This window comes from Drosophila sulfurigaster, chromosome 3, assembly GCF_023558435.1.
Source record: "Drosophila sulfurigaster albostrigata strain 15112-1811.04 chromosome 3, ASM2355843v2, whole genome shotgun sequence".
Classification (NCBI taxonomy): Eukaryota; Metazoa; Arthropoda; class Insecta; order Diptera; family Drosophilidae; genus Drosophila; species Drosophila sulfurigaster.
The window spans coordinates 14774945-14832149 of NC_084883.1; the positions used below are offsets into that span (position 1 = coordinate 14774945).

The 57205-nt window shown below is 36.3% G+C and overlaps 2 protein-coding genes across 2 annotated transcripts; one reads left to right on the forward strand and one right to left on the reverse strand.

Annotated features, from left to right (window-relative positions):
• Positions 1-16958: 16958 nt before the first annotated feature.
• Positions 16959-17964, reverse strand: LOC133845724 (putative gustatory receptor 59d). The gene has a single exon (XM_062280272.1). It carries the CDS (start codon positions 17962-17964, stop codon positions 17068-17070), a length of 897 nt encoding a protein of 298 aa, XP_062136256.1. The 3' UTR covers positions 16959-17067.
• A 12349-nt stretch (positions 17965-30313) lies between these two features.
• Positions 30314-30828, forward strand: LOC133844703 (uncharacterized). The gene has a single exon (XM_062278803.1). The coding sequence runs from the start codon at positions 30413-30415 to the stop codon at positions 30761-30763; it is 351 nt and encodes a 116-aa protein (XP_062134787.1). The 5' UTR covers positions 30314-30412; the 3' UTR covers positions 30764-30828.
• Positions 30829-57205: the final 26377 nt, after the last annotated feature.

Here is a 57205-nt window from a genome sequence, read left to right on the forward strand (position 1 = left end):
CTTGGTAATGGAATTTTCAATGAGATGCGTTTGCTTTCAATTTCGATGCGAGGCTGTACACCGCGAGAAATTGTTATAAAGTTATTATAACAAAATGAAAGTAGAAGATCAGTTTAAAGAAAATTGTTTAGTTTAATAATTTAAATTGTTGCCCTACAAAATTTTGCATTAATTTATTCGTTAAAAGTAATGCTTTCTTAGTTGGTCTAATACTGTGCATTGTTTCAATATTGTATTATGAAATTATCGTGTAAATGTATCGTATTATAATAAAAAAAAATGTAATAATCGTAGCTCTCTTAAGTACATACACATCTAAAAAAATAGAATAGGAAAAACTGAATTTTTTAATATAAACGGATGACAAAATGAAAATATATTCATGAATATTTTTTGATAGCAGTAAATTACGTTGAGCTTAAGTGCTTGTCAAAGATATATTTTCTTCTCCGATTTAATGGATGCGCGATTTTTAGGTTCATCTTTAATTAATATCTAATATCTTGTTTTTTATAAGAGCATAAAATATAATATAATAAAATAAAATTATATAATCAAAATAAAATAAATTGAAATACAATTATATAAAATAAAATATGAAATAGAATTCATAATATTTGATTTCTTACAAACTGTGTTTGTCTTCAAGTATTTTCTCTGAGTGCGTTCGTTTCAAGGTCCCGACAATACATCACAAGTCAATTTCCCATGTCCATAAATCAATGGGCCAGTTGGTAGTTCAATTTGCGTTGTGTGAGCAGCACGTGGGGCAGAAAGCAGAACAAGCAGGAAGCGGCAAACGGGAAACAGGATAAAACACGAAGGCGTTCAAGCTATGCTCGTATACTACAAACAAAATACATATACGATGAGTCTGTGTGCAGTCTTCGAACAATATCTATCCATTTGTCTGGCAAGTTTCCGTTTGACAATTATAAATTGTAAGTTGGCTGCTGCTGTGACATAATCGCGATGATTCGATGCAGAGTTGGAGTCCGAGTTGAAGTTTACAGAGGGCAATTCATATTTTGGTGCGTTGTCCGGACTTTGGACATGATGAATGATGTTTCTCTCCGTTGCAGCTGCAATGCGCCACTGATTGAGTTATTGGCAGGACGAGGCAGAGTCAGAGGCAGAGGGAGAGGCAAAGGTTAAGAGTGAGGCGACATGCAAATATGATAACAACACCTACAACATGCCACAGACTTGTTCGCGTTGCCTGGCCAGGCATAACGATGAAGTTACTGCAGCTACTACTGTCGATGTTGCTGCTGCTCCTCTTATTGTGTTGGCACTAAACAAGAGCTGCTTCTAGTTATCCCTGGACCCATGCATGTTATGCAGTCCGAGCCTATTGTTTGCCCAGACTTGGCCATGTTCGTTAAGTGTGGATCTGGAGTGCAGAACATGGCTCGTTGCTCAGTAATTACCAGCAGACGCAAACGCAGACGTAGACGCAAACGTAAATGCAGCCGTGTTGTTCCCTGGTTCAACTCTGGCAAGGACACATCCCAAGGATGGTGTAAGTCCATGTCGACGAAGTAAATAAAACTCTGGCAGACAATTAAGTTTGTTTTTGCCAGGCATATTTTCTTTACCATTCAGGCCCGAGTAATTTGACGTTACGTTTATGTTCCGAGTGGGCGTCCAGTTCTTTCTCCCCCCCCTGTCTGTCCATGTTTTTGGCGTGGAGTCTTTTATAGACAGGTTGAGGTCTCGTTTTGGCTTGGCCAAGAAATTGCACTAATTGTTGTTAAAAGGTTTTTGCTGGTCGAGTTTAAGTTTTATTTGCATGTCTTTGTCGATGAGTAAACTCAATTTGCAGCTTTCTAAACGTCTCGCAAATTTTGCAATACACACAGAGTGTATGCTCTAAAAGCAAAACAAGTGACAAGGTAATAAAATAATCAACAATTCCTTTGCAAGCTATATGTTCATTATTTTTATTGCAAAAGTGAAGGCAAATTTTATTTTATTTAATTTTACCAATAACACAAAAAGGCTTTAATATTAAATGAACATTGATATTCGTAGCTTTAAGATTATTTAAAGTTTTTATTATGTTATTTTTTGATTTAAAATACATTTTATTTTGTTTAAATAAATATAAAAGTAAAATTAAAAATTGCATAATGTGGGGAAAAAATGTAAAAATTAAATGTTCATTAGTGTTCATCATTTTAAGATTATTTAAAAAATTATAAATTTAATATTTATTTGGCAATTATTCCATTTAAGAGTAATATTTCGTACTCCAACAAACAGTAGAAAAAATTTAGGGTAGAAAATAAGTTAATGGGACAGCGTGACTATTATAAAATTTCAAATAAATAAAAAAATAAAATTTAAAAAATATAGTAGATAATGTTAATAAACCCGTTCTTTATTTCCATCGAATAACAAACTTTTTCAGCCACTTTTCTTTTACTTTTTCACAATTTTCCCTTTTTCAATCATCGTCATAATTAATACAGTAAATAAATAAAAACCTTTTCCATGGCATTGTTGCCAGTTTCATCAATTCTTATGTAAATCGCTCTTAAGTACTTTGCTTCACTATAAGCATATTTTTGCCATGACGAAAAAACTTTTCCTATATGCAACTCGCATTCTCATTAAATGCGCCTAATTAAAAATCAGTTGGAGAGCTTTTTTCATGGTTGCCACACTTAATATGAATTTAAGCCCGACTCGCTCGCATCATAACTGTTAACCATTATGCACACTTCCTTAACTATAAAAACTTTTGGCCAAAAGCAAACCACTTAAATTCATTTTAATTCTGGCGAGATGTAAACGCAACTTCCGTTTTCTCTCCTTATCTCTCCACTAAGTATGTGTGGGTTACATATTTGGGTAGACTTGCACTCTCCTCTCTCCTTTCTCTCCCCTTGGACTAACTGTGAATATTTGCACATGCACACGCTTGCCGTAAAATAATTTCATACATTTTGTTCATCTTCTCTCTCACTCTCTCTCTTTCTACTTCCTCAACTGTCTTTTCTGCTTCGTTTCTTTTTTATTTTTCGCTTCTAGAGCGTCTCAAAGGGATTCGCACTTTCTCTATGCATGTGTGTGTTTGGAGTGTGTCTGTTTGGTGTGTGTCTGTGTGTGTTCCTTGTGTGCCCCGAGCAAAGGCTGCATATGAAAATATTTGTTAAACCTTTCGCAATATAGCAACAATTTATGCGAATGCTCTTCGCTCGCTACCTGTGTCGAGTGTGTGAGGCGGACTTTGAGGTCGCGTTGTAAATATTTAAAACTCATTTTGCTATATTTTAATTTGATTGCCTTGGGAGAGACCTTACTTACAGTTTTCGGTTGTTGCAAACTGATAGACGAGGGGCATTAAATCTGACCAGAGAGAAAGTTCTTTAATACGTGTAATGAATATTATGCTTCAGAATATTTTATTTGGTTGTTTTTCTTTTACCTTGTTATTCACTTTTCTTCGAATATTACTCAAGTTAATGTTTTGGTGTCACCTTGACTTTTCATCAATTTTAATTAAATTATAGAAATATTTTATTTAAAATGTATAATAAATTGAAGATAAGACTTGAACAATACTATTTATTAGTTCTTAAGATGGCAGTCAAATTTGACGACTCTTGGTTGATAAAAACATTTAAGATGTTCAATATTAAAATATACATCACACTATTTCAAATTAATCATTAATCTAAATTTACAATTGAGTAATACATAATGTTTAGTGATAAGATTGTGTTAGAAACAATGAACAAAACATTTTTAGGAGATACTATTTTAAAAAATTGAACATAATATCTTTCGTCTTTTTTTTATTAGATATTTAAAAAATCTAAATATCAAATATGTGAAATAAATGTTTTAATTTATACATTAAATGTAAATAAATAGCTTCTACTACTTAAATTTAAATAGTTTCTTCTGAAGTACCTAAAAATGTATTATTTAGAATCATTTTTCAATAATCTATAACTAAAGATGCAATTATTCAATACTTCAATGTGATTAAAATGCAACATGAGCATGAGAAAAATAAGTCAAAGATCACCTGATTGAAAGCCAAGCCGTTTAATTAAAAGGGCAAACATTAAGTCTTCTTCTGAGATTAAAGGGATAAGACCTTGTTCCGTTAAGATTTCGCTGATGGATGCTTGTGGTCTAGCAACTTTTCCCCGAAAATTAAATATGAAACATAGTTGAAATTTCTCAGGGACTGAAGAAGCTGCAATCTTGCTGTTGCAGCCATTGGTTCATATTAACATGCGCTCGGCACTTGGCGGCCTCTTGGGAGTCTGTTCATTAAGAATGCGCTGCCAGAAAGTAATCATAATCAGTCGAGAGAGGGACGCAGCCCACGCGAAGTGTCGAGGGAGGCCAGATCGGACCGCAGAGGCGACCTCAAGACCCGCGCTCAAAGGAGGCATCTCAAAAGGTACAAACATTGAAAACTTTTAATAAGTATTCACTCTTGTTGCTGCATAAATTAAGGTACTCGAAGGGTTCTCAGCGGGGGAGAAGTGGCGATACGGAGACGAGAGGTGGCAAGCTGGCCAGATAAAAGAGGCTGCGTAACAGGGAAACCAATGAAAGGCACTCAAGTGAAGTGGCCGTCAGGCCAAAAAGTGACTCACAGCTCAGAGCCGAAAATGCAAAAAAGGATGCACGGAAATGGAGAAATTCGACTACAACTTGTGGCGCCTTTGTAGCAGACCAGGTTGCTGTTGTTGTACTTCTTGTTGTTGTTGTCGATGTTGTTGTTGTTGCTGTTTGTTATTGCACTTTTGCGTGGCAGCATCCAAAGTGTGCCCAGTCTTTGCCAGCACTCCACTCAGCTCACTTCAATGAATACTTTATGGGTTAATAATCGTAAAACCATTCAACAGCAACGGCAACAGCAGCCAGACAAGAGAGAGAGGGAGGGAGAGGGGGAGAGGCAACTTTTGTGCGCGAAAATTCATAAACAATGTGCATAGAGCGCAAAATGTAGCGGTTCTGCGGGATGACCCCAAGGGGGGAGACTTTGCTGCCCTCGCAATCTGATGTGGAGAGTGGTGTGGAGTGGAGTGGAGAGTTGAAGGGAGAGTTCTTGGCTCTTGGATGAGTGGGTTCGTCGATTGCTTGTCGCACACTGCACACTGGCAAATTGTTCGCCAGCTGTTGTTATCGTTGTTGTTCTTGTTGCTGTTGTCAAGAGATTGGCGATTGGGGAGTGAAGAGTTTTGCAACAATAGCAAAAGGCAGCTGTTGTTTTGGCTGCAGCTGGACACAACGGTTCTGAACTCAGCTTGGATGCGGGGGAAACCTGCTCAATGGGGACTTTCAGTTGAGTAACGCTTAGTGTGTGTAGTTTGGCGTTGATTTTCTGTTCGAGGTGTTGTCATTGTTGATGTTATTGTGCTGTTTGTTGTGCCTGCCGCACAGATTAAGCGCAAAATGTGGGCTTCAATGGCCCTGAAGATTATGGCCTGAAAGGCGGTGAGCAAAATCGATGCGATGTGTTTGCTTTTAAATGACACTGTTTATTTATTCATATGTCATATACATAAATTGTAGCCAGACAAAATACATAATATTTTATTGATTTATTTTAGTTTAGTTTGTATCTTATTGTGATGAAAAATAACTGTCAACTATTGGCAAAATAATAATATTTTATTGACTATATTTCAGTTTATTATGTTGTTGCTAAGAAAAATTGCATGTTAAAAGACATATAGACGCTACTTGTATATTTTGTATTTTATGATAGGGAAAAAGTTCAAGTTTATATGATGTGCATACGTATATCCATTTTTGTTTGAAAAATGTTTATAGTCTCATCTATTTAAATTTAAAACAATTTAATCGTACTTTCATTTCTATGAAGTCACAATCAAACTAATCGATGCATCAATCATTGGTTTTTATGACCAATTGTAAGTTTAATCAATAAAATGTAACCCAAAGGTATGAAAATTAAGCAGCTGGAAATCATTTAAAAAGCTAGAACCGTCATAGTCATAACTATATGCTCGTATACATAAATAAATCTGACCCAAACATTAGAGTAAAGCTCGTTTTTACGCTGACCTGGTGGGCTTAGGGCAAACCCTCGTGTCCTCAGTGGATATTGTACAACGAAGCGTAAAAAAGTCATTCGATACACTTAAAATGTGACCCAGGCACAGGAAGAGCAGCAAAAATTTCAGAGACCAACAAAAAAAAAGAAGTGAAGAAAATTGCACACAAATCTTCCATCGTTTTACGTAAATAGAATTTATCAAATTTAATTTCACGCTTCATGCGCTCATTTCTATTTAAAATTTGAGTGGCGCCTGTCGCATGAAAAAAGTGAAAAAAAGATAGAGAAAAAAAGGCCAATGAATGTCAAGAAATGTGACCATAACTGACACTGAATGTGAACTTGCCCCAAAGCAAGTGTCGCTGGCAATGAGCACAATAAATCTGAAGCGAGAGATAAAGATAGCTAGACATGGAGAAAGAGAGAACTAATAGTGAAAGCTTCGACTAGAATAGAGTGTATGAAAAAGAAGAGTACGAAATCAAATTGATATTGCAATCAGAGTCGGAATTGCGAGGCAAAGTTATGAAACGCTTCAGTTGAACTCTGAAATGGGCTGTGCAAATATTTGGGCACATGTCCCCACTGCGAGTCTATCCCATATCACTTGACTCATATTATATGGGACCAAGTCATATTTTTGCATATGCCTACCCGAAAAACTCCGCCCACTGTAAAAACATGTCAAGAGGCGAACATACACGCACACACAACCGGGAAAAGAAAACAGCAAAATTTGCGTGTCAAGTGTTGTTGCGAAGCTGTTTTTCAGCTTGACTTGCTTTTTTGACTAGGGTTACTCTGTATTCTTTGCTCCCCAATGGGCTCCCTCGGTTGACACCGCCCCCCTCTTAACCATAATCATAATCAAAAATGTATTTAATTTGCTCGGTTCTGTTCTGTTCTTTTCTTTTCCTTGCTGTTTAAACTTTTGGCGGTTCGCACATAAATTTTTGATATATGTGTCATGCATGGTGATATGGTGTGGAAAATTACTTTGTATTTTAATGAGTTGTCTGCAATTTCTATGGAAGGGAACCCAAACTTGGTCCTTCGACTTTTTAGGGGGGACAAGATAAAGTGTTGAGCAGTTGAGAAGGGGATGTCTCTTAATGGTTTTGTGGGTTTGATGTAATGCTGCGATAGCAACTCAAGTGAAACTATCAAAACGACAATAGATTAACAACTGAAGCCATAAATAACTGCGAATGGAACTTGGCAGTTGGTAATTTGATATTATACTGCCAGTAGAAACAAGTAAGAAAGCAACAGTCGAGAGTTATAGACTATGAGATACTCGCAAAACATTTTCAAGAAAACCAAAACAGTGCAAAGACGGTATAATCTTAAAAAAATACTGAATATTATACTAAAAAACTACTAAAATGTGACAAAAATTATTTTTTACTATATATCGTTATACGAAGACATTCAAAATATACCAAAATATATCAAAAGCTTTGTTTTGTTAGGCATTATTGCCAAACTACACTCAAAATATACCATAACATATCAAAAATATACTACCGCGTTCAAAATACTATATACCAAAATATATCAAAAGCTATGTTTCGATATATATCAATACTAATGCATTAAAAATACACCAAAATAAATGAAAAAACAATGTTTCAATATATATACATAGATATACTATCACACTCAAAATATACCACATATTACAGAATATACCAGATTGTCAACCATTGCAATTAAGCCCCGACTGATGGAGTTGGAGATACCTTTTGCCGCCTGTTACATTTCCTTCTCGCCATGGGTAGCGGGTATAAAAAAGAACTTCCTGACAGCACACAAAATAAAATAACCTATGTCACAATATGTAGAGGCACCCCGTGGGGGAATTCTAATAAACTCAAATTAAAGCATTTACACATTTGGTCGAACGGAATCTTAAGATTCCCAACTGCCTGCGGGGTGACAGCAACAATAGATTAACTATTAATCTATGATTATGATTGTCGGTAGCAAAAAGCCGCCTACTGTAGGATGTGTCTATTGAAAAGCCCCTCGAGGCAATTTGGCGATTTTATATTCGCAGTGTTTATTAGACTGACCGAATTGCAGGCGACACTCGGATTCACATTCGCATTGGCAAGTGCAGCGAGGCGTGGCATTTTTAATAGAGTCATAACTTGGCTTCAACTAATGGGCTCGCAAAAGGCCGCCAGACTTTGCTTAGCCATAACATAAAGCCCTCGTTTCCCCCACTCTGCCTCACTTCCCTTTCTCTTCATTCGCAATTCTCTCTCTTACTGCTGTTGGCATTTTTTTTTTGCCAACCCGACTTTGGTTACAATTCAATTTGCAGTGGACGCTATTCTGTTGCCCGTTTTTTAGTGGTCTGCGGCTTTAAAATGTGTTCCCTGGCTAGCCGGGATAGCTTGGCACCTGGCTGTCGTGTCGTAAATGTGTAGAAATTGTGGGGTGTTATGCCTTCCAGTTACCCATAGCATACGACGGGCGGTCTTTGGCTTCAGTGTGTGGCATCTGGCCAGCAAGCAGACAGTAGTTTGGAGAACAACTCGCCGTCGTCATCGTCGTTGTTTTACTGACTTGCCACACTGCAGTGCACACTGGGGTCTGGAGGACTCATAATTGTCTTGGGCAAAATGTTCGTGTAAAATTTTAATTGCTTTTTAGTGCAAACACTTGGAAAATTTGTAGTTTAGCTTGTCTAACAACATCTTTTGCAGCAAGCCAAATGTCAAACATGCGAGCTGACACTGATTACAAATAGTCATAACACGGGCAAACACTAAACATTTTTTGAGAATGTTTGGTTTAATTTTTATAACCAGGAATGTGAAAGATGTGGAATAAATTTACAGTTTTAATGAAATAATGCAATTTTAATTATCAATCATTCTTTTACTTTTATATTGACAGACTTAACAATTCTTGAAATTAATAAGTATTTATGTTACTTTTTTTACTTACATAAAAACTTTCAAATATTTATCAAAGTCAAAAAGACTTAAAAGTTAAGCAGAAAGAGGTGATAGTTTTATATATATGAAACAAATACGGATTTTATTAATCCTGTATTATGATTGCTTAGATGTAAGCTGAACATGTTGCTCCAATACCCGAAGAAGATGCATTCATTAAGCGAAAAACTTTGCTTGCTTTGCATTTATGAACTATTTATGGAAGGCCGCTTGCAGGAATTATATGTATTTCAGATCTTCCAGCGGACAATCCAATAGGTTATCCTGCTTTTGTTTAATAGCGTTTCAAGCTATGTTATTGTGGGTGTTTTTGGCAATTGTAATGAACTTCATTTAGTTAAGATATTTGAATTTAAAAAAATAATTTAAAAAAACCAACAATTTCCTTAATTAGAGGTGGGAATTTTTTAGAATTCAAGTAATTTTTTGTATACTATATTATGTAAAAAATCTCAGAGTCTTTTGGGGCTGTGATTTAGACAGAATAAACAACTTTATGTATATAAAATTTTGGTTCAATTTCATATTCAATATAGGTAGCAAAAAATTAATTAGAAAACTTACAAAAAATAAGTCATAGTAATTCAACAACCAATGTAAGAAACTTTTCTCCGCTTTTTAATGTGACAGTGCAAAACAAAAGCTAGAGTTTGTCATTGTTATTGGAAAGGTCTTTCTCATTCTTATGCGACTATGAACTATGAACACAGCCTTTTCAAGTCTAGACAATACATCACAGATAAAATCGAATGTGAGGCTACTCAACACGCATTGCGGTTGACACGTTGAAGCTACGAGTTGTTGTAAGTGTTTGGTTTTGCAGTTTAATTAAAGCGTCATAACTCACAGTCAGCCACAAAAGTGGGTGCTCCATCGACCTTTAACAAAGCATAACTTCGCTTACCACAACTTCAAAATGACGACCCAGATGCGACCTTACCGCAAAGCCACAATGTCAGCTCACACCAGTCCTAGGCCCAAGTCAATCTCTCACAGCGCTGGTTGGCGACAAGTTCACCTTTTAATGAGGCAAAGAGTTGATGCCACAATAACGAGGTCATTATGTGCCATTGTGTGGGCCGGCATAGGCCACGCATTGACGCGCCAGGATGACGCGGTTGGTTGGCTGAGCGCTAAGCAACCTGTTCCTGATAATGCTAAAGCCCAAGCTAAAGCTAAAGCCAAAGTCTTGACTTGTGTCCTGGCAAAAGGCTTTATTGTTATTTTAATTGGAAAACTTAATGTCTGTTGTCAGTTGCGAGTTGCGAGTTGTGTGGCAACTTTCAGCGAGCTGGGAGTGCAATTAGTGGGGCGTTAATTGATTTAAGGCCAAGCTGCCGCAAAGTATGCTACACATTTTAGCACAAAACTGTTGACTATCGAACATGTTATGAAGATATAGTACAAGCGTATAACTCTATCATCATGGCTTTTTAACCCCCTCACAAAATATGTGAAAAATTGGTCAGAAAAAAATGAAGAAACGGACCAAAATTCATATGGACCACAAAAATTTGTTCGTTGCGAGCAAAACATGTACAAAAGGACGAAATAAAACAAAAAGCAACAAGAAAAAAGCAGAAACTCCCAAAAGTATGCAACACTCTCGTTACATGCACACACACACATGCACGAACATGCTCTTAAACCAGGTGCAGGTGTTGGCACAGGTGAAAACTGAAGATGGGCCCAAAGCTAAGAAGGGCAGAGGCAGAGGGCCCTGTAATATGGCAGAAGGGAGCATAGCATAGACAAACCGCAAGCTTGCCCAGCTCGTTGCAAAAGTAGCATTTTATTTCCAACGAGTTTCGAGTATGAGTTTTTTTTTCGTTTTGTGGGGATGAGTTGCTCGTCGTGCCGCCCCATATGCGAAATTGTTTTATAGTTGCCCAGTAACGGTCCGGCAGTGCGACGAAGCAACAACAATAGCTGTGAGGAGCACAGCCAAGGAATGCACTGAAACATACAAAATACCCTGTACAAGGAATTTCCATGGTTTGATCTGTTTACGCTGAAGTTTGGTAAAGTTCGCAATTGACTTTAAATTGCGTCGTGAAAGACTAAAGTGTAATTTTGTTATTTAAGGGATATGAAATAAAGTTTTTATTTCATATAGTATATTACAGAATCTACATTTTTTTGTTGACTATTTGAAATAGAATTTAATATTTCTCGTAGGTAAAATAAAAAAAATAAAATAAATTTAAAGAAAATGAATTGAAACTATATCTAGAGAGTTTTAATCTATACATATTACATATTTTTTATTTAAACATTTCAAGCGAATTTGTAATATCAATTGTAATTTAAATATATTCTAAGTTTTTATCAATACTATTATAAATTATGTTTTTGAAAAGATGAGATACGAGTACAAATAGGGGACTAGAGGAATAAAGTTAAATATAAATTTCTTTATACATTTCTTCGTAGATCTTCGAAATTTGCTTGGGAATAATTTATTCATCTATAAGCTTTATGAAATATCTATTACAAGGAATGCAGAGATACATCAAAAATATACGCTGAATGAGAAATTTTTTAGGTTTGATGTGCTTATGGTAAAATTATTGCAAAGTTTTCGCGCAATTTCTTTATTTAAAGAAATTGAATTGAAATTATTATAAATTTGTGGAATAACATATTCTAAAATATGTCTCTAAATTCAGAGATCCAATAAATAAACTTCAAAATCATTGAATACAAATATATGGTTTTAAAATGGAAATAATATAGATTATTAGGAAAAGTTGTATATAAATGGCATAAGAAATATATCTATATAAATCACATATCTTAAATGAAATTAATATCCATTAATGTACTACATTTATTGTATATGTTTACATGATTTTGATATATGCATTTTGCTTTTACTATCCAACTTATTGCTTTAATATACCCTATTTAAAAGAAACCTAAATGGGTATTGAGTTTGTTTATGGCTAGCTCGTTGGACTGAAACGGATGTGCCTTTAAGTTGTATATCCGTTGGCCCAAACTCTGCTATAAGTGTATGTGTATGTGTGTGTGTGTGCGAGGTGTGAGTCCATTCTATGAGAAGCTTTGAGCATAGAGTTTCGTGTTGAAGCGTTTAACAAAACATAGTAAATTGCAAGGGGCGAGCAGCAGTTAAAAAGCCCCCTAAAAACCTTAACTAAACTCTCAACGAACACACATGCACAAGTATTTTCTTCCTCTCGTATGTATGTTGCAATACGACTATGGCCCTCAACTAAGACCAGTTCTAGCATTTTATTGAGGTTCTACAATTTTTTTTCTTCACTTTTTTAGATTTTGTAGTTTCCCTTATGTGTGCATGAAAACTTTTATTGGGCTAGAAATTTGCGCATCCATAGATAGCCTATGGTTTTAACTTGCTGTGAAATTAGATTATTTCGAGTATTCGGTATTTTGATAGCTGAAAATGTGAGCTTAGAATGGAAAATGCACGAGGTGGATGATAATGCTGGTTAAGACTAAAGGAAAATGCAGCTGGATAAGGAAATTGAATGTGGTTAGCTTGAGTGAAAATGAGATCGGGTTAAGACCAATTTTTGAGTTGGTTTTTACAATCATTTAAACCGAAATAGTCAATTATGGTGAAGCTGAAATGAGACTTTAATTTGAGGTATAAAACCGCAAATTATTTGCTGCAGTTTTCTGGTATTTATGGCAACTGCAATTGAAGTGGATTTTTAAAGTTATCTGATTGTGGCAAAGAACTTCCTCCAGCTTTAGCAGAAAATAAGTTATTACGAGTGCTAGGCAAACATTAAAATCGATGGATAGATATCGAGACAGAGCAGCTGCTTACCTTGATTGAGCCATCAAGTGGTCGCAGATAGCCAAAGTCTTTTTTTCCCAAATGCAAACTTTAATTAAACTCGCGGAGGGGGAAACTTTTTAATTACGAGTGAGGCTGGGCAAAATACATTTGATTTGATGATAGGCGTTGCTCTTCAAATAGCTCCATCGAAGTAGCGACGAGGATGTGAATGTGCATGTGGATGGTTTATCAGCTGCCACACGCCCCTCGAAAGTGGGCGTGTGTGGTCATTTTTCGCGCCAAGTGCAAATTGCAATCGGGCAACTGCTGAGCCCGCTTCTGCTGTGCAAATAAGCAATTATTTGGCTTAATAAGTCAATGGGCTAGCAACAACAGAAAACCGGTTCGGACTGGTCTCATCGCCTTGATGCCTCGCTGTTGATTGGTGCCTCTGCCTAATAGAATTTCCTTGTGTTCCCCTCCGCTGACTGTCCCCCCTTAATACTTGGGCAAGCAGGCAGCAGCAGCAACTTTGCTAAATAGTCCGCATAAAAGTTGTGCGCAACAAAGTTGAAGGCACAAAGTAAATGAAGCTGCCGTCGCCGCCGCAGCCTCAATTTAAAATTAAGCTCATGAAAAGTAGTTAACCTCACGCGGGTTGCGGCCAAAGCCACCCTAAAAGCCAGACCCAAAGCCAAAGCCGTTAACTACAGCACAAAGTCAACGAGGACGCCAACGACGACGACGCCAACGTCGCTGGCAATGATGAAGGAGGCGGAAGTGGAGACGCGCTGGCGAGCATTGGTCCTTGTTCGCATTAAAGTAAGCATGAAATTAAAGCTAACCCCAACGGCGAGTTGCAAATAAACTGCAGCTCATTCCGTCACTCTCCCCCATTCCTCGATTGAAGCAGTGACTGTGTGTGGCGAAGAGGCAAAGCAGCAAGGGAGGCAACGAGGTTTCTGCAATGTTGTTGCATCAAATTAGCAGCCATGTTGAATAAAAAGAAGCGCGAATTTCATTTTCAACTGTTGTGTTTCCTTTCTTGTGTACCAAAATAACACAAAAGAAGAAAGTGATACAAGCATAAAGAAGTAACGGCTTGTACACTGCAAAATATTTTGAGAAATACAGAGTAGCTCACAAATTACTAATTAGATGCATTATGAGATCACAATCAAATAAAAAACTCAAATACATATGTTTGATTCCAACATTTTTAGTCATTCAGTAAATAAGATCTAAAGATAGAATAGAGATAAGTTGGAAATTAATTTAAAGGTAGTAAAGATTAATTAATTTAATTTTTCTTAATGTTCGAAGAATATTGAAATTACATTCTATATATATATTTCTAATACTTTATACAAATACTTTATACTTTATATACTTTTTATTTATTTCCCATTTGTTCTTTTCGTCATTAAGATTTATTTAATATACAGATATGATTACAATAATACACTATTTTTGTATATCTAATTTATAGAGTAAATATAGAGGAATAATTTTTTTGTATATTATAACATATTAATTTCAAACATTTTTTAGCAGACTTTCAATGAATTTTTACTTATTTTTACATAAATTATATTGAAATTAATTTATAGAATTTTGTTACCACATTTTGAACTGCCAGTAGTAGTACAATATTTTTTCTAAAAATAAATAGCAATAACTAAAAAAGCTACATATTAAAGAGCCACACTAAAGTGTTGCTTTGAATTGCTTAATTTTTTCAAGCTTTTTCTTTGTCTTTAATATTTTGCACAACAAATTTCACAACACTGGCGTAAAGAGAAGTTGTTCATTTCGTCTCAAGCAATTCATTTCCGTAACATCTTTTACGTTTGTGTTGACTGCTTCTTCGTGTTTTTTTTTTTTGTGTTCTGCCAGGAGTCGAATATTACAGCACCCAAAGGTGTAATTGAATCAAATGAGCAAAAATTTGAGATTACTTCAAAAAATGCCGAGACGCACGAGACGAACTCGAACTCATTTTGGCGGAGGCGTAGGGCCAATCAGTAGCAGACGGAGGGCATCTCGACTCGACTCGTCTCGCCATGAGGGCGAGGGTGGGCAGGAAAGAACTGGAGGCGTTTAAATGCAATCGGATGCTGGGGGGCTGCTTTGTTGAATGATATTTGTGAGAGGCGTAAGAAGGGAAGTGAAGATACAGCGAGTAACTTTACCATTACTCCGCTTCGAATGATGATTGTGATTGAGAGCGTTGGTTGGAGGCAAATGATAGCCTCAAGCGAGTCGAGTAGAATGTTTTATTGCAACTTGAAGCGGCAGCTGTCAAAAGTCTGGCAAACTTTAAGGGTTGCATTTATGCTAATAATTGAAATTGCAAATGAGCTACAAGTGTGAATGTCTTTTGATGGCGGCAGCAAAGTGCAATCAGTGAAAGTGCTCGTTCACCGCAGGCGTCTCTGAGTTCCGGTGTAAAGCGGAAACGGATGTGCGGAGTCCTTGACAGCTACAGAATGGCACAGATAACGATACTATGTAACAAAAACTAAAATACTTTTTACGCACATATGCACAGCATAATGCTGGAAACAAATATTTAGAGACAGAATTATGAAAGGTAAAGACAGCAATAGCAACAGCGACTTTGAAGAAGTCCACATAAAAAACTGGCAACAAAATGGCATTTAAGCTGCTTTCGGGGGAGGCGGCAGCGGGTAGGTAGCGTCAGTCTGGTGATTTATGTGCACTGTTGAAGGTTCAAATAAGCGTTAAGTTTTCATTTCCGTTGGCGCCGCTGCAAAAGGACGAGCAACAGCAGCATCAGGAGCATGAGCAGCAGTTGCAGAAACAGGACCAAAGTGAAATATCTGCGCGCAAAAATGAAACTGAAAAGAAATATTGTTTTTGTTTTCTGTTTTTCGGTTATTTTTTCTGTTTTGCCGGCTTTTCTGCGTCCGTGTGCACGGGCAGCCAAACAAAGCGCCACATTATTGCAAAACAAATTAAGAGAAATGTTGAAACAAAACACATGAAGCCAAGTTGAAGTTCAAGCGGATTTCGTGGCAAGAGGTTCCGCATTTGGGAAAATAAATTACGAATATTTCTCGAGAAACAGGTAACAGCAAAAAGGAAGTGAAATGAAATGAACATTTCTTCGAGTTCAATGACCAAACTCAACTAGAGAAAATCTTCTGTTAAGCTTGCAATAAATTAAAAGCAAAAATTTCTCATTAAAATTTCTTAAGAAACTCGGCTAAGACAGAGTTTTGCAACTACAACCCTTGAACCTTTGAACGTTAATCAATGTTGATATGCAGAAAATTATATTTCCAACAAATTCACTTTGCTCGCGTTTGCTGTTTTTTTCTTCTTTTGTTTAGCTTAGCGCGTTCAACGTTACGTATGCGCAATTTATCAAACATAACAACGGCAATTAATTTGTGCACTGCCTTCAAGCTTGTTAAAAATAAACTTTTATAAATCAAACGTAACGAGCGTGTAACCCAAAGGACAGGTAAGACTATAGCCTGCTCTCCCTTCCACTTCCCCTCCTGCTCTCCTAGCCTGTACGTTTTGTGGGTGGTTTGCTTTTTCATTTGGTGGTGGCATTTTTACAGCTTTTCCTTATTCCAGCCGGTGTGCGCTCAACAACTTTTCAAATAAAACTCAATGGCAAAATATTTACAATTGGGCGGCGCATTTTTGTTTTGTTTGGCAGCCGTGACTTTGGCTTTGTTTCGCTCGTTCAGTGTTTCACAGTATCGTTTCCACGTGGCGTATGAGTTATTTATTTTTGAATTATTGGCATTTGAAATTTGTGCTGCAAACCAACGGGGGAGCAAAGTAAATGAAACTCGTCGAGTGCTAATGCCTGTTTAAGTCTTCTTGTCTGATACTTTGTCTGCCTGGGTATTATGATTTCAATACCAAATACCGAGATTTATGCGCATTAAATGATGTTGCAAATTTTATTCAGTAGTTCTTTATATCGTATTGTATTAGAATTAAAGAGTATGTCACCATCGAACTGAGCATTGATATAGCAATTTTTCGGTTCATATTATATAAACCCAAGACAGATAGTTTTTGTGGATCACGCACCAACTGCAGTTGAAAACTCTCAAACTAAAATCAGAGAAAAGTAAGACTAAAGAATACACTTGTTATAACACAACTTACTGCGGTTGTTAAGCGTCTGTCCACAGTGGGAGCGAATGACGAGTATTGCATTACAAGTTGTCGCATCTTTTCATACTGATCCTCTAGATAATATATTATCGAATAACTTATATGAACATCCGCTATATAACTGCATACGCCCAAAAGAACAGTTGATTCTCCCAAGTGAAGAAATTGGTGTTGATCATTTTGTATTTAATGGCAAGAAATGCGGAGTACAAACTGGCAATGAAGGAAATGTAAATAATCGTACCCATGCACAAAATCTGTATACCAAAGATTCTTGTCATTTTATGTAAAAGAGTTTGCAGCGCTGATTGTCGAAGTGCCAAGCTTTCAATGCGATCCGCTAAAGCACAGCTTCTCAGATTGCGGACTCCCTTGCGATAATCCGATTCCAAGGATCGTGTTTCTTGCAGTATCGAACGAAGTTCCTCATTGCAGAGCACATAGTGTCCATGCACATTGAGCACGGCAAAGTAATACTGACTGATGATAATGTTGAGCAGAGCTACCAAAACACACATCGTTATCAGGCCAAGTGCCATTGAAGCTGTGAGAGTCGATCTCATTGCGTACAAAGGGATAAACATTTGAGTGAGTTCGTTTATCATGCCTGTGATGCATTTGCTTATGACTCCGCGACGCCACATTCGAATAACTTTCGGTTGCTCCAGCACGAGACAGCGAAATTGGTTCAGTAATTGGATGATTTGTTGTCGTTGCCACCAGCGATTTAACATGGTCACAAAGACACACGAGATGCGCAGTACCAACACCGTAATAAAGACGTAATCATGAAACTCGTTCAACTTTATCAAAAACGAATCCCAAATTCTACTTTTGATTATCAGTGCAAATAAACTCAAGCATAAAATGTTCATCGCTGCCGCATAAATCGTCGCCACTTTGGTTAATCGTGCTCGTCCCGTTCGAAAGTCGATCTCAAAGTTGATCACACCCATGAGTCGACCATAATAATAATTTGCGAGCAACACGAACTTCACTCGGACACTCATAGTGCAACACTGAAATTGAAGTTGAATTGAATTGCGAGTAATGCATAAGGCATTGAAAGGTAGATAAGATTCGCTTTTAAGATAGAATGTAATTAACTGATGGGGGTTCTATACACATTACTAACCACCACTCACATTGCTTTAGTCTTTTCTGTTTATCGGAATGGTAAAAACCATATTGGACTTCATTTCGTGTTTAGTTTTTGTTTCAAAAACCTTGTAGAATTTGTGAAAATAAAATGAATTTTAAATATAGTTTGAATTCATTTTATAAATCATAACATAATGTTTTCTTTTTAATTTTTTTATAAAAGACAAAAATTATTTACTTGCTGTACTCCAGAACATTTAAAAATATTAAAAAAAATAAATTATACAATTAATTTAACTTTACTTTGACCAAAAGTAAAATGTTTTCTTTATTGATAATAAATAAATTAGTTGTGTAAAATTTATCTTTTTATTTTCTAATCTAGGAATATATTTTTAATATTATTACATAAATTTAAATTTAAAGAAGTGCCAATTTGACATTTAAATTTTTTTTATTTGGTTTCGAACAAAGTATTTTTTAATTAACCTATTGCTGTAGAAAAGTTTTAATAATCATGCACTTATTTTGTAATTAAGAACTTTAATTATTATTTAAATAAAATTAGCTATCAATAAAACAAAATTGATTGTAAATTATATTTTATCATATATCGTGCCACAATTTATACATATAAAAAAATATTTATTTTAATTAAAATTTAAAGAAAATAATCATAGATACATTATTTATATTAATATATAAACAGATTTTAATTTGAGTCAAAAGTGTTACTCAATTGTTTTGACTTAAGTATGTAATATAAACTACAAATATATATGTGAATACAATTAAAAATTACATTTGTAGATTTGGTTATATATTTCATAGAGCAAAAAGTCGGTATTAGATGAGCGGTTGAATGAAGCTGGATGCTGAATCGGATGTGATTTGTGAAATATTTTTATAGGTTGTCAGCGCGAGGCCAAGGCCGCTGGTAAAGTCGGTTAGCTAAAATATAAATTACATACTCGTACATTCAAGGAAGGCTAGTTAAAATATGAATTACACATACTCATGCCTGTGGCTAAGCTTGTGGTACTCGTGATGAGAGCCATAGAGAAGAATGAAAAGCATTTTATTCATCATTTTGGGGGGAAATAATATAAACACAATCAAACATAAACCAATTAGTGAAATAAAACGCATATTGTTTGCTGCCACTTGTATGTTTTTGGCCAAGGTTTTATCCGTTTATCACGTCAAATGCAATCCTGCAGGCATGCATGGCGATTTTGCATTTGTTTTTATTTCACAATCGAATGTTGTGCACAGACCGATTTGCATTTAAGTGGATCGAATCGACCAAAAAAACAACACTTTCGAGTTGGCCAAACAAAAGGCATTCAATTAAAATGGCCATGGCCAAAGCATTTAATACAATTTACGCAATTAATTTCGTTGCTGAATGCAAACAGCAGCAAATCGGAGAAGCCAGAGAAACTATAAAGCAAAATAGCGATATTTTAAAATATATTTGCACAAAATGCGCAAAAATGCTGACGCACGAAAATAGACAGCTTTATGCGTATAAAAACATATTCATATGAATATATATAGTGCAACAAAAGTTCAATATTAATGGACGACATAAATGAAAGACACACTAAAAAACTGCAGTTTGTTCTCTCTGTCTCGCACTATCAATCTGTCTCTCTCTCTCTGTCGTGCTGTTAGCTGTCAGTACAAATATTTTGTGTAAAAACAATTTCCGCAAATTGCCAAACCGAATATGGGCCAAAAACACAAAACCAATTTGTCGTATTGTTTGTCAATGGCCATGGAACTCGCAATGCAAGCTGAGCACTGCCAAATGAATGATGTAGAGTCATTCATCTCTCGCAATGGGTCATTTTTAGGTCAACGCAAGGCTCCAATGCCATCCATTCCAATTTCAGTCGATATTTTATGGGCACTTTAAGGTGTTTCATTTGTGGACACTATGTCAAAAATGCTCGAAATAAATTAATCGAAAATTACAAAATTCAGAATTATTTTAATAAATTATAAGTTGTGGAACACACGCTTTGTGATTAAGTTAACATATGTATAAATAAATTACAGGATATTAAAATATTTTTAATTCTAAATTATACAGCAGCAAGGAAATTTCTTTATCAACAGTATTTTGAAGTGTTCATAGACTCTTTAATATCAACAGCAGTTTAACATTTATTGGTTTACTCAACAGAGTTTTTGAAAAGCAAACACAAAATGGCTTTCTGAAATAGTTATTTATGAACCTTAGTGAAGAAATTTCTATAGCAATAATATTTTGAAGTTTTCACAAAATATTAAATTTTAACGACAGACTATTCATATTTATTTTTCTTTCACAAAAATGGCTTTGATATAAACTAAAACTTGGCAAAAAAAAATTTACAAATAGAATATGGAAATGGGATTCGGTTGTTGAAAATTTGTTATATTATAGAATGGTATAAATGGGTAATTAAATGGTTATGAAGAAATTAAATGTAATGAGATGAATGTTAAGAAGATTTAGCTTAGAATTGCAATGGCAACAGTCTCTTGTCAATAATACTAAATAAATGCAAATAGAAAATTTCAGATTGTTAAGATAAGACTAGAGTAGTAGAGAAATTAACTGATATAAATAGATATAAAAATCTTATAAACTGAATTATATTCAGCAGTTTCTCAAACTAAAAAAACTATTTTTCCCTTGATTTCGATTGCTATCTTAATGGTGAGCTAACAGCCTGTTGTTGCCCGCCGCCTGTTTAGCTTGTGGTCACCTGCTGTTCACCTTGAAGTTGCTGCAGTTTTTTAGCCAAGGGTCCTGGGGCCAAACACGCCAACAAGTCATCAATCAATCGATGTCCAGTTGGGTGCATAAATTTGCGGAAAAGATGCTTTAATTAAAGTGAGCAAAACTGCAGTACCGCATTATGCGATGCAATTGGCAAATAAATCTTTTCGCGCCTCGACACGAGACGCATTCAAAATGCTAAATTAGTAAAATGTCACTTTCGCTTTCAAGTGTTGTTGCAACACGGTGGCAGCAGAGAATTCCTGACGGGAGGCTGGGGGACTGGGGCAATGTTGCTGTTGTCGCGTGTGATCAAAGCGAAGCGCCGACAGAGGCGGCAACCACATAAATTATCGCTGGCTAAGCAGGCAGTCGCAGAAAGTCACAGCAAGGGGGAGGGGCAAAATGAAGCAGCCTGTTGCGAAATGTGGCACATGTGGCAAGCAAAGCATTGACATACTTCAAAGTGTTTGCTTGCTGCATTGTTGTGGGGCACAGAGAGCACAGAACAGTCTGTTGCAGCAGTATTGTGTCTGCTATTTAATTTTTGGATTCAGGTCTTCGATATGGCATGTTATAAATATTTGCAACGCTTTGAGCAAACTTTCAAAACGTATCTGCAACAACAGCTGCAGCGTTGCATCTGAATTTGAATCCGTATCTCCATCTCTGCCTGTTGCCATCCTGTTTAGTTGTACAAAGGCGCCAGTGCGTATAAAATTAAATTCCTTATCGCCGGCGCCCTGTGAAACTCTCTCGCACTCTTTATGCATTGCCTGGTCTACTCTGTCTGGCAATTTGCTTTTTGCGACAACTTGCAACAATGACAACAACTGTTGCACCGGCGACAACACACAGACACAGACACAAACACATAGACAAACAAAGACTGACCAGCCTCAACTGTGGCACAGTGAGGCTTAAATGGCGACAGCATCGGTTTAAGTTTTTCAATTGCAATTTTATGCTTTGCTAGAGAATTTCATTTGCATTTTTCTTCTTTAAGCTACAGATTCAAGAAATAATGAACCAGATAGTTTCTCTTGTTTTCCTTAAGGAAAGAAACGCTTGAATACGCTTTGATAACGTAAGGAAAGAAGTTAATGGTAATTTTAAGTGAAAATGTTAAAAAAGAATAAATAAGATTCAATTTGTGTACATTATTGAACTGACTTATTAAATTTGAAGCCATTGGTTAGAGAACATTTTAAAGAAAAAATAATAATAAAGATAATTAAAATTCTAAAATTTATGTTGTAAATCTTCGATGCATAAAATGTTTTTATTTGATTACACAGAGACATTCAGATAATTTAATAACATCTAATCAATTGAATGTATGGGAATAGAAGAAAGAAATGTAGGCTAACAAATTTTAAACAAAACAAAGTGAAAACTATAATAATGTAGTATTAACTATTAATAAGAATAAGTGAATGTTATTAAGAATGAATAAGTTGATGTGAAGTTGAAATTATATATTTTCATTAAAATAGTAATAAAAATGAAATGAAATTGTTAAATACATATTATAAACCTTGACAACGTTAGGGGAAAATCAATACATATTATAAAACTAAGGCCACAAAGTTTAGAGTTTTGTGTCAGCCGAAGCTGGTTAATAAATTATTTAATTGGATTAATTTATAAACTAACATGCTTGCATGCAATAACAATAAAATATCTAAAACTAAAACCTGTCTAACTAACAATAAAATTGTCATCTTTTGACCCGCAGACAGATTGAGTTTCCAGCCAACTTCACACTCTGATTTTATTTATACAAATATTTGATACATAAACTCAAGATTGGCATTCGCAAACTTACTCGGAGAAAATCTATTGAGGAAAATCTATTGAGGCTCCAGGGTGAAGCGAAACTAATTTCGATTCAATTAATTAACTGCACACATTTGCCGAGCATACAAATTTCCAACTGAACTGAATTGCAAACCAAGTTCGCATTGGAAACCGCCAATGGTTGGCGGTTAGCCAAAAGTGCGAGAGCGAGAGCGAGTACTCGAGTGAGTGCGAGTGTGAATGCGATGGGTATTCTTGCAGTTGTGGCTAGCGGCAACACAGAGTCTGGCCCGGTTGAGATTTAAGCGATAAACGACTGGACCAAACTACCAATTGGAGCAGTATCTACTATATATGAATGTGTAGTGTATCAGTCGAGTCGCGCACTTGGCACACATTTGCCTTTTGAATGGGGCGAATGGTCTGCTGGCCACTTGGCAGTCATTTTTGGCCAATTGTATCGATAAATATTGCAGTTGTAGCCAGCAGCCAGCGGCCAACGGCTCGCAGTTCGCTGGCCGGGACTAATAAAATGTTTGCATGCATAAATCTTGAGCTGTTTATGGGGTTCGAAATGTATCTTTATCTGGCAGTCGTATCTATAACTGCTTGGCCATTTGTGATATTGCTTCCTATTGAAGAGTGTGCTAATGTCGGGCAATTGAGTTTATCATACTATTGGCAATAAAAAGGGGGAAAGTGCCAGGAAATTAATCAAAATGAATTGATCATCTATTGAGGCCAACATTTTGTCAATTTATAGATGCCTAGTTTCTCACTTACTTTGCCTCTTAGGCAATTTCAGATTTTGAGCTAATAATTAGAAGTAAATGGCAAAAAGGAATTGAATACAAATACTTTATGCTTTTGGTTAATTTATTTATATATGCCAAAAAGCGAAGTTTTGAGATAAACGGCAAATAAATAACTACAATTGAGTGTGCTTAACTGTGATGTGTTTCACACACATCATACACATCATACATTTAGCTTATCAATATATTATTCCATTAAAAATATACTAGACTATGGGACAGTAATTTGAAGTAGACGAAAATATTTATAGTTATTTATAGAATTCAAGAACAAAGAGACAACAATTGATTACTAATTTATAGATGCCATAATAGAAATACAAATAGTGAAACTTTGTTATAATAATTAGAAGTAATATTTAAGGTATAGCTTTTGCCCAGCAGCAATTATTTTCAATCAATTTATAGCTGCCTAATTTCTTAGCACTTTTAAGTGTTTTAAAAAAGTGAAACTTTGAGATAATAATTAGAAGTAAACGGCAAAAAAAGATGATGCAAAAATAAGTCAACGGACAGCAGTAGCATATCAGAAAGTTTTGCGTAAAACCCATTTAAACTTTTCAACAACTCATGGCGGGCTCATGGATGCAGTGCAGCAACAGAAGAAGCAGAATCAGCAGCAGCAGCTGGTAAAGGCAAAAGCAATCTGCGGCTGACAACCAAACGTTTATTAAAACGGCAAAGACGAGAACCCCCCCAAATGGCTGGGAGTAGCTCGTTGAGTAGGAGACATGATGAACATGACGATGACGGTGACGATGACGATGTGGATGACGATGTAGTTGATGCTGGCCAGTTGAGTAGTTGAGTGACCAGCCTAGAGAGACGCAACACGAAACTTTTCCACGGCACACTTGATGCTTGATTAAAGCTTCGAAATGTCTTCTTCTTGGCAGCTACCCACTTGAGTGGCTGAATACAAAAAAAAATGAAAGAAAAGAAAAGAAAAAAAATTGCCTGGCATTGCCATGGCCTGCGTCTCCATTTAAATGTTCATTTGTTATGCTGTCGTCGACCCAAGCAGATGATCATCATCGTTATCATCATTATCATCATCATCGTTGCAACTGCTGCTGGCTTCTGCAGCTTGACTTTGTGCATGTTATCTTGTATTTATATATGTATGTTGTTGCTGCTGTTGCACTGGCAACCGGCCAACAAGTGTCTTCAAACACTTCTGCTGCCAGCTGCAGAGGCGCCGCCGGCGTTGTCTTCAAGTGTGGACAGCCAACGAAGCCAACGAAACAGCCAGCAACCAGCAACCAATTGAGGGGGCAAGTTGCAAGTGGCTGCTGCCGGTTCTGCGCATGCAAATTACTTTGGCCACAATGTTTTGATTTTATTCGCATTTGATTATTTTTTGCCTTTGCTGCTGCTGCTGCTCTACTTAAGCATTTCTTACGGCCAGCTTCGAGTGGTTCAACTGTGCGTGGGATTAGGCCTAGAAGTGGACAACGACAGCGACAACGACAGCGACATCATCATCATCCTCATCATTATGGCGTGGGCTTTTTGCAAGTTGTCTGAGTGCGTGACGTGTGTTCGAAAGTTTTAAGCAACATACGGAGCTGACAACTTTCTGCAAGTTTTCAAAATTGTGATGGACATCATGGACTAGAGTCGTATATCGAAAGTGTGCCAATTCGATTTGTGTATAAATTTCATTTTAAAATCTAGAAAAAGTTCATTTCATGTTGAATTCGTTGCTGCCTCTGAGACTCTGTCACATCCGTTCAATTAATCCGATGCGTAACGACAACTTGGCAGGGCAGCAGAAAAGAAAAATAGAAGGAAAAATAGAGAAGATACCTGGGCAATCTGCGCCTACCATTTTTGTAATTTTCCGCACAGATTCCACAGCAAAGTCGCTTTTCTTTAGCGAGTTTTTCCCAGCCAGCGAACGAACACATGATCAAATGTCACAATCAATTTCAATTTGGCGCTCGAATTGAGCTTCGTTAGCGGCAGCTGGCCAAAGTAAACGAGTTAAGCTGCCAGCTTGATTCGATGCCTGGCAAATGCCAAGAAGCATCCGAATCCGAATCCAAAGCCAAAAGGTAAAAGCCACGGCCAAAGCCAACTTGACTGCCACTTTTTCTAATCAAGCAAAACCTGCGCGAAAAGCGCCTGTAATTTAACTAATTTGCTACAGTGTGTGTTGTGTGTGTGTAGGATTGCATCTTGGCTTACTGCAATCGTTTCGCGTTGCAACTTGTAACTTGCAACTTCCAACAGCGGCATCAGTAGTCTATCAACTTCTGTGATGGCTAACCGCCAGCAATTTGAAATGATTTGCTTGATCTTGCAGGGTTAGCTTAAAACTTATTGTAATGCACATTTTAACTTTTATAAAAAAAACTGTAATAAAACCAATATAGAAGGAAAAGTATTCTAATAGTTAATGAGGAAAAAAGGGCCTGGCAAATTTTTGATCTTCAAAATATAAGGCATGAAGCAAGAATTTCAAATTGCAAAATTCTAGAAACAATTCTGTAGTTGTCGTTTTGAGACTTAAAATCATATTTTAAGACGTTACAAATGTTATAATATGGATATCTTGGCCAACATACTAAGTTGCTAAATCCCCCTCCTTAAGACAACTAAAAATAATATGCAAATATAACCCAAATCAAAATTAAATTGATATTAAAATAATCTTCTCATAACACTATAGCTATATTTAATAATACCGCAAAAGCAGAACCTAAAACAGATATAATACTTTGTCGTACTTAAATAGTATTACACTACCTTAGAAATACAATTTGTGCAATTTGTTGGAAGCTTACTTTTGTGGGGATTTGGAAAATAGTTTTCATCTACAGATTGCATATCTGTTTCTTACATTGCTTTATTTCTTAAGTAGAAAAGACTTACTTGAACGGTACTCTTTCTTCTATTCGTTTAAAACACATATTCTTGTAAATAATGCTTATTTTTTTTAATAAATAATAATATTTATTTAATATCTCTACACTTGAAACGTGCAATTAAAGCTACTTTATGGACTCCCAACCTTATAAAGTTCTTCTGCCGCTTCTGGACAATGTCTGAAGGCTTCGTTTGCATTTCAAAATAGTTGCTGACCAATACGGGATTTGTTTGAGTGAAAATGCTAATATCGATAGCTCTAGTCGCATAGTTATGAGAGTGCGCTGCCTTTTGGCACGCCTTTTAAGGCGCACAATCAAATGTCAATTATGTAGATTTTATGCAGTTAGCATTGAAAATACTTAAAAAATAAAACGAAGCTCTTTCAGCTAGGCGCTTTTGGTTTTTGGTCTTAAGTTTTTTTTGTTTTCGTTTTGTCCTGGCACTTGGAAACAGTGCAAAACTGTTCTATAGAGTTCTTTTGTGCTTTGTTTACCAACGTCTAGACGTTTATTGTGACTTTGGCGTGGGCTCCCTTTCAACGCATTGTTGGTAGTTGGTTCTTGTTTGGTAGCTGAAGTTGATAAAAGTGGTAAACTGGTTTTTGGCAAATGATTCGCTGCAATCGCTTCAAATGCGTATCGCTGGCTGACTGAACAATGCTGCACAAGTTTCTAATTATAAATGCTTTTTGTCTTAACTTTCTTTGGCCACATTAACAGACTTCGCTTGTTGCAAGTTATGAAGTGTGATTTTCGCCACGATTCTAATGACAGTTTTTGGGTGTAGTTATCAAGAATAGAAAATAAAGTTTTGGTATTCTTCAGCAGGTATTTCGAAGTCGCTAAATAAAGTCTATAAAATATAGAAAGAACTTGCAGAACTTCTTGAAAATAAGAGATAATATATAGTAGACATTTTGATGCATAGTTAAGCAAAATATTTGGTCTATTGCCAAATTTAATTTTGATTCTTTGCCAACATAAACTTGGGGAAAGTGGCATAGAAAATGAGATATAAATTTAACTTGCAGCTAGCTGTAATTTCAATTTCAACTTTATAACAAGCTTGGCAAAAGTGAATCAGTTTAGTTTGCGGAATGTGAACTAAGACAACAAGCATCTATCAGCATTTCCTCAAGCTTTTCCTGCCTCGACTTTGTTTGCTCAGCCTAAATGAGACACCTGCGCCATAAACTTCCCACATTGAGGCAGCATTGCAGCGGGAGGTTTCTTAAGAAAAACCACTTGCAAGGAGCGAACTATGTATGTAAATAACTTGAGGGTTACTTTTGCTTGAGCTTGTTGAGACGAAAAGTGATGCCATCGCGTTTATCTGGCATTTTCTGGCAGCTGCCTTTGGGAAATCCCCACATGAATAATTACAGCGCGCCAGGCAGTTCATTTAATTTCACTTTCCAAGCAAAGACTGAATCCTTTTGGCTAAACCCCTTCTTTCCTTGGCACATGAATGAAAATATTTAATGAAGAAATTTATAACAAACTTTTACAAATGGGCTGAGGCCAAGAGAATGGCAGAAGCAGGAGCAGAAGCAGCAGGCTGTGTGAGCATTTTAAAAATTATGAACATTAAATGCAAATTAAGCTAATCAATTAAGCCGAAACGAAACGAAACGAAACGAAATGAGAGGCGTCTATAAGGCAATCTTGGTTCATCTGGAGTTCAAAGTACGCATCACATTTCTGGGCCATTTGACGTTGTGCAATTAGCCACGAAATGAGTCGCTGAAGTCGATAGTCAACGCAGCCAGAGTTGCCACCCCAATTGCCATGGCCAGCAACCCCTCTGCAAATGACCAACATTAACGATGGGAGAGGAGGAGGTGGGTGTGTGTATTTACTGGCATGCAATGCCAACCCTTTTGCTGTCCTTGTGATGCGTGTTCCTTAGGAATTCGTGAGTCTCCCAACTTATTATAGGTCAGTGCCAGTTTCAGAAATTGCGTTAGTTTCTCTTTTTGCCCTCCCCTTTGAAGTTGGCATAGTTGACTTAATGATTGGATATAAATTTGGCAGGCTGTTGTGTTGTGTTGCGTTGTGTTTTGTTGTTGTTATGTTATGTTGGCCCTAAGTGTATTCGCTACATACAAATTGCTGTCGATTAGCCATTGAGCTGCACATAGGCCATTGTTTAACAAACAATGCGCCCGAGCTAAGTTGGAGCGTGTAAACAGTATGATTCAAAGGTACTTTAACCGTAGCTCAGCTCGTTAAAAGCCGCCTTAACTACTGCCCATTACTTCAATGGGGTAATTGTCGGACTGAGCCGACAAAATATAGATACAATTTGCCATTTCGTTTGAGCAGACTTGAAGAAGACTTGTTTGATTGCTTAAGCATTAATCTAAATGGCGATTTGACATCACTTTAACTGAGCCCTTAAAGAGTAGGTTTTCAAGTTCATAATTTAATTTGAAGGAAAATATTTTTTAGAATTGTCTTTAACTAATCTATAGCTGCTCTTGCTCAAATGGGCTTGGAGTATTTCACACCACACTCGACTGTAGCTTTTATAATTGTTTAGATTTGTTTTTATCTTATATATATTTGTAATAGTTTCTTAATATAATGTATATTTATATTATACTTCAAAATATTTCCCAAATTATTTCAATCCTTTACTCCCCATCTCAAATGGCGTCATTTCATGTGTAAACAAACTTTATTCGCAGTTTAATTGGCCAAATAATAGTTATGGCTTCGAAATTGAAGCCAAAAAGTGCTCAATGAAATTTTAATGGGCGCCTCAAACGAACTGAAAAATCAACAAAATCAACAAGGCGACAATAAAAATGCCGCCCGATGGCGCCCAACCGAATGGGCCTAATCAAATTAAGTACTAATCCTTGGGAAAAACCGCGAACAATTTAAAATGATTGTAAGTAAATTTCCCAAAACAATTAAATGGCACATCAGAATTTCCGACCAGTCAACACAGCTGTTTCTCAGCGAGAGAGAGAGCGAAGAGAACTAACTCGAGAGAAAGCCTGCGCAATGAGAGCGCAAAACGAAAGGCACGACAGCATTGTGTCGCATGCGATAAATGCGTTGTCTCGCATGCGATACGCAAGATGTTTGCATACATATGTGAGAGGGACATAAACCTCATGGAAGAAGCCATAATGAGTGTATGAACAACTAACCAGTTAGCTGAGGATAATCCATTTACAGCACATTGTAAAATTGTTGCACTCTAAGGAATTGGGGATTAGAGGAGGAAGAGGGGGAAGAGAGAAAAGCAACTAAAGAGCAACAACATCAGACAACAAGGTTGCATATGAGCTGAGAAATTGTTTTATTACCCCGTGTTGAGAGCGTGTTGACTGAAAACAAAGGTGCGCACAATAAATTACATTGTTACACGGAACTCGAAAGCGCCTGCAACAGGCAAAAGGCAGCTAACAACGTGCAACATCATTGAAGTTGCCAAGCTGAAGGAAGGGTCAAAAAGGAGACAGACAGAACAGCGGGCACAGGAAGTCAGCAAGAAGCGTCACGTTAATGCAAAGGATTTCCACCCCTCTACATATTGTAGTAGTATATACTTGTATGTGTGAGGTAGACATATGTCTGCAGTTATAGTTCTGCAATCTTGCACTTGAAATGACTTTGGCCCTGGGGTTATTTAATATTTAAGAGCTCTCACCCTTGAAGATTTCAGTTTAGTTTCGGGCCTGGCCCAAAACATTGCTAAATGCGCTTTGATGTTTTAGCCATTAGTTGAGGTTTGAGACTTTGCATAAATAACTAAACGCCTGGCTTCATTAGAGAGCCAACTCACTCCGTTTGTGGTTAGTTTTTGGGTGTTGATGATGCGATATGTCTGTGCCTTTGAGTGAAGTGAAAGTGTCATAAGCCATCAACGAACTGGCAAAGAACCGCAAAGTTGCAGTTGAGCAACTGTCTGATAAATTCTCTGTGTTGTCTATCGTTAATTATAGCAGCTGATCAGAGTAGACAGGAAATGAAAGCTTGACAGCTTTGCTTATGTATTCACATGTTAGACAGTTAGATAGTTATCAAAATTAAATATTTCTCAATTCGACAACTATTTGCAAGCACAATTAACGCTCCATAAATGGGAACCATTGTGAGCTCTATGCAAAAGCCAACGATGTATGTGAACATGGAAAGTCCTCAGGCACAATTCGTGCGCGAGACCATCAACAATCACAAGGTTGTGATCTTTAGCAAGTCGTATTGTCCCTACTGCAGCATGGCCAAGGAACAGTTTCGCAAGTTGGATGTGGCCACGACCGTTATCGAGTTAGATTTGCGGCCAGATGGAGAGGAAATTCAGGCGGTGTTGGGAGAATTAACTGGCGCTCGGACTGTGCCGCGTTGTTTCATCAATGGTAAATTCGTTGGCGGCGGAACGGATGTAAAGCGTCTCTATGAGCAGGGCGTATTACAAAGATACTTCCAGTAGTTGCAGATGTGGAAACTATTCAAAAGTTATGTTTGGTTGGGAAATGAAATGCTTATAAAAATTCACTCGTTTTCGTTTTTTGCTCTCTGGCAGGACACGTGTTGTCGTTGGTGTCGTAAATTATTAAGCGAAAGTCGCAAATGTGTTGACTTTAAAAACAAAACGTCGCTTTTGACGAGAGCAATCGATAAGCCAAATTACGCATACGACACGTGTGCATATTGAAATTGTTTTTTTTTTCCTACGTTACACCTGCACAATGGAGCAATTTAATGTGACGGCAAACTAAATTCCACATTACTCGTATGCCAGCAATTTTCGGCAATTCAAAAACAATTTACGGAATGTCAACACAAATTACAGCAATTTGCCAGCGTAAATTCAATCAATTATTTGGCTTGCATTTAAAGTTGACTCATAACAGAAGCTAGACAAAAGCTAGGGGAACTGAACCTTGGGTGCAGTAAAAAGTCGAGACTACGCGTCGTATGCGTGATATGTTGATTTCGCTGATGGCCTCGTGCAAGTTTAATGTCAGTCTGCAAAGCTAAGGGCGAGAGCCAGGCCCTGACCGCCTTACGTTGACCCTGAGCTGCTGTTGCAAATGTGCTCAGCACTTTTGCAGCTCGTGATTGTTGTTGTTCAAGTAAAACTCTCTGTGTTACAAAGATGTCGACGAGCTTCATTGTTTGTCCGACTGTCAACAAAATAATGCATGAGCAGCAGGACAAAAAACGCTGTGTTTCCTGACTGCATGCAGGTAAACATTAACGGTAATGTCACCTACCTTCTCCTCTTCATTCAAGTTTACACCTTGCTTCAATCGAGGGGGATTTAATTGTTTTGCAGATCCTTACAATCAAAATCCCCTGCACGTCAACTTGCCTCAGGAAGCGACAACTTAAGCGTCATATTGAGCAGATAAAAGCCTTTGTTGTTCTTGCTGCTCCTGCTGTTGCTACTGTTGCACATTATTGTTGTTGCACGGCTTTTATGTTGCATAATGAAGTCGCTTGGCATTTACAGTTTGACTCAATTCTGACTTTTATTATAATGGGACGGGGGAAAAGCTTTTCACAGCCATCGTGCGTTGACTTCAACAGCGGCAGTTGGCCTTTAACAAACAGTCTTTTACGCTGGTTCTCCGAAATGAATTTATATTCCACTAGTTACCAATCAAATATACTATATATATATGCATTTCAAATTAATTATTAAAAAATTTCATATACATATGTATATTATTTTCCAAAAATAATATAATGTATATTATCTAAATTTCAGATACGAAAAATTGATCAATTTTTCTATTTTTTTATTATTTTTTTATTATTACTAAATTTCACAAGTGTAAATAAGTTTTCTTTTAAGCTAATTTTGCCTGTTAACTAAATTGCAAAAATTATTTATTTTCATAATTTCATAAGTTTATCTACTTTGCCTTTTTATCATTGTTACAAAATTTCCAAAGGTTAAAAAGGTTTTAATTAGAACTAATAATAAATAAATTTGATATCTTAACTATGTTGTAAAAACATGAAATGAACAAAAGCCATTTAGCTAGAAGAAATTTATTTCTTTATTCCACTAGAACTAACAACCCACAAATTGCCTTTTACTATCATCTTCAACTATAGATATTTTGGCAAATAAAAAAAATGTAGAGCGTAATTGCAGCACTTGAATGCTGGAATTTGTAATCAAAAATTCTTCAAAAGCCACCGACAACGACGGCAAAAACTAATAATAAACGCTTAATAAATCGTCTATCAAAAGGCGTCTGCCAGAGTTGCCGCTGCGCTGAGCACAATAGAGGAGGCTACCATCATATGATATATGGTCTAGCCAATGTCTGGTCTCGCTTCAACTCCAACTCCAACACCAACTCCAAACCACAACTCGAACTCCTATTACCCATGCTCTGCAAAAAAAAACTTACATCGAAATATGACTGGGAACAAAGCGGACTAAGCGTCGTTTTATTAAAACCGCAATTCAACCGAGTGAAAGAATTGGATAATTTATTTTTTTAGGGTTGTTTAAAGTCGACTTAACGCAATTGTTAATTGTGGGCGGGGAGTGGACAATGAGTTTGTCTAATTTTAACGCCAGCATAAATCATAATTTGTAATTACATTGTTTAACAAGCGCGACAGAGGTGTCAATTTGTTGCTGATGGGTTAATGTATACCCTGCTAAAAAAGTTTATTGTTAAACAGAATTTTAGTAAATACAAAAGTAAAACACAAACTTGTGTAGCTTCGTTTAAGTATTTCAAAATAAGTATTGTAATATTTCAATCTTGTTTTAAGTTTATAAAGAAAGCAACAATAACATTGTTTAGACAACCTTAAAAAGATTATGGTAAAGTTGAATTTAAGTAAATACAAAAATATAAAATAAAGTCTCAAGTGGCTTAAAGTTATTTTAAACAGTGTTCAATTTTACATATTAAACTAAACAAGAAGAATATTTTGTAAAGCTATGTACATATATACCCTTAACATAGCTACTCTAGGGTATAATCATAGTCAAGCGCGTTATGATATTGGTAAAAAAATTTACCATAAATGTTCAGGATTATTACCCTGTAATTATATGCATAACTAAACTTGAACAGATTATTGTGAAGCTAAAATTTAGTTAGTAAAATAATATAAAAAATGGGATTTAGTTAATTTTTTTTTTTTGACTTTTATTTGTTTACATTACAGCAAGCAAAAACTATTTGTCATACATAACTCTCTAATTTTATACTTTTTGTATTACAAGTTTTTATACAAGAATATTTCCGATAGCCAAATCACAATTTGTAATCAAACCCTTTGTATGGCTACTCTAGGGTATAAACACCTAATGATATTGCCCATAAAATTGACCATGAAATGTTTAGGAGCCAGTCAGCAAAGGCTTGGCCATTTGCGTGAACATAAAGCCAGGCGATAAAGTTGCATCACAATTTAATTGCATTGCTAATTGTGTTGCAGTCTGATGCTAGTCAGACTACAGTGGAACAAGCAGACATGTGTGTTTGTGGGTGTGTGTGTGTGTGTGTGTGTGTGTGTGTGTAGACGTATCCAGATAATGTGCCAATCAAAATGTAAAATGCATTTTTATTGAGTTAGCGAAACAGTTGTGTTACGCCAATGGCAAACCAAATTAAAACAAAGTTACCGCCGGCAGCTGAAAGAATTTACGCGCAAGCAAAACGTTTTCGTCCCATAACAAAGTTCCAAGCAAACACAGAAAAACCAGAATAAGAACGCGCGAAAAAAAAACAAAAGAAGAAAATAAAAAAGGAAAATACAAAAACAAAAATTATGACCAAGCGTTGGATCGTAAAAAATTTGCATTGCAGTTGTAAATGCCGCGTGTTGGCAGCAAGTACAGAAATATGCATAGCTATGTATAACGAGTTTTTACGCTTGATAAGTCTGACAAAAGTACACAAAACAAGGGGGAAGGGGAAGCTACATTGATGTAAGCATCGTATAGTTATAAAACAACATTGTGCTTGTCATATTTTTGAAATTAAACTTGAGTTTTGAGTGAGCTTGCATCAAAAATGTAGCTAAATTTTTTAATAATTACAATTAAAAATTTGTAAAGGAAAACGATTGGTTACTAAAATTTGTTTTCCTGTTTATATTAATAGTGATTATTATCTTGTTTGTATCTTGTTAGGAAAATTAAGTGCGTAGAAGTCGTGCACATTCGATTTTAATAAATAAATAAGTTTAATAAATAGATATACCAATATGGCAAGCTTAATTTCTGATTTTGATTCATTAATAAAGATGATTTAATGCATAGAAGTAAAGTATTCCTTTTATCCACTTCGTGTGGTTTGTGCAAAGTTTTAATAGTGTTTGATTTTTACATAACTCGAGTGCTTACATTAACCTTCATCTTGGAGATATTGTATACAAGATAAGAGAAATGGAAAAGGTCAAAAATGGTTTGTGTCATTTTTGTTTTTAACTTTTGTGCTACCTACACTATTTGCCAACGAATACCATTAGGTAAGGTATTACTAGAAAACATAAATATATTTAGGAATTTGTATAATAATTTGGTATAATGTGCATAGAAAGTATACAAATAAAATATAGTATAGTAGTAGTAATTAATGTTTAATGACCGTACAATAACTACGATAGGTTTTGTTCACCTCAATAGGATTTGCGGCATATTAAGTAGAGCATAAAGCATTTGTAGTAAATGATATAACTCTTTGCTTTTAGTTAAGCCTTTGATTAATGTTATAACACATGGCCAGAGCAGCGTAAAAGTCGTACTTGATTTATTCCATGTTATTTCGCTGACCAATGCACGTCATGCGGAATGCCAGACACTCTGGGGACGGCGGCAAACCCCTTGTGTTGAAATCCCACCCATCGGATTAAATCCTCACGCAACGAGGAAGCAACGATGCCTGCCTGGGCCAGGGCCATAGTTATGCTTAGAGTTGTAAATATATACAAGAGTGTGCAAAGTGTCCTGTTGCTTTCGTGTCAGGTGGAAGGAAAGACGCAATCGCAATAATAATAATAACAACAACAATACGAATAGCAACAACGACAACGACAGCAGGATGAGAGAAGCCCAGGTAAGTTACAATGTCACGCACACATATTTCCTGTCATTTTAGCGTTTATTTCCTCACAACGCTTTATTTTTCTTTTTTATCGCATCCTTGTTAACACGTGCGTTACCCTCTTGTTATTGTTGTTGTTGTTGCTATTGCTGTGTTTGTATGTTGTGCGAGTATGTTGCAGTGCACATTCATGTGCCCCGGGGCATTCAAGTTTATCAAGCCAGCGATCTTTTTTTTATATGACCAGGAGGGGAGTTGAGTTGCCCACATCGAAGTCCGTTGGGTAGCCATAGAGAAAGATAGAGGAAGAGAGAGAGGGAGAGAGTCAGTGGCATGTGTTAAACAAAAGAAAATACAACAATAATATAATTATATGTTAGCATGACATGTTACGTGCGAATGTCGTGGTGAAAAATTTTTAACACATATTTTTTCCCCCTCTGGCTATCGGTCAACTCACTGCACCGTGATGAGGGAAGATGAAGTATACGCCATGTGACCAGAAAACGATGAGTGGGAGTTTTAGTTCTTATGGCAATTCTATGGAGAGAATATCTAATATAATACAATGCCAAAGCTTTTAATAATCTTTTTTTATTAATTATAATGCGATTATTATTTATTCAAAAACTATCACAAATTTATTGTATTATAGTATATGCATAAATTTATTAGCTTTCAAAAGAACAGTCTAAAAATCAAATAAATCTATTGTATATAAACAATACGAAAACTAACAAAATAATTGTTTGAAATGACTAATTGTATAACCGTGATGGAAAATATTTAAACAAGTTCCCCTCTGGCTATCGGTCAACTGTATTCTGTTGTTTGCCGAGGTGGCGGAAAATAAAGTATACGACTAATGGGCAGAAAACGATGAGTGGGAGTTTTAGCTCTCTTGGCAATGCTTTTGTGGGATTAACTAACATAGAATTAAATTAATTATATTATAATTTATATATAGTATTATTTTAAATTATTTTAAAGACTAAAATGTACCAAAAAATTTGGTTGTATTATTTTAAAAATTTGAAAACAGAAGCCCCAACATTTTGTTTGTGAAACTACAATAAAATTTAACGAAATGACTCTGTTATATGAAAACAATGACAAAACAAAACAATTATTTAAAATGACTAATTTAATAACCGATTCACAATTAAACTCTGCACCCAACTGAATAAATGTGATTGTATGAAATCCAATTTATTTTTCGCACAGCGCAAACGATTGGTTGGAACACTAACTCTTATATGTATAGTGAATAATCCATAAATTTCGAGTTGTATAACAAAGGCAATAATTTTCTAGCCACACAATTGCTGACTTGGCTGAAACTAGCCAGCATCCAGCTAGAATGTGCCTGGAGAGATAAGTATCATAATATTTCTCACCCTCGTTTCCCCCCGTCAGAAAGCAATTTGATCCCCATTGAGCAACTAATTTGATACCTTGCGATAGCTTTTTTCGGCACAAAACTTTTGACTTTGAGGCCATTAATCAATTAATTAAGCGTTTTATGAATATTTCAGCCACAAAGCGGGAAATTGGCATTCTAATCGCTGGGGGAACGGCCGAAAAATGATATTCGATGTTCCCCGGTTGCCAGTTTGCCGGTTTGCCGGTTGAAGTCACCTTTCGCGGGCCACTTAGCAATGCACATGAATATTTTACGCAAATGGCGAAAATATCTAAAAGTTATCTTGTGGCTGTGGAGTTGGGTTTTGTCTACAGCCCGAGTCCTGGGACCTGAGTTCCTTCTCAAGAAATGTCGAATGGGAATGGGGGCTGAAGCTGAGCTGGGTTCACTGCCATAATCGAGCGCATGATGACGAGCTGCCGTTGACGCAGGATAATAAGCAGAAGCTAAGCGCAGAAAGGGATAATGACTCCTGCCCTCTTAACTGGCCGCCCTTCGAAGCAGTTGATGCTGAAAGCGTGGCAAGGCAAGACAAGGCGAGACGAGCTACCAACTTTCTAAGGAAGAACAAAACTTTATGACTAATTAATTAAATGCGCTATAAAAATGTTTGCTGTAGCTGCTTTGCCATGGCAAAGTTTATGCATTTTCGAACCATGAAGAAATTCTCTGCCATCCAGAAAAATAATTATTTAAACAAAGAATGGGAAAACTCATAAAAAAGGAATGAAGAGCAAAAAAAAAAAAAAAAAAACGACAAAACGTTTGAGTTATGTGCAAAACAAGTTGAGAATGTTTGCCAGCATCGCTGACAAAGTGTTGTCCAAATATGCAGGTGTGTATGTTGATAGAGCGAGAGAGATAGAGGGAGAAAACGAAAAATAAGAGAGAGAGAGAGCGAAAAGAGAGAGAGAGAGAGATAGAGAGAGAGAGAAAACGACTCTGTATGACATTTTTTTTTAGCATTTTAATTTTGGCAAGGAAAAAGTTTTTAATGAGTTTGCTAAATGCTGCAAAATGCACAGTCAACTTCAGGGTAATTGATTCAGAGGTATGTCAATGATATGCTCGCTAAAAGTTGATATTTTAAGCGAAGCAAAAGCTTAAATATTGCACTCTTTATACGAAATTGCGTTAAAATTGAAATGGAAACGTTAATTTTATAATATGTCGCTAATTTATTTGAATATTTCACCATATTTGTATAACTATTTTTAATGAATGACTTTGTAATTCATTTTGTAAACTGATCTGAAATTTATTGATTTATTCTGATTAATCATTTTTCATTATTATTTTATTCATTTTGTGAAATTGTGGCAAAAAGTTACAGAAATCGCTATACAGAAATCCCATAGAAATTATTCCGCTGACAGCTTTTCCGCTCGAAAATTTCACTAATATCACTGAAACACGAAAATTTTAAAGGGTTTTTAGCAATTTTACCAAATTTCGAAAATACTCATTACTAAAATTAATATTTTTGTCGTATTTCTAATAATCTTAATATTAACACCAAATACAAATTTAGATAAAAAAATATTACATTGCTTATACAAAATTAAAATCCTATGTGCGTCCATTCCACATTGGGATGAAAGGCCTTTATTTTGGCAAAAACATAAAAAGTTCATGTTAATATATCAATAATGTTGCAATTATCTCAAGCTTAGAAATGTCCCTAGACATCGAAAATATTTAATTTGAACTTTATTGCGCAGCCCTCGTCTTGCACCAGCTGTTTAAAGTCAGCTGTTCATGCCACGTGGTGCGTGCAAGCTTGCTGACTAGTCAAATTTCTTAATTTTGGCGTTGTCGTATTTTTAAACAGTTTGACTTATTAAAATACCTTAAATTGAAAAATGTTCTTCATGGTATGTAGAAAATATTTCTATATGTTTTAATTATATTTGTTTTTGTGTTGTCATGTTTTTAATGAAATACGTAAGCATTAGTTTTGTTGGTTCTAACCTTAAAATATGTGTGTTTCGTGGAGAATATCTAGCAAGATACAACAGAATTCAAATAACAACTTATGTGGTAGTATGAGTTATTATGTGTATATTCAGGTAGCATTTAATTAATTTGCGGGAATTTGCGGGGGGGTTAAATATTTCAATAGATACAAGCAAGGTTTCTCTTCGTCGGGGTGACTAACTAAAAATTTGGCTGGATTCAAATCGCAATGCCAAGGCCTCTTTTGACTGGGTAATTCCAAATGATTTTCCGGAAAACGATTTAGAGGTGATTAAAAAAAAAAAAAATAAAAAATAAAAACTAAAAAAAAAAAAAAAAAATAAAAAAAAAAAATCCGAAATTCACAAATAATATAAGCAGCAAATTCTCCAAGTTTCAACTTTCTAGCTTTAAAATTACGGTTATGGCCAAAATAAAGGCATTTCATCCCAATGTGCATTCTAATAACTAATAATAATAATGCACCTTATTTTGAGTAGGTTTAAGAAAATGTTTAAATAACACAATTGTGTTATTTTTGTGTAATCATTTGAATATTTAAATTCTCATGAAAACAAAAAAAAATTAGACAAACTTTAACGCAAGTAAACCCGCGTTTATCTTAAGACCATCTACAGCATGCCCGCCAAGCTCAAAAACTGCAATGCGAAATGCGGGCTTACGAATAATGGCTCTTGGTAGCGTGTTTGTTGTTGTTCATCACGAATTCGTCGCAAATATGCAGTAACAGCGGATCGGAGATAGAAAGCTCGTGAGAAAGCTTTTGAATATAAGCTCTCTCCGAGCAGCGCTTTGTACTAAGAAAGCATTTGACAATATTAGCGTAACAACAGAAAAGAAGGCAAATTTGTATGGAAATATCGAAATTGAAAGAGCGAGATAGAGCGAGTGAGGTGAGCGAGCGATCGTTATGCCGAAAGCTTGCACAGTGAGCGAAATCGTCGAACATACCTCCAATTTTGGTCGTTTTGCGTGCAAATCGGGTTTCGCACCAAAGTGCAGTACTGCCATTTGACTGCCAGTGCTGCCATTTAGTTTAGCTGTCGCCGCTACTAAGTGAGGTTAATCAGAACATTTTCTCTTAGTTGTTAGTGCACAAGAGTGTATGAAAAGTATTTTGTTAATTGCTCATTAGAGTAGTATATTTGTGGCTGCGTTTAATGTCGCATATAAATAGAAATAAATAATATTAATATATATTATTTGTCAAAGTGATTACTGACCAAATAATTGAAAGCCAGGTCGACACATTTGTGGAACATTAAAAATTGTGAACACAATATGCATACGTTATTACATTTTGCATTATTATTTTTTGTAGCATTTTGATCTTAATTTAAGTATTTACCTTTATGGTTCAATTTTGACATTATTGAAGATTTAAGTCTCGATTTAATCGTTTTTATCTGCAGACAGGTGGAATTGAGCATGAGCGATTTATGTGGTACTCCTGTATATTACTTTTGATTTATTATCGTATGAATTTATGAATAATATGAGAATATATGTTTCAATCCGAAAACATTTGACTATAATTGTAAGTACACCTTCCGCTTGATGCGTAATAATTAGTATGTTCTTCTGCTTGGTAATGAGACCTGCACATGTCAGCAAGATTCGCCATAGCGGTCTGTGATAACAGGCGAAGGACATGCCTGGTATTCAGCGTGTTATTCAATACTTGTGAATAGTATTCTCTACTGTTCAGTGCTAAACTGATTTACACATACACACCTTGGAAAATACACAGACAAACACAGGCATTAATGGTCAATTTCATTTCGATTTGATTGTACATACATATGTGTGTGGTACGTATCTGGGGCTCGGATTCGATTCGATTCGACTCAACTCGCAATTACGACAGCCTCCTGTGGTGCACGTTAAGTGCGCGTCTGTTCCATCAAGTGGAAGTTCCCGCCCCGCCCCTCTCACGATCTTACCCACATTTATCCATTTACATTCGCATGAGTATTTGTGCCCCAAGGACAGACAGACCTCATGTGGGTTTGCCAAATTAGCGCATCCTTTGTTGTGCCAGGCCCAAAGGCTGTTCGCCTTAAAATTTGTTAATTTTTAAGCCAAGTTTCTTGCCCCAACGCTTAAAGCACAGCGGGTCATCAGGCACATGTGTGTGTGAGAGCCCAAGCTCCAATTGAATTGAGTTTTGCAATCGCCGTCCCATGCTCTGTTCTAGTTGCTAATCACAAATTCATTAATTTCCCCCAGACTGCGATGCGCATGCAAATTAAACAATTAACATTCAGTATGCAAGGAAATACAATAGTCAAATTTAGCCTGTGGGTGGAAATTATCGTTTACATATACGTAAACTGCAAATCTGATTATTGTGTGATTAATGGCAATCTTCAGCGCATTTTCACGCCCGGAAAACGGAAGCGCATCGTCGCCAAACAGTGCCAAACGATTGCACTTGTCGTTTGTCATTGCGTTTCTGGTCCATCGGTATTGGGAGTTGGAGTCTATTTACCAAACGCTGGCCGTAACCAATGAGCCCTGCACTGTCTGACTCGACTGGCCCAATATATGTACGTATGTATGTACATGGAGATCCTCTTCAGCATTCGATGCTGTTCTGGCTGGCTGGCAGGGTAAACAAGTCAAAGTCGTAACCGCCGACATTTTGCCATTCGATAGGATAACAGCAGGCGTATTTCAGAGTTGGCCACAACTTTCCCCCCACCCGTTTCGTCCGCCTTCCGCCATGGGGGGTTTCCAACCACAGACGCGTCTTTTGTTTGCTCTAACTCATTGCCATTCCCATAGTTGTTGTTGTGTGTGTGTGTGTGTGTGTGTCGAGAGTCTGGTTAGCTGTTTGCCATTGTGGCTGCAGATTTGCTCGCTGAGGCACTAAACTTTTATTTCTTAAATCCGAAATCGTTTGTGCCCCTCGCACAAAGTCAATATGCGGGCGCACATTTCCCGAGTGAGCAGGGAGAGGCGCCTCATAAGGGTGTTAGTTGGGTTGCATGTCTGTCAACGGCAAACGTTGTTGCTGCTACTGCTGCTGCTGCTTCCTGTTTCTGAAAATCGGTTTTTGTTGATTTGAGCACGCCAGTTGTTTAGTCGCCGAAAACATGGAACGCCGCCAGTCAGACCAAACGACATCCATATCCAACAGCATCCCAAAACAACAACAGCATCCAGTGTCCACCAAACTGGCAACTGGCAACTGAAGTGGAGTTTTGTTTGTTGTCCGTTTGTCAATTACAAACTTTTATTGCAATTTACTTTTGTTTCAGGCTCGCAGTAGCAGCAGTCATTCGCTTCCATGTGGACACACTTTGAGGTCGTTTCATTGTTTTGGGCCAGAGCTCGAAGCCAAGCTCTCTGTCCTTCTGTCTGGACCTGATCCTGCGACTGACGCCTGCCGGCTATTGCGGGATGTCCGTGTTTTACGTTCAAGTATTTAATATTGTTTTCGATGAAGTAATATCCATTTGTTGTTTGATGAATTGTAACGGTTCTCTCTGACTTTCGCTCTGGCCATCAAATAATGATTGCCCTATTGGAATTCCATTGATGATTGAGCTTTGCTCCATCACCATCAGCATCAACCTCAACCTCAACCTCAGCATCAACATCGATGTTTGATTGCTCTTGTCCAAAAATCTCTGTGTGTTGTTTTTGATGTTGATATTAACATGCAAAGCCTGTCGGACAACACTTAGTGTGAAGTGGAAGTGTTGAATATTCGTTTTTTGCCAGTCCTACATCAACGCAATGTCATGTGACAGTTGCAAAGTTCATTTAACATTTATTGACGTTCTTTGTCAACGGCTGCGCAAAGTTGACTTTGCAGTCTTTGTGAAATTGCTAAAGTCGTAAATAATTTAAACTGTTCTCATGGTTACCTGTTTCACTCAGTTAAACTTTTTTTAATATGGAATTTAATTAAGATTACAATTTTTAGTTAGATATGTTGTAAAAGTAAAATTATACTTAAACTAATTTCTGAATTGCTAACTACTTTCGTAGTTAAATAACATTTTTTGATGAGTTTGCTTTTACAAAATCGAACGCTTTATTAATTGCATATTTACGCACAAAAAATATTTCTTATGTAAACTAATAACTTTCACCCGATATGCTAACATTTCAAATTATTTTCTTTATTTATGTATTTCCCGAACCGTGTGCTTTATCTTTTATAAATTATGGTATAAATAATATATTGTGCTAGTGAACTGCAACAATCATTTTAACAAAATTGTTGACGACATTAATAAATTTGTTTTTGTTATCAAATTACACAATTTTAACTATAGTTTCAAGGTATGATAACAGACATTTAACTGTATATCCATAGCAGAATATTTTTGAATACGTGTATTCTTCATCAGCGTCAACAGTTTCGTAATTAGACTCAATTAAATGTTATTTTCTGTGTTTAGACCTGACTATTTGTTTTAAGTAAATTCGTGGATATAGTTATAATGATTTATCATTATAATTGTGATATAGATTCATACAGGTGTAAGTAGATACAAATTAAACTCGAAATGATATTCAAAAAGAGCAATGTGCATTATGAAGTGTTTAACTCTTACATATCAATGTAATCTTCGGTGAATGTAAAATAGAAATTTGTTGTGAGTTGCAACTTTTTATCATATAACCACTTCAAACTTATTAAATACTCTCCAGTTGGCATGGGTAGTCCTATTTGCTTAGGCATAACATAAAGATCCTTGACTAACATGTATCCCTGTTTAAATATTGGAGTGCAAATAATAATTTGAGTTTCATTTTTGGAGTCTTCTACTTACCTCATAGGGACAAGAATGGTTAAGGTTTGAAAGGGGTTTTACTAGATTGTACACAATATTGAAATATGATTTCTTTCTTTTTTTGAGAAATTGGCAGACATCAACAAAGTTCCTAACAAGAAATGGCTTGTATCCGTTGGCCTTCTTAAACAGTTGCATATCCAATGTTATATCGTAAACGGGGATAAACGTTTGTTGCATTTATATTTAATACGGTCAGATTTCGATTAATAGCTTTTAGACGGCACACGTGCATTATGACTCGTGATTCATCGTGACTCTCACAGTAAACATTTGTAAATTTAAACTTAAGTGCTTCCTTTGAAGATAAAATGTTGTATATTGCCAAGTTTTTGTTTTATTCTGTGTACCTACTGCTTTGTGGGAAATATGTTCAGAAAAGACTCCCAAGATTAGTCCAAGAATTAAAACCCGAACTTCCATGATGACTGACTAATGAAGACTGGCCTTTCCAAAATTAAGTATGTTATGTCAAATTAAAAATATTTTGTAGCTTGACTCCATTAATTTGCAATTAGTGTTTTGATTAATGTTTATAGATCAGCTTAATTCGAATTTAGCTGTATTTTCATTAAACACTCTATTATTGAACAATACTGAAATATACAGAAGTTTATATTTCAATATATATATATATATATCAATTTTCTCTTGCATTTGTATCACAGACTGCAAAATATACCAAACTTTATATTCTTATACAGTCGGAGATCCATTCTTATGCCTGATACATACATTCTACTTTTGCATTCTACTCTATGACTTTAATTTTTTATTACATTAAGAAATAACTAAATTATATTCAACAAAAAAAATTTTTTGTTAAATATTTCTTTCTTGATTCGGTACTTTTATAGTGAATAATAGTTATTAACTAAGAGCGTTAGTGGTAGAACTTATTTTACGCATCTATGCAGTTGGAAGGCACTTAGAATTAATTCAGAGAGAGTGAAAAAGTTTAATCGAAGAGATATGTTAATTATGATGAGTCAAGTTTCTTATTATTGCGATTAAATAGAATGACAAAGAGGATTTCATAGTTGTAATTATAATTGTGAGTATATTTACTTCTAGCTACGCAGTTCTCTATTTTCTTAGCATCTCTCTCTTTAAAGATTATGTTGTAGGTTAGACTTAAGATTTTGTTAAAAAAAAAAACTATGCTATATTTCAACTTTGATACTCCTCCACAAGACGTTATGAAAATGTAATTTAAAACAATTTGTCTGCCACACTATGACCGGACACACTCTTATACAACGAGAGACATCGTAGATGAAGCAGTAGAAAATGTGAAAATGAAAATAATAATGGAAGAGAGAAAGAAAATGAATTATGAAGTATGCGAACTGCGAACTTGGGACTGAAACGGAAGTAACTTACTCGATCTGTGTAGCGACAACTGTGTACGTGAGGGGCAAGCAAATGGCATAAAAATGATTGTGTATGTATATGAAAGTGTGTGTGAGTGTGGGTGTGGATGTGTGGGTGTGTGTTAAGTTTGGCACGCGCCACGCCTACAATAAACCGCAAATGTGTCGCTTGTCTGGGGCCGAAATGTATGCAACATATTTCACAGTTCGAGTCTGAAAGGACAAAACAGACCCAAGGGACAGCAGAGGCAAAAGCGAAGGCAACTGTGCAACTGTTCGACGCCTACACTTAATGCGTGGCAGTTACAGGCAGTAAGCCAACAGCGGCAACAACAACAACTACACATCCCCTGCCACTTGCCTTGTCACTGTGAAATTTTGACTTATGTGCGCTCAGGGCGTAAGTTATACTTTACTACAGGCCGCAAAAGTTCGCGCTCTGGGCCATGTTTATTGCGATTTCATGTGCCATTAAACCAAGTCAACCAACTGAAAGCGAAGCAAGAGAGACTCAGAGAGAGAGAGAAAGAGAGAGAACGTTGCAAGTATGCTGTATGTGAGGCATCATGTCTGGAACAGCCTGCTAATCTGTTGATAAATAAACAAAATGCACAACTTGATAGCTTCATTCAAAAAACTCGTGAAAACGCCAGAGCACGATGGGGCAAGGGACACCTGTGGGGTGGGCGGAGAAAATTGCAGAGGAAAAGTGTGTAAGCGTCGTTGATAAATGCCAAACATTTTTACCTGTGGCAATGGTGACACTTTTTCAACATTTTCCACACCGTTCATGCTCCAAATATTTCTCGCACTTTTCTCTATCTCACTCTCTCTCTCTCTCTCTGTGTCCAACTCTCACTGTGCTTTCTCTCTGCTCTTTGCATGCGACACACGTCGCGGCACGCAAATGTGACCAGGAGTAGCAAATGTTGTTATTGTTGTTGCTGTCATTCATCACGACCATGAATTCCAGCGAGCACAGGATGCCAGGCTATATGTAAATAAAGAATTGTCACTTTGACACGTTTGATGCGTGCCAAATGGTTGGCAATTTTTTACGTTCCTCCCCCCTCGCGCACCATTCTCTCCCAAGCGAGGCAAACTGAAAATCTACGGCACAATTCAAAATGTAGTCAGACACTTTCAATATGCAAGTATGCAGAGGAACGTAGTTCGATATCAGATAAAAAAGAAATTCTTTATTAAAACATTTTTTAAATGATAAAAATCAAGTAAGAAAGCTATGGCCGAGGGTGCTCAAATACGAGATACCCGTTATCTATTTTGAACGGAAGCAAAATATAATATAATAAAATATAATATAATAGAATAATACGATAAAAATACTAAAATAAAAAGGGAATAACTATGTACATTACATACGTTATGTACATTATATTGTTATCCAAACCAATTAAGATGCGACAGCTATAGCCAAGCTTTGCTTTGCTAAATTTTAGACCAAACCACAAATCAAAAGGATATCATAAAATCTTATTGAGTGAGTTTTGAAAATTGGCATTGCATTGTACAAATGACAATATACAATTTATTGAATCTTATTTGTTTTACTAAAATATCATTGAAAACATTTTTTATGTTTGTATATATGAAAGAAAATATTTTAATATATTTATTTTGTTGTCAATTTAAATGCTAATGAAAGGAATCCAAGCAAAATATTCAAAATAAGTGAAAACACTTTAAGCATTTTGAAAGCACAAATTAAAATCGTAATTAATATTGAGTACTTAGTAATAAATTCAAAGATGCATAATTGCAAATTTAGCTGTAATGTATTCGAAAAATGTGCAATTAATTGATATCATCAGTCAATATCCCACATTATGCACTGTAGTCCATATGAAATATGTTTTTATTTGTCCCACTCTCTGGTGAAATTATTAAATCAGTGCCGCGTGTCTGACAATGCAAATTCATTTTGATAATTTTATGTAAATTATTTTGTGATTATGCTGTCAGGTGCAGCAGCTGAGCAAAGTGTAACAACATTTTATTATAATGTCATTCAGTTTATGTTGTTATTATGTTTAATCTTTGCAATTTCAAAAGCATGCAGTTGAATTGTTTGGCCAATTGCATGTGTTCAAGCTGCGGTCTGGGCTGAAATCGCTTTGCATGCAATAATATAACATACTATATGGGCTGATGTTTGAAATAAGTATGTGTGGATATCTTGATTTGCAATTAAATGCTGCAATGTTGCGGTTGAAATTTAAATGCCTTCCTACTCGTCGTAATTCAATTGCACTTTGCGAGCTGGATGAAAATCTCGGCATGACCGTCATTATCAGGCAACTGGCAACTGGCAACCGAAGGCTGGAAGCTGCATCCGGCACATATTCATACACAAATGCGGGCAAATGGGAGAGGAGAGTGGGAATATGGTAGTGCCAAAAATATCTAACACATTGCAGCTGGAAGACAATGCGAAGGCAGCCGCCAAATCAACGCAGCTCGCATTGGATGCCGAAATGTTTATGTGCATAATGAACAAGCGCCATGTGCGAGGGATTGAATGAATCTGAAGGGATTTGCGGGTGCGAATGCTATCGAAGCCATAGAAGGATATATGCTGGACTCCCTTTCCTCCTTCCGCTCTTAAATGTTTTGTCGCGCTTGCAATGAAATCTGCTGAATGCCAGACGCAGGCACCAAGCACAGGCTTAGGCTCTGGGCAAATGCAATTGCAATTGAAATTCGAGGGAATTATGCACGAGAATTATGTGTGTGTGTCTGTGTGTGTGAAAGCGAAAATTTCGGCAATTGCATATGGTAAACGGTGAACGCTGAACGCTGAACGTTATAAACACATTCCCGCTAAACACACAGATAAACAGTTGGCAAACGCTTGTATTTGAAAATGTATTTGGAAAGTCGTGTCGTGTTGTCTGTCTGTTTGGCATATTTAAATTGAAATTGCTAACCTCAATTTGCTTGCTTATTAAAGTCCCTGTTGTTGGTTTGACATGCACACAAATGCATAAGTGATACTTTAACACAATGAGTTTAAGCTTTCTTCGTGTCATTAATTTGGATTCACTTTCACATACAATATATTAATGTCGCATAGTAACCCAATTTGGGGGGGAGACGCATTAAAATATCATTGCGAAATTCATTTGTATGCATTTCCCTTGTGTGCATTTTCTCAATCATTTATCAAGTGAGTTTTCATAAAATGTCACGCACTGCAAAAATGTTCCCCGTTGGCAGCTTATAAAAATGATGCCGGCACAACTGCTTTTGCTTTAGCTCATAAGTCAGAGCACGACGGAACAAAAAATATTGCAACTCTGTAAGTCCTCTTCCTGAAGGTACTCTAAGTGAGTGTGTGTGAGTGTGTGTCATGACAAAATCCTAGTGCACAAAAAAGAAGAAAGAAAAAGAGATGGTTAGCAATGACTAAGAGCATCAAACAAAAGGATTCTGCAGGCAATGTCGGCAACTTAAAGCTGATTTCGTCTACTAACTCATATTTGACAATATTACTTTGTAGCGTAAGACAGCAGTTGTTACACATACATACATACACACACATATATTCACATATGTAGCCTTGTAGCCAATAAGTTGACAGCAGCCGTTGCCATTGCAGCAAATTCTTGTCGCAGGACTTTTATGTGAACGTATGTGTATATACTCTCGAGTATGCTCTGCAGCTACAACTTAAAGCTTTTAATAAAAATGTCAATTGCATTGAAGTGAAAATAGTTCAAATGTGAAATCAAAGAAAATAAAAAATGCTTAACGAAAAATGCTGAGCATCGTTATATTTATAAACTATCCATACACATATTTGCACTTAGAAAGTCAATGCATGCAATAAAATAATCATTTATTTATTATTGGTATCAAACTGACCTTTGACGCAATGAAATGAATTTTATTTCTAAGAAACTGGGTCAACTGAGATCGCATAGATTCATTAAAATATTTTTATTTCTTATGCATAAAAATAGTTATTAAATTCTGAAATATATCAACTAGGAAAATTTATGCTTGAAAAATATTTATTATTTTAGCTACACATTGGGTAGAAGGGTATTATCATTTTCTGCCTCCACATACAATAAAAACTATGGTATATCGAAATTGTAAAAGTTATTAAAGAAAATCCAACGGTATGGGAAAAACGTGTCTTAATAGCTTTGGCTGACAATCTCGTATATATTTAGAATTTAGTCGGTATATTAATTCGGTATATTTTAATAATAATACTGTACTTTTTTATTTTATTCGAAATGGGTAGCTGGTATCTCATAGTCGAGCAATGTTTACTATAGCTTTCTTACTTGTTTTACATACCTTTAATTCTTTTAAAACTCTGTTAAACTTTTGATAGTTTTAATAGGGCATAGTATAGCAAATTGCAAAAGCTTAAAGTCTCTTAGTCTGCATCTTTCAGATGTTTTTTCTTCATATAATAATAAATTTAACTTGAGCCTTGAAACTCTTCCATATGCATTTAAGCGTCACTCTGACGCTTCACGTCAAATAAACGCCACCAAGTCGTTGTTAGTTGACAGTTGCAGTTGCAGTTGCAATTCCCTGCATTTGTTTCACACGACTGACGTTCACTGGCCAGCAAAATTTACCCAGGAAAAGACCTCGGATTGTGGGTCAGAAAGAGAGACAAACGCCAAAGTCATTCAGCTAGAAAAAGGTATGCAAACGTGTTGGCAAATGCTACGAGTACTCATTCGTACATGCCACATGTCGCATCCCTTGCCACATCTTGCTGCACCTGCAATTGCAACTTGGCTGACAATTTTATTGACAGCTTGACATTTAGATTGATTGTAGTTGGCCAAACATTTTTTTCATTTTTTCCTCCCATTCTATTTATAACCAATGTACGCTCCTTTAGCCTTCTTTTTTTAGAAATGTTTTCCTATTGAAAAGAGATTCTTAATTAAAAGTTTTAGTAAAACTGTTAACTTTGTGCAAGGAATCAGAAAGAATAACAACCGAAATACTGCTTTACAATTTACCTTTTCTTTAGCTTGCGAAACTATTTCAATTTCAGCAAACACTGAGTCTTGATTTTTACTATGCAAAGTTTCTCGGCAGCAGTTGAAACGATGTGCGCTTGATTTGAAAAATCTTGAAGATTAAATTGTATAACTAACTGGGTTGTTTTCATTATTAGTTGTATTGAAGGCAAGCAAATGCATTCGACTAAGGCAATTAAAATGATTGCATATAGACGCACTCATTAATAGTTTAACAATCTCTCTCTCTAGCAACATCAACAATATCGAGTGCAAATCAATCTGAAGCTAAAAAACAAACAACACATAAAGTTATCGTCCTCCCCAGACAATTGGAAACTCTCTCTATACTCGAGTATTCAAAGCCCAGTGTGTCCGTAAATTATGCATACAAATTAGAGAACGACGACATTGTGTGTGTCGGAGAGTTGATGTGAACATAGAAATGTGGAATAATAACATTAATGAAAACACGTTGATGACATGGAAGAGATGAAATGAAAGGAAAGGGGGACAATCGAAGAAGGAAGAGGGGGAAAACAGCTGCAGGATACGACAGCAAGCAGAAAATTAAACAGAACAAAGCAAAAGCGAAGCAGATGGCGGCAGGATAAACACACACATTCAAACAACACATCGACACACACACTCACACACAGTAACTCTCTATACACACACATACTTGATGCGGAAGCACAGCAGCGTTGACAACAATCACAGTGAGCGCTAAAACAAAACAACCAGCAAACAGAAACAATACGAGTACAACACAACACATGCATATGCTGTCGGCATTATAAATTTGCTGCCGCTTAGTAACTTTACATCAAAAAGGACAAAATCCTCATCGCACACAGATACAGCATTTGATATGCTTCCGTCTAAGTAATATTTGCCTGACGGAGTAAAAAATAAATAGCTGACAGACAAGCCAACAACAACAAAATCTGTATTCTCTGGCTTGTTTTCAAATTTGAGACAATGTCGAATACTGAAAGGAAGTAAAAAGAGAATATACTAAGAGAGAAATCGAGTGTATTGATTCTATTATTATTTCCATTATATCAAATTAAAAATACTACATAAGAGTTGTCAAACCTGCAAATTCATTTCTTAATTTGCTCTAAAACTTATCAGCCCACATTTAAGTGAGTAAAGGGTATTTTACAGTGCCTGCTTTGAAGTAAAATAAAGTGCTTATATAAATCTACACACATTTGTCTATTTTAATGTATTTTTTTCTGTCATTATTTAATCCAGTTTTTGCTTTTGTGCTCCGCTTTGTCAACGATACGTTTGCAATGTATATTTTGTTTGCCATGGAAAGCGCATAATCTGCCAAGGTAACGAATTTCCATTTTTCTGTTTTGTTCATTTTGCAGTGAAGTTGGATGAATTAAAATAGAAACAGACAAAGAGATATTTGCAAATATTACTGTCGTTAAGTAAAGGGAATTTAGTTATTGTGTGCGATGTTGCTGTGAGCAAATGGATAGGGAGATTAATAAAGAAAATTTGGAAAGAAAGATACAGACTGTAAAATACTGTGAAATTAATAAAAAAGACTTAAATATTGTATATTACAACAAAAACAAAAGCAATACAGTGCGGTATTTATTTTAAAATATACCTCAAAAATACTAAAACATATACAAAATATACCAGATTGTTAGCCAAATCAATTAAGCCTCTTAGTAACTAGGCGCTCTTCCACGTATAAAAATATATCTTAAATAAATTCAACAATTTTTATCTGAATGCAACCAAATTTCTCATCAAGACACAAAGTTATAACACCCTTTTTTCGAACATGTAGAGGTATAAAAATAAGTGAGAAAGACTGGGAGTAAAAAATAATATTTTTAACTGCTTTGGTAGTCAAGAAATAAAAAATTCAGATGTATTTCTTAATTAGCTTAAAGCACACCTTTGCTTAAATGTCAAACTATTCAAACCTTTCCTTTGGATAAATGTCATTATATACTCCTTTGGACTCTAATTCAAAAAGATTTTTATGCCCCTTCCAGGTGAAAAGAAAAACGTAAAGAATCAAACAAAATTGCTCTTTCATTGCCACCGCAAATCTTGCTATTTGAGTTTGACTTTGGCATGACTTTTACTTTGGTGTACTCCTAGCGGAAAAAACCAAAGCCAAATGACCAACAATTTTCAGCAATTTTGATATTAGGCAAGCGGCTCTGATGCGGTTCTTTTGGGTCGTTTTTTTTTTGTTTTGTTGTTTCTTATATTTAGGTGAGCTAGCATTTTGGTTGCAGCAGCTTTGAAAAGTTTTTTAATTAATTAAGAAAAGTCTTACTAAAAAGTTGCGACAATTAAATGAAAGTTAAAGACGAAAATGCGAAAAGAAAATGCCTGAAACGAGAATAAAGACCAGGCGGGGAGTCGGCGGGCGGGGAATACAGCTGTGATCAGGACCAAAAGCCAACCACATCTAAAACAAATTTCATGAATTATGTTGCCGAGCACAAAAAAATTTAATAAATCCCCGCAGAGAGGGAAAGAAGGCGACAACGAACGCACTTTCTTGACGCAGTCACGTGCCGCTCACGAGCGATGCGTGTTGCGGCACATCCTAAAGCAGATAACCACATTCCTTCAAATACATGAATATGTATATAGATATACGATATGTACTCTCGTGTATGTACACACATTTGCTCTACAAATATGCGCCTAATAATGCGCAGCCTCTTCGTTTCCCGTTCCCCGCACCCTTCACACTTACAATCTTCACTTCGGCGAGCTGTTGCCATAAAGGCTTAAAATATTTGCACGTAAAATGTTCGAAGAAGTGGAGGGGGGGAAATCTCAACGGAAATACAGACTGGCAGAGACACATACGGTCACACACACACACATTGGATTTGGCTTGACTTGGCATGTCGCAGCTGTTGCGTTTGTTACGCTCTTGTTGTACGCGGCGTATGCGTAATATGCCTTCAAAACGCCATCAGCATGTGCCTTTAATGACATCATTTTGGCGACTTTCCGCCAAGCAAATGGCTGCAAAGTGTCAAAAGTTGATGTTTTTATTGTTTTATTATTGTATATATAAAAAAATTGAAATGCAAATGCGAATTTCAAGTAAAACAAAATGCTATTAAAAACGCACAAGCAAATGTATGCTTTAATAAATGCAAAGCCTTAAAAGGCTTGAATAATTAAAGTTCTGAAAGTAGGTAATATTTTTCCTGGTTTGTTAAATATGAAGAGAATTTAAATTCTAAATTTATTTAGAGAAATGAAAATCAAATGATTATTTTTAGTTTAAATGAACAGAGCATAAATAGTTTCTGGCTCCATTGAACTAAAGAAGTGATACTCTGCAAGTTGTAAAGAGAAGAACGAGTTAATGGCTGAGACGCGTAAGGCAAGAGGCGTTTCCCACATAAATAAAAATGGTGTAAGGTCGGACCATTAAATGACATTTTAATTTACTGGTGACATCTTTTAATTTAAACCCAAACTTTATAATTACTTTATAAATAAAAATTCCGCGTAAAAAAAATTCATCCCATTTAACATTATTATTTTGATAAACTGATGCGGAACTTTATTAAATGCCAATCTCGTCTGCTAACATTTAATCAAAATTCGTAATTAAGTCAAATCTAGTTCATTTGGCATGCCTAAGCAAACAGTCGCAAAATCAAACTAAAAGATTGCCAATCTTTGCTGCCTCTCTCCTCCAGTTGCTGCTTGTAAATATATTTCAGTCGTACATCAGTCGGCACATCTTCATACAGCCATGTTCATGTTCATTGGTCTCTTCTTTTGCTCTCTCAATCCAGTTGCTGTGGCAATTCGCAGCCAACGCTCATTAGTATGCAACATTGCGGCAGCTTACATTAATTGGGCGTTGCAACTGATTTGAATACGAGGCAGCAAGCAGTAAAGCCAGCAACAGCAAAAAAGAGAAACACGAATATTTACACAAGCTGCTTCGTAAACGAAAGTGGCATTTAGCCTGGCATCGAATGCAGTCTGTCCGAATCCGAAACTATGTCGAAGTTGTCCATGATGGACATGAGGTTTAATTGCTGAGCTGGCTTCGTTCACTGGCTTGGCCGGACTTGGCTGTTGACTTATGGAAATTGCCGTCTATATCGGTTAATACCAAAAACACGCGACTCGCATAATAACGACAGCTGTCTTGCCCAGGCATAATTCGTGGTCCTTTCAAGGACATGTGACCGGTGATACTGTCAAGTTTTCTCTCTCTGTGTGTATGTACTCTGAACGTATGTGTCTATTTATTTTAATTAAGCCCAGGTAAACGTAAACGTAGCCGCCTGTTTGCACTTGCCTCACTTGGGGCGTGTTTTGTTTGCCGCCATAATTAAAATGCGACACTTTTGTTATTCCCTTTGTTTTTTAACAGCAACAGCAACAGCGGCAGCGAAAGTTGTGCGCTCAACAACAATGAGGACAAAACAAACTGCCTGCACTAACGAATCACTAATTAATAAATAAGGTAAGGTAAGCTAAGAAGTAAAGCAAGTATGTGAAAGTCGTGGGCTCCTTCTCGTTACCTTGCCAGCATAATTATGCTGATTAATTTAGCAAAGCTCTTAGCAACACACACGCAAAACAGATTTGCCCACTGTGCCTGTGGGTGCAAGTCCAGGCCACATTTGTATTGTTAGCTAAGGAAATAATGTCGGGTAAGAATGCGTACGAGCCACTTGAGGCTCGCTCAGTTTTATTATAATGGAGAGTTACCCAAGCTCATAAGTCATGAGCATTTAAAGCACTTTTTTGCTTAAATTTCTACTATCTACAATATATAGTGTGCAATCTATTTGGCTGCAGCGTCATTTCCAATTTGTAATTAAAGCTGCATGGCATTTAAGTAATGTCAGCATAAATTGTTGTCTCAAATGATAAAGTAATGTCATTAAATATTACGCATACGCCAGAGTGGTTCAAGCTGACAGTATTATGCGAGTGGTAGTAGCTCAATTACAAAAACTTTTGACTCAGGGCAGGCAAAAAGAAATAAAACTGAGCTTTGAGCACTGAAAGAGATTTACACATACTAATGAAACTTAAAGATGGCGCCGCCGGAAACAACAGAGGCAAACTTATCCCACCCTCACATAAGTCGATGTAGTGCAAAGTAAGTTTTTCTGAAACCCGAAAAAGAAAAGCAAAAAGGAAAGGAAGGAAAAGGGATTATGCCATGTTAAGAAACATGAAAACATCTAAAGTTATTTCAGTGTGAGCGCAAGGCACGACGAGACACGACACGATGTGGAGCACGATGTAGAGAACACGACAAACAAAAGATTAGTGAGGGTTGCAATCGCTTTCGAGTGTCTTACATTTGTCGAAATTAAACAATGTAAACTTTTGGTTTGCTCAACAAGCCAAAGAGAAGCTAACTTTGTCCCCATGTTTGACTAACTCAACCAACTTGCAACTGGCAGTGTGTGTGTGGGTGGACATGCCCCAAATGTCTTGACAAACGCATTCGAGTATAACCGAGTATGTAACTCAATTAGTTTTTGGCCCCCAACAAAAAAAAGTTTATGTGTAATACATAGTTGTAGTAGCTTTCATTTTGGCGCCAGTACGATTCCGATTCACGTTCCTTGGTTTCGAACATTTCTCTTAAGCATTTCAATTATGGCAATGCTCATGGTGAGTGGCTTGACTTGCAGCACGAACATCACAGAAGATGGAATAAGCACTTCAGGGGGCCCAGTCACATATAAATTTCAAGTAATTGCTTAGCAAGTCAAAGTCCTTTTGCGCCCCTTCAACAAAAGTCAACACAAAGTCGTCTTCGACCAATACTTGAGCTGCAAGAAGTCCTTTTAGTTGTTGTAAGTAATTGCCGACTAATTGCTTATTGAAATTATTCCCTTCTTTTTTGCGTTTTGACTTGTAATCGAAGCTTTCCCTTTGGATCAGTGGTTCCAAGTGCAATCACACAGAAAATATAAAGGGGCTTAGCAGTAGTTAGTTTGATGAGGGGAAACTTTGACATGAATATCGCAACTGATTTGCGTAGTTAAGTTTAAGTGAAATTGCAGATAAAACAGCAAGTGAAATATTTCAGCTTTAAACAAGCTTTCACCTCTTTTGTGACTTTAAATAAATTTAAATAAATTTATCAAGTCTTTTTGACTGCCCTCCAGCTATAGCTTGCTTTTCAGCGTACTTAGCTTGACAAATGTTGCCCTTTTAATTTTATTAAAAAAGGGTAAAGGACAACGAATCGACGTTAGAAGCTCTTCAAGTTATTGATGAGCTGCTGGAGCCAGCAATAGATTGATTTTATTGATTCGCCAGGCTTAAAGTGAGCAGACAATTTAAAGGGGAAACCTTCATAAAATTCCAGCAAGTGAGGCAGGAAAAGATTGATGGCTTCGCTGGCGACACTTAATGCTCAGTTGTTGGCGCCAACGGAGGATGCCCGAAATGCTTTGCCATTGAAGCGGAAATCACACAAAGATTTGCCCATATAAATGTCTACTAGACTTTGGTTTTTCCTTTATTATTTGTTGCTTTTGCTGCCTCGGCTGCTGCGGCTGCTGACCACATTAACCGGAAGTGCCTGGAAGCAAACTTATGCAAACCAAGCGGCAGATAGCGGCAGGAAAGTTGGTCATAGAGAATGGCAACTAAGAGGCAAGATCCCAGGACGATGTCCAAGTTTTTATGCCAGCGGCAGGGCAAGAAAAGCAAGAAGCAAAAGCAAGAAAAAAAAAAACGAAAAACTGAGAAAGAAAGGCGTTGAAAATGTGCAAAGCTTCCATCCTCTGGCGCCTTATTGTACAAAGTGTTGACTTTATATCCTTCATTTAGTGGACATAAAAAGGATATTATTAAAAGCTTAGAAAAGTAGCCATTTCCTTGGAAGTCAACGACGTCTCTCCTCTCACTTGCTTTTCTTTTTTTTTATCATTGCACAAAATACATAAAATATTAGATGCCTTCAAAAGGAATACAATACAAACTGATTTCACTCTATATTCGCAATCCCCTCACCCGCCTCTCCCACAGCGCAATCAGCCAGTTGACCAAAGTCATGTAGACAATGAGACGAACTCGGTTACAATTTTTCCCCTCCTCCTTCTCCATCACTGCTTTTTTGTTGACTTTTTTTTGTGTTGTTTCGACCGCTTTTGGTTGCGGCTCATTTGTCTTTTATGATGTTGGTTCCTTTCTGTTATTAGAACAAAAAAATAAAAAATATTGAGAGGGGTTCTTTGTGCGC

What these genes read in the sequence shown, in the direction of transcription:
- LOC133845724 (XM_062280272.1), bottom strand. Translation starts at nt 17,964, where the DNA reads ATGAGTGTCCGAGTGAAGTTCGTGTTGCTCGCAAATTATTATTATGGT.
- LOC133844703 (XM_062278803.1), top strand. Translation starts at nt 30,413, where the DNA reads ATGGGAACCATTGTGAGCTCTATGCAAAAGCCAACGATGTATGTGAAC.